General features: G+C 41.5%; 2 protein-coding genes across 5 annotated transcripts; both read left to right on the plus strand.

The window, feature by feature from the left end:
- Positions 1-943: 943 nt before the first annotated feature.
- On the plus strand, positions 944-20,415 carry POPDC3 (popeye domain containing 3). Of its 2 annotated transcripts, none has more exons than XM_010403435.4 (4): positions 944-1,036; positions 10,457-11,194; positions 12,958-13,066; positions 13,905-20,415. In XM_010403435.4, exons 2-4 carry the CDS (start codon positions 10,704-10,706, stop codon positions 14,232-14,234), a joined length of 930 nt encoding a protein of 309 aa, XP_010401737.1. In that variant the 5' UTR covers positions 944-1,036; positions 10,457-10,703; the 3' UTR covers positions 14,235-20,415. The 2 variants fall into 2 exon arrangements, with proteins under 2 accessions (XP_010401737.1, XP_039425311.1); XM_039569377.1 differs by lacking the exon at positions 944-1,036 and adding an exon at positions 1,501-1,661.
- A 5,002-nt stretch (positions 20,416-25,417) lies between these two features.
- Positions 25,418-51,843, plus strand: BVES (blood vessel epicardial substance). 3 transcript variants are annotated; one of them, XM_039569375.1, is made up of 9 exons: positions 25,418-25,523; positions 30,176-30,409; positions 32,368-32,492; positions 38,221-38,408; positions 39,333-39,441; positions 41,426-41,593; positions 43,664-43,805; positions 48,902-49,005; positions 51,521-51,607. In XM_039569375.1, exons 2-8 carry the CDS (start codon positions 30,187-30,189, stop codon positions 48,967-48,969), a joined length of 1,023 nt encoding a protein of 340 aa, XP_039425309.1. In that variant the 5' UTR covers positions 25,418-25,523; positions 30,176-30,186; the 3' UTR covers positions 48,970-49,005; positions 51,521-51,607. The 3 variants fall into 3 exon arrangements, with proteins under 3 accessions (XP_039425309.1, XP_039425308.1, XP_039425310.1); XM_039569374.1 differs by lacking the exon at positions 48,902-49,005 and having other exon boundaries at positions 51,521-51,843; XM_039569376.1 differs by lacking the exons at positions 48,902-49,005; positions 51,521-51,607 and adding an exon at positions 47,201-47,806.
- The last annotated feature ends 5,277 nt before the right edge of the window (positions 51,844-57,120 follow it).

A 57,120-nucleotide genomic window follows, 5' to 3' on the forward strand; every position in this document is an offset into this window, starting at 1 on the left:
GGCAAATTTATGCCTGATGCAACTGGGGATAGATCTGAATAAGTGCTTTCAACTCCACCCACGTATAAAGAACAAAAAGGGAAAAAAACATGAATCAGTACTGCCTCAGTTTTGCCCATATAGAAGTCTCTCAAATTATACGGCTAAAATTAAACTAGTTGTGAAATAGCATAAACTAGTTGTGAAAAAGCATGCCTGAAAGGTAAGTATTGGAGTTACACTGCAAACCCCTTTAAATGTTTCATTAACTACAAGAACCTTAATACATGCTCTAGTAGATATATAAAACTACTTTTTCCCCTAAAAAATAATAAATATTAAAATAAGTGCTGTAATCAGATAACAAAGATTTGAGCATATGTAACTCAGGATAGCTTAAAGTGCTCTGGCTCATCATTTTCTCAAGTTTTAAGAGAATCAATTATTCCAAAAAATTATGCATCTTCTTCCCTCGCAAACATAGAGCTAAAAAGTCTTTGAAAATAAAGAACCCCCTCGGGAAAGCAAGTTCACAGAAGTGTTGATCTCTTTACCTAGAGCAGGACAGGTTGCTTTGTCCTTTAACTTCCGGAGAAGTTTCTGTCAGTGCCCTGCCCTTCATCACCCTGCTGCACGACGAGCGTGCCAGCCTGCCGTGGGACCTCAGAGCTGGCCACCCGCGCACACACAAGTTTCCCCACACTTACGGCTTAAAACGTATTATTGCTTATGCTCCAGTTACCGACAAATAGCTTCTGTAGTAACAGGAGTTGCACATTTAAAATACTGTGATTTGTTCTATCTTAACAACTTGTAAATCTGCCTCCTCCGCCGCCGTCAGTAATCTCTCTCTCCCCGCGACACAAAGTGGTGACCAGAACAAGTGCGTGGCTAGTACACTGAAAGGGTCATGCACTGACCCCTCTGTGCCCTTGGGGAGGCGTTTGCTTCTTCTGAAACGAAGTAGCTGAAAACCGGGCATGAATGGCATGCCAGCCGTGTGATGAAGGCGACCCTGAAGGCGTGCATCTCTCTTCTGAAGAAACACCTTGCTGGGGTGAGTAAGTGAAAGAGAGGAGAATTTCATTTATTCCAAACCAGCAGCCGCAGACAGTTTAACCCCAGACAGCCGCGCCAGGAGCGGCAGGTTTTGCGTGCCCGTCCAGCCCGGCACCCGGGCTGCGCCCGCAGCGGGCTTTAGGGTGCCCAAGTTTAGGGCTCTGCCGTCCCCGAGGGCTCCCCGCCGCCGGCGGCACCGCCTCCCCCGTCCCTCCCCGACGCCTTCGGCGCCCACCGGCGGTGCGGGAGCCCCGGGGGAGCGGGGCCGGGCCGGGGGAGCGCAGCCGCCGCCGCGGGAGGGGCTCTGCGGGACGGGGGGCAGCCCCCGCCGCCTCGGCTGCCCCGGCCCGGCCCCGCTCCCCCGAGTCTGCCCCGGCCCGGCCCGGCCCGGCCCCGCTCCCCCGAGGCTGCCCCGCGCCCGCAGCCCGGGGCCGGCGGAGGCGCCTGCGCGCTGCGGCCGCTCGGTGCCGGCCCCGCTGGCGCCGCCCGCAGCTCCCGCGGCTCCTCTGCCTATTTTAGTCACAGCCGCGGCTCCGTGCCCGCCGCGGGACGCGGGGCCGGCAGCGACGAGCGGCAGCCCCGGGCTGTCCCGTCCGGACGGCCAGGAAACTTTCCCGGGGCAGGTAAGGGGCGCGGGCAGGGCGGGGGCCGAGCCGAACCGAGCCGGGGCGGGCAGAAGCCCGGGCGCTGCCTCCGCCCGCCCCCCGCCGGCGCTGTCCAGCCAGGCACCGCTCGGAGCGCTGCGCGCTCGGGCCGGGGCGAGCGCAGCCGGGGACGCCTCCAGCACCGCCGCGCTCCGGGACACCCGCACTGGGGCAGGGGCAGCGGCAGTCCGGGGAGGGCTGCCCGCCCTGAGGACTCGGCGGCGTCCTGAGCGGGGGTGACAGGTCACTGCCCCGGGAGGGAAGCCCTCCCTCCCTGCGTGCCCGGCGGGGGTAACCGGAGCTCGCGAGTCAGCCCTGCCTGGAAGTTGGAGAGCTCTGCTGTGTCCCCTTTAGAGAGGAGCGTGACACGCTGCCCAGCGCTTCCCCTCGCCAGGGCGCTGTTTGAAGTGGGACTCTTCGTTGCGTGTCTCGGGTTAGGATTTGTCCCTTAGGACAGCGGGGCTTCTGGTTCTGCCCGGGTGCAGCTGCTGCTGCTCACTGACAGAAGAGCTGGCTCGGGAATATCTCTACTGTCACAAAACCACCTCGGGATCCGGGGATTTCTTCCCCCGGCTGGCGGTTTGCTTCGTAGGCTGGCGTTATTTGATTCTTCTCTCTCTCCATCAATTAATGGTAAGAGCAGATGAACCCTGAAATTGCATTTGCAGTTGCTCCTTTCCGAAGGTAGAACGAGCGACACAAAGCACTGCTCTTCCCCAAACTATAATCTTTTTTGCCAAACACCTTCTTCCAAACTGTAATATTTTACCACATTTTCTTCATCTGTTCTGGAAAACTCTGTGTGCATTTAGACTGTCAATCACTTTATGGGCAAACATTTTATATAGCAGATATCCTGTAATATTGAATCACAGACCACCTGATCGTGTTACAGAGATGTCCCTGATGAAACCTGGGTTCCAGAACTAGGGCTTCTTGCTACTTTGTTGCTTAATGGGAATGTGATTGTATATGTACAAGTTAAAATGTCTTCACTGACCGCAGCAAAACAAGAAATGGTTTCCACTTCTGCAGAACTGGTCCTGTTCAGGCTTTCCACAAAGTTCTGTGTGGTGCCAAATAATAAAGTAGCTTAAAATGTCAAGTTTTAAAGAAATGCCTTGCCTGCAAAATAGTAAGTACACTGCAAGTCCTCTAATGAGGAGCTTAGATACTGAAACAGAAGAAAGTGGTAACTGTGGTCAGTGGTGGTCCCTGACACAAACTTTGCCTTCACAGATAACTGTGAAGGCAAAGTTTGTGTCAGGTAAAGCTTTTATGATGAAAGTTGAGAGCAGACAGTTTATTAAGGATTCAAGAAAAGGGTTGTTAGCTGAAGCTACATGTGATCTTCTTACTAAGTGTGTGGGTTCTTCAGAGAGGAGAAGTTATTTTATCATTTTAGTGTGTTCCCCTACTTTGCGAAGAAGAGCTCTGATCAGTGTCTCCAGATAATGATAGGCGATCTGCGTTTATGTGTTTGGACACATGGCTCATGGTGCAATTCTGTAAGCCAGTTGTACATGCAGGTATGGTGTTGTGAACCAAGCCTCTTTTTTTGGGAAATTAAGTTCGTGTCAGGTCATTGGTTTCATGGTAGTGCATTCCCATTGAAAGGCTTTACTGCACCATACAAACTCACTTAAGCAGAATTCTGCAGAGTTCAGCTGTAGTTTATTAAACCACTTTTTAAGCACTTGTGAAATGTGCATTGTGGCTGCTTTCTCCACTATTAATTTAAAAGTTGAACTGGAAAGAAGCTTGAAATTGTACTTCCTTTCAAGTTTTATTCTCAAACCCAATAAAACATACACCCTAAATTGTTTTTTGGCTAATGTTGTTCTATATATGAGAGCCTTGCTCAAATTCATCCAAGAGCTGGCAATCTATTGTTAGTTTAAAAAATGTCTGACTGCCATTCCATATTCATGTTTCTTAGGAGCAAAATACCTTAAAAAAAGGAGAAAGGGGATTATACTTCTCAGTTTGGCAGGAATACCACGTGTACTTATGGTTCATTAATTCCGATTCAAATTGAAAGAAATCTGTAAGTTTTATTTCTTTTCAGACACTGTCTAGATGATAAAATAGACAGCGTCTTCAACATTGGCTTTGCAACCACAGAGGGTTGCATTGTGTATTTTACAATGATAAATGGGAATTGTTGAAGTACTGTAAATTGTGTATAGTTAGCTGGTCTTTAAAGACTAAATAACACCAGCTTCACTGTATGCAGTGCTCCTAATGAACCTTGTACTGTTCTTTCTGTATTACTGTGGGGTTTCTTTTTCTCTCAAGGCCTCCCCCATCCAGCTTTTTTCCACTTGTTAAAAAGATTAGTGGGAATTTAAGCAAATTGTAGGCAGAATCAGGCTTTCCCAGCTGCACCCAAACAAGCTCAATGAGGGGAAAGTCCCATGAAACGTATCCCGTTCAAGAGCTGTGCTTTGGAGACAGCAGCTCTGCATCTGCTGCACCAGGAAGATGGGAGACAGGCCCAGCTTGGCAAGGAGGACAACCAGTCACTGGTCTCGTGCCATTTGGTGGGTCATGTGGACCATTGACCTCAGTGTAGAGGTGGCATTGGGCTGTCTACAAGACTGGGCAGCAGCTGACTGAAGGGGCTGCTTGGTTGAACAACCTTAAGCATGGCAGCCTAAATTCTGCCTGACCAGAGCAGGGCTTTGGCCCTGGACAGTCCTGCTTGGCTGGTTCTTGTTTCTCAGAGCTGCCCTGAAGGCAGTGAAGCACCACTGATGGCTGGACATGCCCCAGCTGCCTGTTTTGCAGCTCCGAGCATTACCAGAAGGATTGCTGTCTGGGAAGGTATCACATCAAATGGATGATCTCAGTGTCGTGGGTCCAGTTTGGGAATTAAAGACCAGGGGTACTGGAAGGACTAGGCAGAGACTTCTGAGACACTTTACTTTCTGTGTGACAGCCTCTGCTCAGAGCACTGATCCAGTGGGTGAGACAGTGATGAGACATGAATGGACACGAGATGCCTGCCTCAACCCGAGGGAGTGCTAATCTATCTTCTCTCCTCCCATGACCGTGCTCCCAGTGATTCATTTTGACTCGTGTGGGTGGGTCACTTGCTGCCCTTCTCATTGAAGCTGTGATGTTGTGCAGAAGGGACACAGAACTGCACTGCAGTCCCTCTTCATTCTGCGATGATGCTCACCCAGGGACTGGGATCCTGAGGCTTGGTTGCTCGGGTTGCAGACAGGCTCCATGGCAAAGCATTCACATCCCTTTCTTTGAAAACCATTCTCAGGAAGGGATGCTGGCTCCACACAGATGAAGCTTTCATCTATAATGTCTATTGGAGGAGTAATTTCAGAGATGTACCTGTCTTCAGTGTTTTCTGTTGCCTAAAGTAGCTCTTAGTTGGTATCTGAGATAGGCTTCTGGATTTCTCTGGGAAGACCAGCTCCAAAACTTTCTAGGTATATACAACTTCTTTATATCAAGTGACTTAAACAAAAGTCCGGGAGACATTGTTGAGATCATCTAATGTGATTTCATGTAGCATAAAAAATAGTATCATAGTAAATAATTTTAAAATTTATTTATACAAATATATAAATATATAAATCTGGCTATACATATATAAATATATTTTTATATGTATATCCAGATTTATTTTAGGGTCCAGACAGCATCTTAACTTCTTTAATTCCCAGCAAAGGAAATCTTTAAAGCCATCCTACTAATTAATTACCTTTGCTATGTATCCTTGTGTGTCTTTGAAATCTGAATAGATGTAGTTTTATAGTGACTGATTATCTTGACAGCGTTGCCTTTTAGATTGGGTAGTTCTTTTCTTCCTCATCTTCCTTCCACCTTTGTTCAGGCTGCATTTTGTTGGGGAAACCTTGTGTTTTCCAGTATTATAATTACAGCTTTCTCTAGGATATAGTCTCAAGAAGTTTAAGGTACTATAGCTTGTGTTGTTAGTTACTGTCCTAGTGGCTGCATGCATTTTCAGCCAGAAGTGGGTCCAGGGACAGTATGTCACTGAAAACAGCTTGTTTACCTGCCCATAGCTGCCTATAGGCATGCAGCCACAGCTCTCTGTAGGTGCACAGCTCTCCTCTGTGCTGAGTTAGACACTGCATTCAATAAGGAGTTTGGTTCTATTGGTCCCTGTGGGAATCTCGCCCCACTGTGGAAGGAAAGTAGCTTGGGGAAAGGATTGGGAGCGGTAGGTGTCAGGAGGGGCCACAGAGGGGATTCCAGAGATGTAGGGACAATGGAAGGAAGGGGTATCTTAATTGATGTATGCATCTACATTGCATGTGAAACTACTTGATGAAATTAAGGAGCAGTTGCTTTCTGTAATCTAAATGATTGCTAGACCAGATGTAATTTGTGAGCCTAGAGGGGGTGCTTGGAACTCACCCCTCCGGAATGAGGGGGGGAGGGTGTCAAGGCCAGGAGGACCCCCCCTGGCTGGAGGGACTGCCTTGCTCCTGGTGGAGTTGCTGGACTGTTGACCCAGGCTATGACCCCTAGATCATGTGTAAACATACACAGTGTAGTGGCTAAAACCAGTGAGACAAATCCTGCTAAATCCAGCATAATCTCATTTTGTGCGAAAAAGTGTATATGCTGTAAAGGAAAACCTTTCCTTTTGCTTCCAAACCTGTAGCAAACAATTCACCCAGGCTGGTTACACGATTAGCACATGCAGCTCTATAGCCTGTCAACATGTACAGTGTGAAAGTGCTGAGGGCTTTCTTTCGGAGTACTTGGGATAAGGCAACTAAAGAATGGACTATTCAAACTCTGAATAGCTTTACTTTTGACTTAATTAAAAAGACCAAAGAAAGAACTGCTGGTGGCCTCAGGGCTCTTAGGGTTTCTTTTTTGCAGGAATTATTGTGATCCAGACGCAGTAACTAACACTCAGAGCTTCTCAGAGTTGAATTTGAGTCATCAGTGACAAAAATGGGGTGAAGTACACAGTTCTCAAGCAAATTAAAAATGTACATAATGGGTAATTCTTTATGTGAATACTGCAATGTGTGGGGGAAACACCCATTTGAGGAGGGGAAGGTTGTAATGTGCATTTATACAACACAAATTCATTCTGTTTTGACTGCTTTAGTGTACTGCTTATATGAAATTTTATGTTGCCAGCAGATATTTATTTGGTAGAGTGTAAGTGAAATACTCCATTTTCTGCTTTGAAACTCCAGCAAACTCAGTGATTTTAACACTTTCTGATAACAGCTTAGTCCTTTCAGCACTGTTGTATATTTTAAAGAAGTCCATGCCGCTGTATATTGCTCACAGCTCTAGCCTGGGCTGATTTTTCGCATCCCTTCGTCTGCTCCTGCTGGAGAAGGTGGGATGTGTGGTGGGGCAAGACACTCTGAAGCATGTCAGTAATTCAGGCTGTGCTGGCAGGGCACATCTCCTTCCTGAGCTGGGAGGACTCATCTTGCATGAAACTCGGCTTTTGGCAGCCTACAGATGTCAATGTGTGCCATTCTGATTATGGCAGTCCCATGGCAGGGAGCGTGCTGTGCATGGTGCTCCTTCTCCATAGGCAGGGATGGAGTAGAAAGTACTCAACGTTTGCTTGGGAAGACGCAGTTCTTCAGCTTTATAAGCCAAGACACCTGCTTTAAATGCCGTTTCCTGCTTGCTGGATCATCACCGTCAGATGAACCTGTAGCAATAACTGTTCGCCGCAGCCAGCGCAATCGAAGCAGGTCATCAAACAAAGCAGAAGACCAAAGCACCTCAGTGAGAGGATGGTGTCCCCTCCAGGTGCTTACAAATGGTAATGTTGTGCTACTGTGAAGGATGACTCAGTTGGTATCGAAGCTGCTTGGTTTTTTGGTTTGGGGGATTTTTCTCTCCCCCAACCTCACTTGCAGTAGATGAATGGCTTAATTAGAATGACTGTTCTGAAACCCTCAAGAGTTTAAATTTTGGACTTGTAGGAACTATACAGAAAAATGTGAAAGGCCTTATCTAGCACTAAATACCCTTCAAAATTGGAAATTTTACTATTCTTAGGCCCATACCGATTATTGTCTCTGCTCTGTTTACAATTACCAACAATTTTTAGCTCCCAAATATTAGCATAATTTTTTGACTGAGAAGAGCTGCATCTTCTCTTTCTGCCTGCAGTTCACTGGCAGCAAGCATGCCTACTCTTCACCACAGCCCTGAGAAATCAGGCCCATTTAGGAGTAGGTTTTGTCAGTATTTCCAGACAGTTTGGCTTTGCCTGCACACCTTGTGTAGCTCAGGAGAGTGTTGTGTTGGTAAGGCTGTGCTTTGGGCTAGCACTGACCTCCCTCCTTTGCCTTTCCTCTTGCCCAGAAGGAGAAAGGTCCTCTCCAGTCTGGGGGATGCCGCAGCACAGTAGAAGTTCTCATTGTGTAGAAATAGAGGAATAAATGGGAATTTTCCACACAGTGGTTTTGGAAGACAGGTCCCATTCTGAAAATGAACACTTAAAAATGCAGGACAGTTTCCTCAGGGCTTTGGTTTTGTGTATGATGACCGTATATCTGTGTCCTAGTGACACACTGTTCTTTCCATATTATCTTGGCCCATCTTGTCATGAATAGATGCTTTACAGAAACACTGTGAGCTATAGTGTGGGCAGACTGAGAATGCAATAAGTGAATTAAAAATTGAACATACATTTTGTGAAATTACTATAATGTCATGTGAAATTATTGCAATGTGTGACCTTACATGATGACAAGATGTTGGTCATGTAAAGTTAATTACTGATCCACTATGGTTTTGTTTGTGGCATGCATACAGTTTCCAGTGTAACTCCTCAGTCATGGTTCCCTTCAAAACACAGATTTTTATTATTTTCTTTTAGAAATTAGGGTCCTCAGTAAAACTGCTTAGAGCAAAATGTTGGCAGGAGAGTACAAGTATTAAAAATAATCCAAAATCACTGTTATCAGTGATTCTGTTTTAAACAAACAATCAGTCAAACAAAATACTTCTGCTACTGATTTTTGACCGTGTATTGGAAATGCTGAGTGGATTCAGAATACAAGGTCTGGGAACTGTATGTTCCAGTTTTATTTTCTTTTGATTCAGAAATCTTACCCCTTGATCACAGAAGCACCACCTAAATTTCCTCATGATCTTACCACACCTAAGTAACTTCCTCATAGCTGATGCAGTTTCCCAGTCTCCAAGGGATAAATCCTACATCTGCAGGAAATCCTGTACCAGAGGAGAGTATTTGGATAAAGAAACAAACTGAAAAGGTTATAGTTGCAAACTACCTTATTCTTGTAATGCTGGTTTTTACACTGTAGGAGGATATTGAACATTGTAATTTGGAGAGGTTCTGTGCTCTTTAGCTGTGGTATTTTTATGGGCCAGTGACTTCTCCTATCACCACTCCCAGAGAGGGAGAGTGTCCTCCTAACTTGTTCTTCTGAGCTCTGCTGCTCAGTTGTTTAGGATTTTATGTCTTTATTTAGCACTAGTGTTATTCAATCACAGAATTAATGTTGGGGTTTGAATAAACTTTAAAGAAGTAATGCTGTGATGGCTAGGAAATATTATATAAATTTTCTTTATTAATTTCTTAGACCTGTCATTGTAAAAGAAGCACAACTGAAAGCCCTGATGAATGATGCTGGATCTTTCACTGCAACAGCAGTGCTTTTAAAGTATTGACTTCTGTGGCTCTTGTGAGGGGGAAAAAAAACAAACTACTATGATATTCTAGAGAATCTGATAATTTTGATAGCAAGATAGTTCTTAGTTTCCTTGCTGTTCTACCAGGAAAAGAACCAGACAGTAAGGCTTTGGAGGTTTCAGTCTGGATTACACCACTAATATATTCTGATTTTGCAGTTCTTACCGTGTGTAATCTCACATTGAAGTATGTATTTTTATTTTAAAAGACAGGTATGGAAAGCTGGTCTTGATTTTTTTAAAAAATTTATTTTGGGGTTGCTTTATGCATGCTGTCTCTGTGTTCTCCTTTTAAAACTCTTAGAAATACATCACCATATGAAAACAAATAGCATGTTTCATATTTGAGAGTGTTGAACAATAAAATTATGAGGTCCATGGTGTGAAATTTTATGATATAGAACTTTGAATGTTATAAAATTGCTTCGTAAATGTCCCTTGAGTAGTATTTTGCAGGACTACTTATTTCATGTTCTAATAGCATAATCTGTATCAAGATGCCTTTAAGCTTTGTAGTCTTCCTTATATATGACAGGTTTTTGCCTGTTATCCTTGGAGTAGAAAGGACCATCCCCTGGGACACTTGGGTTTCCCTTGTGGTGTTTGGGGATGGAGTTTGTTGTCTCCGGGAACAGAGAGCATCTTTGCTCAACCCATTAATGAGAATGATTTGACCAAAATCCAGAGTGAAATGGAGGAGGCGAACAAGGAGGAAGAGTTCACTGTCTCTTCTTCTTAAAGAGCTGGGTAGGAGATTAAAAAAGGCTCTCAGGGAGCAGGGTCTGGACCAACAAATCCAACTACCTTCTCAGCAGTGGGGCTGTGCAAAGGCTTGTCACAGGATGTTGCGAATGCAGCATACATGGATTCAGTGACAGTTCAGTGGTTGCTACAGGGACCACAGATATGGAATACATGATCTTCATTTGAATGAATATTGAAGTTTGATCCTGGAATCACAGAGGTGCAAGGGTAATTGGAAGATTGTAATGCAGTCTGTGGTTTTAGGCAATAAAACTTTGATAAAATTTAATTGATAATTTTATAAGTATTTCATCTTTTGTTCACTTGTCCAGATCAGAAGAAGCTACAGATGACATGACCAAAGTCAAAATAATGCATGAACTGATGAGAAACAGCACTGAGAATGTTAGCTGGCTAGTTTCTGGAAATCCTAAGTGTGACTTCACTACCAAAAGAGACCATGAAGTTATGTGATCATTGAGCAGAGTTTGCAAGAATGGAAAACAAAAGGACCTCACTAGCTGCATCTCATAAATAAAAATTTCCAAGATTCAGCTGAATCAAAAAATTATTCCAGCCATGGGAGAAAATGCAAGTTTTTGGGAAAGTTTGATATATGCACATCCTACGTGTACCACCTGGAAGCAAGAGGCAGAGGGATCTATCTACCACCTAGCCAGTATTCTCTTTGTTGTGGGCTTCATGGGTGGAAGTGGATTCTTTGGGCTCCTCTACGTCTTCAGCTTGCTTGGACTGGGCTTTCTCTGCTCTTCTGTTTGGGCTTGGCTGGATGTCTGTGCTGCTGATATATTCTCCTGGAATTTTGCGCTGTTCACTATATGCTTCGTCCAGTTCATTTACGTTACCTACCAAGTTCGGAGTGTTGCCTTTGACAGAGAATTCCAGGAACTCTACAGTGCTCTCTTCCAGCCTCTGGGAATTTCCTTGACTGTGTACAGGAAGATCGTCTTGTGCTGCGATGCAGAAGTGATTACCCTGGAGAAGGAACATTGTTATGCCATGCAGGGCAAAACACCTATTGACAAACTGTCCTTGCTTGTGTCAGGCAGGTTTGTATTGCCTTGTTCAGGTTTACTGCAAATATTTTTATTTTCCCCTCCCTATTGAAAATGAAAGAGGAAAAAACCAAAAGCCTGATTTGTGTATCGTTTGTTTATTTGCCAGTGCAATAGATTAACTATTAATGCAAGTAATATAAATATTAATAGGTTAAATACACTTGTCTAAGATAGCATTAGCACGAAAACACTAAGCACAGAATCTGTAATAACATGAAGAAAAGAATTTGAAGTCATTCTTTTCCAGGCTGCTGTATCATAGCATTTAACAGGTTAGGCAGATAAAGGGAATAAATTTTCAGTCTTTCGGCTGTTTTTCAGTCTTCAGGTCATGGCTTGCTATCTATCTACTGCCTAGCTGATGAGCACAGCATCTGTCCTATTTTTCTTTACTAGTATCATCTGAAATGGTACAAAAAGTTAGTTACAAAACTGAATATACTGAGATAAACTCTGTTTAATGGAGATCTTGACTTTGATACAGATTGCATTTGGTTGCTTTCAAGGCAGTGGGAGAAGAGTATTGGTAAGGAAGAGCAAAAGACTTGAAAGTGCCCTTTCATTACAAGGGGAGATAGTTGAGCCTTATCAAGCCTTGCAGAACTGGGTCCACATTTACTGTATACTGTGGCCCTGTATTAGACCCTGAGGCAGTAAATCCACCTGCTTGTGCTCCCTGCTTCCAGGAGAGCCTTCTGGCAGCTTTGCTGCTGCTTTCCTGGAGGGAAATACTAGCTTCTGTACTGTATGCAAAGCAGAGTGTGGTACCAGACCGCCACGAGAGTAGGTGGGACACCAGAGGTGATGGACATGGACTGTCCTTGATGGGACACTTTGTGGGTGCTTTTTGATAGCCTGCTCCATGGATGGATGGATGGAACTTGTAGGCAGCTTGACACTCAGCTGATTTAGGACTGCTTGCAATGAACAATATGGATTGTAGGCAGTTTTCCTTTGTGACACCCTGGTTCAGAGCATTCTTGGGAGCTGTCTAGGAAGTACTTAATGGAGATTGCTTTTGGTCTTACCAAAGGAGAGGTGTCCATCCTTCTACATGCCCAGCCAGTTAGTGATCACCCAGAGCTCCTGCTGCCCTTCGTCCTGTGGTACAGGGCTGCTTGTGTGCCTTCAAACTCATATGTTATTTAAAAAGTAGAAAGGAAAGGAGACTTCTCTTTGGCATCTTCAGAAGGCCACAGCATTCACACAGAGTTCCCATACCTCCAGGCTGTTCATCTGCCTCCAGACATAGTCCTGTGGCCATGTAATTCCTGTTAAACATGGAGAGAGGCCTGCCTAGCACATGCCACGGGGCACTCCTGCTTCCCACTCCCAGTTTTTGTCACTTTGTTCCCTTTAAAATGCTTATTTGCCAAAACTGGAAGTAAATCCCATGGTTTTCAGGGGAAGCAGGTAAATGCTGTTATGGGCTTTGGTCTTTCACCTCTCCAGTGTATAATGGCCTTTTAATGGCAAAGCTTGTGCATCACTGCACAGACCTACCACAGAGAGAATAATGTGGTTTGAAAAAGGCCTGGAAAGATTTCCATTTCAGTTGCATGATTGTCTTGTATTCTCTTTCAACTGGCCTGAGCAAGCTGGGTTCAAAAATATAATTAGGATACTGTTGGCTGTTTTTTTGTGCTTTCAAAGCTATATTTGAATTTCTCAGATAGTAGAAATAGCACATTCTTCTTGTAGTCATTGCTGGTGTACTGATAGTGCTAACAAATTAACATGTCTTATCTTGGTAGGATCAGAGTGACAGTTGATGGGGAGTTTCTGCATTATATTTTTCCTCTTCAGTTTCTGGACTCTCCTGAATGGGATTCACTGAGGCCCACAGAAGAGGGAATTTTCCAGGTAAAAGTTAAGGGGTTTCTTTTCTTTTGTTTTCAGTACTACAGGAAACTGTTCAAGTACTGTTTGATTTCAAAATAAATTTATTCAGTTGTGGGTTTTGTTTGTGATACTGTACAAACCAGTGGCATCCCATTAGTTTGGGGAGGGAAGTCCTCTTTATCCGTTGGACTGGTTTTGCTGTTTGTATCTTGTTACAACAAACGGGGTTTTCTTAAAGCTAATCTGGGAGGTAGGCTCTGTTTGCATTCTTTGGCTGCACTGCTGTTCAGCCCTGAGAAGCCAGGTTTCCTCGGGGTGAGTAGAAGCTGGTGCTGAAGAGGTTTCCCAGTGGGAGATGAGCCAGGGGGAGACGTGCCTGTGACACAGCTTGGCACGGGTCACAGCATGAGACATGGTGTCAGCCAGGGCTGCCCCTGAGCTCTGTGAGCCCTCCCACTGCTGTCACTTGACCGACACGCTGGCTTCTGTCTGTGTTGGATCTGATGTCTGCTGTCACGAGGACAAATGGCATTTGTCGAGAGCTTTCTTTAGACCTGCCTTTCCAGCTGAGGCTGCCAGGATTGGAGCAGGGAGTGCAGGGCTGAGCCAGGGCATCCTGACCATGTGGGTGCAGGCATATTGTCATTGAGGCTGACTAGATGTGATCATTTAGTCCATATCCAGTCACCGTTCTCACTTGTCTTTTGCATACAGTAACCTCCCAGAGCTCTCTGACTCAATTAAAAGGCTCTAATTGCAGTAGACAGGTTCTGATGGGAGAGGGGGGTGCCTTCTGAGCAAGGGCAGCAGCAGCAACACCGCTGCCTTGTCACTGGCTCTTCAATTCTCTCTTGTGTAGGTAACGCTTACAGCAGAGACAGATTGTCGGTACGTGGCCTGGAGGAGAAAGAAGCTCTACCTGCTGTTCGCTAAACACCGCTTCATCTCCCGCCTGTTCTCAATTCTAATTGGGAGCGACATTGCTGAAAAACTGTATGCCCTGAATGACAGGGTGCACGTGGGGCAGGGCTTTAGGTATGACATTCGCTTACCCAACTTCTACCACGTTGCACTGCCAGAGACCCCTCCCGTGCAGCCCTCCCACCACTCCCACCACCTCCAGAGAGGGTCCCCCTGCCGCAAGCCCACGGGGGTTACAAACTGCAGCTCCTTCCTCACACCCTCCTAGGAAGGAAAGTTCTGCTGCAGCCATTCCTCAAAGCGATGAGGGGAGATGGAAGGTGGCAGAGCAGAAGAGCAGAGAAGCAAAAGCAGATGAAGCCAAATTTGACTGATAAGTGCCATTTATGTTAATTGGAGTAGGTTGAATTCTCTGTTTCAAGCCAACAGGTTGGCTTCTGCATTTTGACTGTCTGTGCAATATGTTTACTTTCTGTTGATTCTCCTGTTATCTTCATCTCTTTCCTTTTGGAAGAGAACAAATCATAACAGTCTGAGGTCTTATTGCAATTGTGGTGGCCTCTGTGGTGGTGTGTTGTTTTGTTAGTTTTTTTTTTTTTAAAAAGCAAACCCATGGTATTTGTAATTATATTTCCTCAAAAAATTTTGTCATAATGAAGTAAAGTCAGAATAGTCAATGAGAACAAGTAAGTTGTCTTCAAAATATAGCAACTTGGTTATCATGTTCATTTTTATGCCATGTGAACATTCTCTCAATTTACATGAATAATGTTGCAGAAAAAAGACTGAGGGCCGATTGCATTGGTTTCATTTCTTAAAGAAATGAAAGATTTTGAAATGCACAGCAAGATTGTTAAAAATCCAAACAAAACAACACAACAAATTCTGTCCCATTGAGTGATTGGTTTCTCTCTGACTGTCCTAGAGAGGTAGTATGTGAAAACAGACATAAATGTTGTTGCTGGCATTAGAAAAATAAAACAGCTGTAACTGCTGCAAATACAGCTTAGGGAAAAGGTTGTTCGGCATTTCTGATAGGATGTGATGCTGTAGCACCTGGGCTTCTGCAGTGTCAGTGCCATTTGTGACATGTACAATAAATAATGTTAATCAATCTACTGCCAAACCATTGGAGTTTGTTGTACAATGTTCTTTTTAGCTGTGTTTGTCAGGAAGAGACTAAAACAGCTGCAGCAATAAATACAATTTTTAACTGATACATTCTTGTTTAGCTTCTAGAGTCACTTTCCTGTGCCTATGAAATTCTTGATTTAAAAGATATTCTCTCCCTAATTCTGTGGTGTTTTAATGACATAAGGGAGCCTCAGATCACATTTAGCAGGAGAGAGCTGGTTTCAACCCTTGGGGTCACTGTGCCTTTGAAGAGAAGTGTCTGAATGTCTTTGCTAGCTCACCTTCCTGCTGCTCTGCCTGATGCCTGCCAGTAATCAAAAAATAAGAAGCATTACAATTTTATGAGAATGGATTGCTGCTTGATACGTCTGGAAGTAGATAATATTTTTAGTATTTTAAAATTGCTGGCCTGTTTGGTAGGATGGCCCTTGTGTGCTTCTCCATGTGTGGGTATACATATAAGTTTAGATGTTGTGAGTGGTTTCTGGAGGAGTTAAAATGATACGATGTTATGCTTGAGAGATAATCATGCAGTATGTATAAAAAAGCTATTAGAAGGGATGTGAAACACTACCTGTTTGAAGGACAATTAGTGTAGAGCAGATAAGATTGTACAAGTTTTGCTTTTAGCTTTCTTTCTCGGAGAGGGAAACCTGCCAAACATAAATACCTCAGCATGCAATATGATAAACCCCAAATCATTCTCATAACCCTTCCATGCAATGTGTTCTGTATGTACTGCTTAATGCATGAAGTCCCTGAGTCACAGAGCTACTTTGTCCTGGTCAAAAGAGAATTGGAAAAAATGCAAACTGTTCACTGATATCTTTTAAAGACCTGTACAGATGCTAACTAAGGCACAAAGTGCCAGAGGCTGGCAGCATGTATTAAGGATGTACATCTGTGTGTCCCCTCTTCCCATAACCTTTTCCTGGTTAAGGGACAGGACAGCAGACTACCTGACCCCTTGGTGTGGCTCAGCACAGGTGTTCCCATGTAACTTCAGTGCTGTGGTTGGTGCCATGTCCTGTTTGTCAGCAGTGTCTGAGGTGGGAAAAGTGCATCATCTCTTGTGGATGTCACTTGGGCTGTGCCTCATCATCCCTCTCTGTGTCAGCCAGCTGAGCTGCTCTAAAAACCTTGTGCTGTTTTTAATGACCCCTTTAAAAATAGCCCCCCACCTCATTCGGATAACAAGAATTTCTAAATTTGTCATGCTATGTGTGTTGGACCAACATGAAGTTTATACTTAACGTTTTATGTTTTAACAATCTGCAAACATAAAAATATTTTAAATGCATAAAAGAGATGTTATTTTAGACTTAGGTGTACTAATGTTCTCCTTGGTTTTCTTGAATACTTGGGTTTGGCCTATTGATTCAAGAAAGCTTGTCTTTACTAAATTCTGACTCTACTAAAGTCAATTCATTTGACTGCCTTCACCTTAAAATAAGACCAAGGCATCTTACCCAATTTCTATATCAAGCTTATATGTTCTATTTAAACTATAGCATACTGCTTAGGAAGATACTGGGGAATGATGGGTGCTTCATATCACACTTGGATAATTTTTTCTTTTTTGTGACTGTGGTATGCCTTGGCTTCTGTCACACATTTTCCAAACACAAGCCTCTGTGATGCTTTTCTCTGCTGGAATTGGTTACTGTCAGAAATCTCTACCAGGACACATCTGAGTCAATATCTGAACATACTCTTAGCTAATCTTGTTTAGCTGTTGCTACTGTGCTTTTTGGGCTTTGAGTCATTTTTTAAAAATCGTTTCTAGTTTTCCAGCATCTGTTTGAGACATGACTAGCAGAACATTTCAGCTGTAAAATTCAGCTGTGAAATATATATCTACAATAATATAAGTACACACAAAAGGACTGGAAGCATGACAGAAGTTCTCTCTACCTCTGGTTTTTTTTTTTATCTGGACAGTACTTCTAAAACTTACAGTGAAATATGGTCTGGCATGTGACTCACAAACCAGTATTTTGGGTGAGCTGTATAATCTACCTAAGTGAAGACCTACTCAGACTTATATCAGCGAAATTAGACAAGTTTTGTGAGATTACAAAACATTTTTCTTTTTTACCAGTTTCATAACCTTCTGTGGAGTTATGTCTACATTTGTAACGTTTGTATGCTACTATAGGTAAGAGTGGCAGAATCTGTGCACGTGATGATGTGGTCATTCATCAGTTATTTTCCTAAGTTTTTATAATTATATGGACATCATGTTGGAATTGCCCTCACAGCCTGCAGAAGGGTGCAAATTTGCTGCATAAGGTAAGAAACTGTATGGCCTAGGAGAGTCCAAAACAGAGGGGGAGGAGGAGAGAAAGACAGAACTAAGTTCATACAGATTTTATCCAAGAGAGGTTTATTTTAAATTGGACTTGTGGCAAATTAATTTGTTGGATGCATCAATATGTAGTTAGAGGTTCAAAAGCAAGTTTTGCCTACTTAGGAGCATGGGTCTGACCCTGCAATTCTTTCATTATGTAGGTTTTTTTTTAACCACTACTAGTGCAAGTACACGTACCAGGTTCCATCATGTAACTCCACTCGAAACTACAGAAACTATGGAATAACCAGAGAGGATGCATCCCAACATGCTGTTGTAGCTAATACACTATGCAAGGCAAATTTTAAGCACTTAAAGAAAAAGGTTGTTTTATTCAGTTACCTGTGATAGCAGAGGCTGAGCTTTGCAACTGAGGAAGGCCAGCCAGGGTCTATGTTTTCAAGAACTGTTTCCCTTGCAACAAAGCAAATTAGACATATAGAGATATGACCTCCCCTAGGATAAAACTGGGAAAGCTGAATACATGCTTGGATGATATTGCACCGATGTGCCATACCACAAAAAAGGCATATGCTCGTGGTAATTAAACAATATGTTGATACTACATTTTCAGGAAAGAAGTGCTCTACAGATTTTGCTTATTGTGAATGATAAATATAAGACATATTTGGTCTCAATGTACATGAAAATTTAAACCACAATATTGTGTTGCTCATATGAACAGATATTGCAAACCATGCGTTAAAACTGAAACAAATCTGCAGTTATTTATATAGAAGAAAACTATTTAAGTAGGAAAGGAAAAATTAATATTGATTTGTTGAATTCAGACATGACAAGATTAATATTTTTCTTTCTATTCCTGTAATAATTGAATGCATATTTTTCCTCCCTAGTGTGTTACTGTATAACAGATTTTTTTACTATACAACAAAATAAATACCATATAAAACCGATTTGTTAATCCCTCTTGAAAATACTGGATTTCTTTACATTAATATGCATTAAAATATAATAGGTTCAGGGCTCCCAAGGAAAAACACCTTTTCTTTCTGTTTATCTAATTCACATTAACTTTCCTTTCTTGTAGATTTTTTTATCCCTTCAGTTTCTACTTGCTGTAATTCTGCTGCTGTGGGAATCAAAAGATGTATTGAACTTGACATGTAAATCAAGCCACCTCATGGTGATGAATCAAACCATGTAGGTGGAGCTTCATCAGCAGGAGTGTGTAGGAGAAAGGCAGCACAAGCATGTCATCACTGAGCTCTAGATTTGGGGTCGTGTCCCAAACCATGGCTAGCAATGCCCTCCTAGAGAGTCACTTGGCAGAGGGTTCTGCCAGCAGAGGGTTTAGACCCACATCATCTTTCTGCAAGCTATAAATGTTGTTAAACCTTGCTCTGGAGTGGAAAAAAAAAAAGATGGGACATTCCCAAAAGCTTGTGAGAGCAGAAGGATTTTGTAGCAGTTATTCTTCTGCTGTGGATTCACAGGAAATATTTTTAAGTTGTCATTTGAACTGCAGCTCCTAATTTGAGGGATCAGTGGTATATTGGGACAGGACTATTTTGCTACCTGAGCAGGATTTTGAAGACAAATGATGATAAAAGATAGATGACCAAGAACTAAGATGTCATATAAATAAAAAACTGCAATAAAATAATGGTAGTAAAGAACTATTTCAGCAGTGAATCCCATAGTTTTTATTGTATCCACTAGTAACTCTCCACCTAAACTTGTGCAAATCTGGGGGTTATAATAATTTTCTGGGAGTAAGGGACATTAGGCCAAGAGAGACACTGAAGCCAAAAATCCCATCTAATGGATGAGTGCTCTAACGATGTAATTGCATAGAAGTGGGCAGCAGTGTCCCCTTCTGTAGAAACTGCACATCATAGGCAAGCATTAAAGCATCTCATCTGTGAAAGGAGGTGAGCTGGTCCCTGTCCCCAGGCAGCGATTCTGGTGGGATGATCCCAAGCAGCCTGCAGGAGTCATGGCTTGGTGAGGATGAAGCACACATACCTCTTTAATATTTCCCATGCGTGGGTTTTAGGAAGAGTGCAGGACAATCTAGATACCCAATGCTGGGCTTGCACTTCCATGTAGGACATGACTCAAGGGTGGGATACTGGCAGGTAAGATTTGGGATGAGTTTAAAACACATTAGGTAATGACCCTCTATCTTCCCATATGTGTTCTCTTACACCGGGTAAATGAAAAATAACTTAATCCATAACAAAAGTGAGGCAAGCCAGTTCACATCTGCTAGGATACCCAAGGATGGGTATCAGCAGTTCCTACAAAAAAAGCAGTTTGGATCTATGAAATGTTTGGAACAGCAGTTCCAAGCTGTTGTGCTGGAATTCCTTGCTGTGCTTTGTTCATCTAACTCTCTCACATTAAAATTTTTAAAGCTTTTATGGAACCCAGCTGTAGTAGCTATTCTGTTTTACTAAGAGATAAAATATTCTGAATACTTTTTTTGAATATGAAGCAAAACTGTCCTGTTTTCATTTACAGAAAAGCTGAGTCCTCTCAAATGATACTTTCAAGCAGATCTCCCCTAGTGAGGGGAATGAAGTGCTTCTCAAAAAGTCAGATATCCAGCACTATGCTCTGTTTATCACTAGGTCTTCATTTTATTGTTCAGTTACAGCTTTTCAAAAATATAATGTTCATGCTGGAAATATGTTCTTTAAAGAAATAATGAGTAAGTATTAGTAGAAAAAAAAAAGACAAGAAATACTGATACATAAAGCATTTTTACATGGATTTTGATTTTACCAACTATTAGTATCTTTTTGTTAACTATAGTGGTTGCCATTTTAGTTCTGAAAGTGCTTTTTACAGTGGTATATGTACTTAAGCTACATGCAAAAGCAATAATCACATATATATGTATGTTTATTGCAGTCTGTATCCCTGTTTTTTACTCTATATAATAGGGGTTTGTTTGTTGCTCTTTTCTTTACAGAACAAAGAAGCATAATAAACATTACTTAGAAGACTGGTCTTATTTATTAATTGAAAAGAGAAGAAAATGTGTTTTTTTTAAATTCTGTATTTGCTTTTAAAAATCAAGGTAGCAAGAAGCAGTTGTGGCATGCTCTAACTCAGCACACATGTTGACAGTCCTTTACAATATGCACAGTTTATTAAATTCGAAAAAGCTATCTCTTTCCAGTTCAAAGTTTTTCTGAGGTAATCTATTTACCTTTTCTTTCCCTTCATGGTGGACTATTATCACTATCAAATAATGTATGCTATCTTTGTCACTTGTTTAAATAATTTCTTAGACTTACCTTCAGCCTCCCCCTACTTCTTTTTTTGTCCTTGTTCCTCAAGTTTTTTAGTTAGGTTTTTTGATTTTTTTTTCAGTTCTGTCTGTCTGTCTGTAGCTGTTAAACTCTTGTTATTTATTGTGTTTTCATATCTTTGCATAAAATTCTAAATCTTTATCAATAATTTTTTTAATTCCTAGAAAATGGTTGATAATGATGCACATACGCAACATCCTCAAGGTTCAGTCCCAGCCTTTGCTTCTCAAAAATAGCCACTGGTAAATATTAAAATGCACAGCTAAAAAAGACTAACACTGCAGCAAAACATTAATTGTCACTGTAGCAACACCCAAAAGCATGCATGCATTTGTACTCTGACAGTATCTGCAATTCCTTTGGTTTATACGGACAGTCACACAGACTCACAGAAATCCATGGGGATCTCTGCAGAGAGAACATTGAGAGCTGCTGCTGAAATGCGTTTACCCCAGGATTAGCACAGACATCTGTCCATGAGCGTTTTGAACTTTATTTGTGCGTGGAAGTTGTCCAAAAAGGGGACAGAAAAATCACAGCCAGTTCACCCAGTGCTGCCAAATCTGCTGTAGTGGGGACCCCTAAAAATGGGCTGTCACCCAGTGAGGGGAGAGATGCAGCGCAAAAGCATGGCTCTATTACTTGTCTTCCAATTTTGTGTGAAGTAAGAGCTGCCTCACGTTAACCAAGAGCAATGTGTCGATAGCTATTTGAGTTCCAGGCAGGCAATGCAGTCAAACTCCATATCTGGTATTCCTCTATTTGTAGAAAGAAGCAAAGCCCCTGGGACAGGTTCCCATTATTCCCAAATGCCGTAAGAAAGCTGCCCTGGCAGGGCAGTGACAAGCGTGCCTTGGCTCTGCTTTAGGAAATCCAACACATTTTATATCAGCTCTCCTGTTTTTTTGGGGGAGTCATGTGATTTAGGTAGAGCTAGAACAAGCATAGCAGGCCCTTCCATCAAGTCCCAGAAAAATCACTTGCAAGCAGTTCATAGAAACTGTTCACTGAGCAATTTCAAATAATGAACATGCAAAATAAAGTGTCAGCAGGGAACTGCTCATGCATAATTTGGGAGCAGGGATAATTGTTCAGTGTGATTGAATAAATTGTTTACTGCACACAGTTTAGATAACTTTAATAGCAAACAATTTTACTCTGTCCTCATACCTCAGGATCACGTACCCTTTGGATAAACATCTACATCAACCATCTGTTAAACTCTGAATACCTTGACTGATTATTTTAGAAGAAAGTTGGCTCCTGGCTGTAAGCTGGCAACAATCAGTTACTATACTATTAGTCAGATACCTGGAAGCCCTGGGATGTAGTGTTTTATATCTTGGATTCAAACAAAAAGATAGCCCTTCTTGTATTAACAGGAGACACCATCCCTGCAGGTGTTGCATTGGAAGAGTTGCCTGACTATACATCAGAAAGTGTCTGTCAGAGGGCCTGAGGTAAACATGCACTGGAATGCACATATTCCTGTTAAAAAAACTCCAGAATACTGAAGAGCTGAGAGAGTATTTGTCGTTCACAATCTCTTCCATGCAAACTTCCTTCTAGTAAAACATAATTCTTGAGGATGCTTTCAGGCAAAACCCATATAAATAAATTTTCTGCAGAAAATGTGTGTGATTTTTCAGTTATACAGCCCATAATTTCAGCAAGTGGGATGGGATTTGCTAGTGTATTTCATCCCACTCCAGACAGTTGTCAAATACACACAGAATGAATTGCTTTCTAAAGCAGCCCACTTGTAGTGCCTATGGAGGGAATTTAAAAGATTAGTTTAGAGTAGATGCTGAGTACACTTCCTGAAACTATAAATGGAAACATTTCATAGATCTTGCCATTGTCTGAAAATAGCCCTGTCAGCCTGGCACATCTGGGATCCTGAATACAAAGCATTTGTTCTCTTTAGTGAAAACTTTGCCTAAAAAAGGCTATGGCATTGGACTCTCATTTGGAAGAGGCAGAGCACTTGCAGTTTCATGAAAAGTTTCTTTCTCATCTGCATAATAAGGTCTTCCAATGCCTGGCTAGGCTAAACTGAGAGACAGGAGAAGGAGCTTCAGGTCTCAGCTGTGCTTTTGAACTCCTACCTGTCCTCTTCTGAGGTCCAACACCTCCCTGCATCATCAGCAGGATGATATTTTCCCTGGAATCCAGAAAAATAGGCAGGCACCAAGAGGTTAAGGTGTACTGTTGAGGATCACAAAGCTGTTTGCTGGAGATAAGGAACAAGACTGAGCAATTTGCCACATCCATGTGACAGTTTCTACTGTGGACTATTACTGTGGAAAATAACTGTATAATTGGAGAAAGTACTTAAGCTATCAAGATCTTAATAGCAGAAGAAAGAGACACAACAGAGAAGAAACCTGCATCAATGAACAGCTGAAACACCATTAGACCGGTCTCTGCTGACAAAATGCATCAATTCAACACAAATCTCCAAAAACTGATCTGTCTGTCCAAAGCCAATCCTCATTCTGTGTAAATGCAAACAGTTTTTATTTCTTGCTTCATTACAGATTGATTTATATTAGCAGACTTCAGAGAACATGTAGCTTATTGACAAAGATAGGAGGTTAAACCAGTCTTTAGAGTGATTTAACAGCAGGACAATAATTTAATTAAACCAGCCCATTCTCCTACAGTACATGAGACCTTGTTTTAGGAGGATAAATTCTACTTAGTACTTCTTACTTAGAGAATGTTTGTTATCTGTGTAAGTATAGTTAATGTTATCTAATATTATCTGTAAAACTAAAGGCCATTAGTATCTGCCTTGGACTATGTGCCATCATCTTATATAAAATTAATGCCAGTGATTCTATCAGAGAAAGTTTTTATTCTGTGCACAGGTGCACACCACAGCACAACACCAGAGTCCATCAGAGCCATGTCTACGTGTTCCACCTGCTTATAGCCCTCCTGGAGAGACAGGATAGAGGCACATCTCTCAGACCCTCTCTCACTTCCCTCTTTCTGCTGACAGCTGTACTGGCAGATACAACCATCTCCATTACCCACGTAGTCTTGGTTCTTACTGCCCTGCTGCAGACGGGAAATAGTGTTTAATCATGAATATACTGAAATATGAAGATCCCAAGAGACTAACTGCAATCAGGACAAACTTCTACACTGTCACATGGCTGCAAATATTATTAGTTCGTTGCCGAGCTTTCCTAACTAACATTTTTTTTTGCACTGGGCTAAGAACATGCTGTTTACCACCAAGGCTTCACCCAAAACTAGAAGAGACCTGGAGGGTAATGACAGGTACAAAGGCTTTACAGAAGACACAACCAGTACAGCAAACTGCGCTTCTCCAGTGTTCGGTAATGTGCTAGAAAATGCTTACATGTCAGTTTGGATTGGGATAGGAACTCTCTGATGGGCTGCTTTGTGCAGCTTTTGGAAGCTACTTGGCTTTGCTCCAGCAAGCATAGCTGAATACTATCATTCTCAAACACATGCTAGATGCTATCACTTATGACCATTCCTGTAGTTATGTTATCCTGACTCGTTCTTCCTACCCTTTTTCCAGCTCACTTACTCTGCATGTCTCAGGAAAGAGAAGGTACATCCATAAAAACGGCTGGCCAGAGGAAACATAGTCCCAAGTCCTTCATAATTATTTCATAATATATTTTTGAAAATCAGATCTTACACGGGGCAGCAGGATTCATAAACCTCCTGTTCACATGGAACATGTTCCTGGAATGATCCTGATCTCTTCTCCAAGATGCAAAGCCAAGAACAACCATAACAAAGGCACGGCCTCCTGGGACATATGTTGATATGTACAGGTGTAAATTGTTACTTCAAAAATGACTTGGGATTCTGTATGCTTTCCAAAAATATTTAAGAATAATGCTGATCATATGCTCTTGGCTGCTGAAAAAATAACCCCACTTTGTAGCTAGTTCATCAGAATGTGTTGAAAGCGTTTTTCTGCCTTTTCAGTCCTCATTTATCACCAACAGTCAAGTTTTGAGATGGGCTGGAATGTCTTTCATTACTGGATGCTACTCGTCAGCCTCCTGGGGATGAAGGCAGGCTCGGTGACTACTTCGCCTGTCCTGCAAGACTGGTGGTGCCGGCGGGGGCTGGACAGGACACGGGCAGAACCGATGCCGACTTGCGGGGACACAAGCGTCCCGCTTTGGAAGCACGCCGTTTCTGGGAGCTGTCAAACTGCCGCACGAGGAAACTTGGTGGCATTTCTTAAACATCATGCTCGTGACAAAGCAACCACAGCAGGTGCCGAGTTGCGAAGAGCGGTTTTATAAAGGCTGTTGAGGCTCCTTGACACACCATGTAGGGGCAATACTGCTTGCGACTCGTTTAGGGGAGAATTCAGCCCTTCTAATTTTAACCACCCAACAGCTGGGCTGCCTGCCCGGGCGCGGGGCTCCGGCCGCACCTCTGCGCGGTGGCTCTCCCCACCTGTTTTAGGCGCCTCGATTGGGCATTGCCCACAGGCAGTGCCGACCCGGGTGCGGGTGGCCGGGGTGATGCTCGCAGGGGTCACAGGGGGCGCGGGGCCGGGGCCGCCCCCGCCCCTCCGGCCCGCCCGCAGCCCCGGGGCCGGCGGAGGCGCCTGCGCGCTGCGGCCGCTCGGTGCCGGCCCCGCTGGCGCCGCCCGCAGCTCCCGCGGCCTCCTCTGCCTATTTTAGTCACAGCCGCGGCTCCGTGCCCGCCGCGGGACGCGGGGCCGGCAGCGACGAGCGGCAGCCCCGGGCCGTCGGGAAACTTTTCCGCGGGCGCGGGGCAGGTGAGGGGCGCTCCTCCCGTGCGCCGGTGGCACCGCGGATGGGGTGACGGCGGCGGGTGCCCGCATCCTCGGGTCCTGCAGCCCCGGGGCCCGGGGTCTCGCTCCACCGGCGGCGGCAGGAGGGGTGGGCGCCAGGCTCCGCCGTGGAGCTGCCCGGCCAGCGGGGAGAACGCGCGGTCCCGTCCCTGGTCTCTCGATCCCCTCGGTCGCTCTCCGTGTCAGGCTGCGGGCGCAGCAGGGACCGGGGTCTCCGCCTGTGCTCTGCCCGCGGGGAGGATGGACGGGTTATAGCTTTAAAAGTGACCCTTTGGGGGAAAAGGGACCAGTTGCTCGATTATTTTCAAATTTTTAAAATTATTTTCACGATTATTTTGCATAAATGGTGGGTTTGGTGTTCGCCCGTTGTGGGCTCAAAGGAAGCTTCGGAGCGCAGAGCGGGGCTGCGGGCGGGGGTTGCGGTTGTGCCCCTGGGCTCGGGCGCTCGGCGCATCCGTGAGCGCTGTAGGCAGAGGGGAGAGCGAGCGCCAAGGCGCTCACACCCTCGGGGCCGCTCAGCTCGGGAGAAGCGGGGCTGCTGTGCTGCGGCGGCGCAAGTTTTTATCACGGAGTGGATACTTTGTTGACTGTGCAGAATAACGTGTTGTTCAATTTTCTCTAGATTAAAGTGGCTAAAGAGAGTAACAAATTTCTGTAGTTACTGACGCATTTAATTGAATTGGACTTGCTGCAAGAGCGGATTGGAATACATCTTTTCTTACACCACTTTCCTATTAATTCCTACTTCATTGTAAAAGAGGAAATTGTAACTTAAACTGTAATTAACTCAGCTATACTACCTCTAGTAGTTTGTCTTTAGCTCGCAAAAGAATTATTGCCTAAATCCTCTATGCAGCTTCTGTGCTATAAGACCATAGAAAAGTTGTTAAAAGTTCTGCAGGTATAATTTAAAAAAAAGTTGAGTTGTTGTTGTTGATGTTTTTTTGTTTGTTTTTTGTTTTTTTAATTGCATTGACTGTAAAGTTATAGAAACATACTCAAGCAGAGACTTAATAAGCTCATTTGAATAATGTTGACCAGTAAAGCTGTGGGATATGAATAATCTCAATAGGTAATGCCTCGAGTGGGACATTCAGCACTGTCCCGTATCAGCTTGGCTGACCGGTTCTCATGCTTTACCATTTCTTGCTATGTCTGTCTTCTGTGAATGTTCTGTAGGTATCCATAAAATTCCCACATTTTTCAAAGTCATCTTTGTGACTGAATATTTGTGGACTAAACCTTTTGAAAATGCCTTTCAGAAGTTTGGTCTCTTGTACAAAGCTGTTGTTGAGTATAGCAAAATCCTAGAGCATGCTCATCTCATTTTTATTCCAATAATTTGTATTTTCTGACCTAAGACCACCATGTATTACCTTAACTTTCTATCAAGTTCATGCACAAAAAAAAAAAAAAAAAAAAGGCTTTTTTGTTCACCATACTAATTTCTGTTAGGTTCATTAATAAAGAGTCAGTGAGTTTTCCTGTTTTCCTTTTTTTTTAATATCCTCTTTTTCCCCTCCTGTTTGAATAACAAATCGGCTTGAGTTCTCAATCATCTGAATCTTCAAATTCTTAGTTTGGCAATTCTAAATCCATATGATGGATATATACTGGATATTAAAAAATGCTCTTTTAATGATTTGTCTTATGCTCCATAAAGCTTTCATTTCAGTGGATGCTATTTTACCCCACCTTCCCAAAATTATTTGACGGTGTTGGTTGATTTTTTAACTCCTTATATTAATACATGTCTTTGCATTGAAGACTTAAGTGTATGACTAAATAGTCATGTGCTATATTAATCCTTAGTAGACATAATTAAAGTTTTAAAGGCCTGAATCTGTACTTAAAAAATTAATTTTTGACTTTCAGAGGTCACAGGAGGTAAAAAATTATAATTGCTTGTTCATTTGTGGAACTGCAGCCTTTTTCCTCATTCTTCAATATTATTTACTGCAACAGTAGATGCTAGGACTAAAGAATTGATCCAAAAATTACAGGTTTTTGACATTTTGGTTGTTTGTCTTTCTGGTGTTACCTGTAGACAGACACTTTAGGTCACAGCTTGTAGCTCTGCCTGTCTGCCTTTTCTGTCGATCCTCAAGCGGTCTCCCTAGTTGAAATTCAGAGCCCATGTCAAAGTCTGTCCTTATGTCATTTTGCAGACAGCATCAATCTATTTCTGTCAGCTTTTAAATACCATCATGATGGAGAAGTTCTGGTTTCTGCTGTTTCCAGTATGTTAGGGGAGCTGTAATTATTGTTTGTGAGTAGTAAGTGAAGTATTCATATAAAGAGGTATTAATGTAAAGACTTTGAGGTAGTAAAGACAAAGCTTATAAAAAACTGGAGGTGGGTAGATTTAGGTTCCTGGGTTCTAATTTAGGCAATCTAGTATGTAAGCCTGACCTTCAAAAGTGTTGAACATCCCCTTACAACTCTGGACGCATTAAATAGCTTGATCATCACTTGTTGGAGAAACTCCTTCCCGTTATTTTTCAGTTTATGGCTAGTGATTTTTTGCATCAGTGTCTGTGGAGAGGAAGGGGAGACTAGGCTGTGAGGAGAACGAGATGGTCAGGTGCTGTATATTTAATTTGGCTCATTGGGCTTCCAGTCTTCTAATATACGATGCTTTAGAGCCAAGTCTTAAGAGTAAGGTAGCCTCTATTCCCACAGAGGAGCAATACAAAATTTTGCTATTAAAATTCAAGCATTTGGAAGGCTGATTTGATTTATGATCAGATGCAGCTGAAGTTATTTCTTGAAGCCTGTTTTGATGTTGAGTTGAAGGACTTAGGATTGGTTCTATATCTGTATGTGAGTTTGATTGTCTGTACTTGTTTTATTGGCATTTTAAGTGGTGCTTTTACTGGCACATGACTGGGCAGTGAAAGGCTGAATATAGGTATGATGATTTTTTGGAAAAATATCTAGAGATCCTGCTGCTCCAGTGTAGGGAGTTTATATTGTTTGAAAACAACAGGAGCACCGTGATGAGATGTGTGTAAGATGAGCACAGACATAGTTATCCAGTTAGCAATTCCCTTCTGTTCATGAGTGTGTTAAAATGCCAGCCCTGCAGCCTCACACAGGGCCAGGCTTTGGCTCCCTGTGTGAGTGGCTTTGTCAGGACAGTGAAGCTGCTCTAATGACTCTCTTGATAAACTCATGAAAGAGCTGAAAGAAAGTAGGAGTGTATTTGGATAGACCTGATGTTTGGTAACAGTTAAGCGCAGAGTTTGACACACACCTACATTTAAATTAATCTTTGTGAATAATTAAGGTAGAAATGAAAAGAGGAAAGCGATCTTTTAAGGAATAGATGAATTGTGTATTTTGGTAAAGGATTAGATAATTTTTTTCCTTGAGAATCGTTTCAATCCAGATATGGATGCACTATGTCTGTGCTAGTGTTTGATCCTGTAGGATGCCTCTGCACATTCTGTGGCATACCTTAGCTGTGTCAGGCTCTGTGCATTTTAAGAGAGGGCTGAGGATTTGTTTCTTCCCACTGCTGTAAGAAGGGGTCTAAAACACTGATTAATTTTGAAAACTGTCCAGTTTGCTTACACCCTGTACACAGGTTGATTGGGAGAAAATAATAAAAGGAAGGGATGAAGCAACTGAAATTTACTTCACAGCCCAAGAAGCACTCTCAATTAACAGAGATGCTTCAGAGTATATTCAAGTCTGCAGGAAATAGAGTGCATTAACTGTGACTCAAAATTTTCTCCTGAGCAGATGAGTTACATGGCAGTTAGCAATGACACACATCAGGGATGTGCACTGTCTCTACAGAATTTAATTGAATGCAAATCCCACCACATTGTATGTTACGGAGCTTGCTTGCTCATTGATGATGTGCATATATTTCATTAACAAGACTCAAGCCCACCTCCCTCTAATTTCTACTGCTGTGGCAGTGAGAGACCATACATGCCTTGCTGGAAGCAGGGTTCTCCTGTGTTTGACAGCAGACATATCTAGGACCAGTTGTGTTCCTTCAGCTGGAATCTGCTCTGGGTTGAGAGATCTTCTGGAGAGCTTGTAACACTAACTCCATTTCTTAGAGAGACTAGCTTTTAATATTCAAAAGATAGTGTCTTGTAATCTTCCAGTTTCTCCCTGTAGATTGTTTTTAATAGTAATTTTTTTATTTTGTATTGGGATTTGCCCACAGATATATACCTTTTGCATCAATTAAATGGAAAAAAAATATGTTATATTTATTACTACAACAACAACAAAAAAATCCCATGTGTTAAGATTAGATTAGAAATAATATTTAGCTGTCTCATTTTCTCCAGCAGTTCCACACACAGACAACGGTATTGCAAGCTTGTTCAAACTGTGTGTAGATCAAGTGATTTCCCTAAAAGACTGGCAGCAGACTTAGCAGCCTCTTTGGTTTGGCAGCTATGATTTAGGTGAAAGAGATAGCAAAGCATTGCTGAACTATAGATCTAGTTTACCCTTTTAAAGCATTTTTTTTCCCCATTAATAATAATGGGAAATATATATTGGGAAGAGAGAAAATAGATGTAAAATCCATGTGTATGTCTACTATGTTTCGGTTTAATGCATAGTGAACTTTTTTCCTCTCCTTGCAGGAGTCTCCAAGATGAATACTACAGCAATGAGCCCACTCACTGTTACTCCACTAGGTTTTGGTCCAGACTTAAAAAATGCCACCCTTGATCCTCTCAATGAGACTGCATGTGAAAACTGGAAAGAGATTCATCATCTTGTTTTCCACGTGGCAAACATTTGTTTTGCAGTCGGACTGGTAATTCCAACTACTTTGAATCTTCATATGATTCTTCTGCGAGGCCTGCTCACCATAGGTAGGAGGATTATTCTGGAGAAAGAAATATGACAGAAATGTCTGGGTTTGACCATTATGGAGCTGGTCCCTGCACCTTATGGCAAAATTACCACCTCTATTGATGGCCGTTGTGCTCTGATGAAGCTGGTTTTGGTCTAAGACAGGATTTGTTTTGACCCTGACACACCTTTTCTAGAAAGATTATATAACCCTCTAGGCTCTTAAAACTTCCCAGAACTGTAACTTGCAATTTCAAACCTGTGAAGATGTCAGCTTGAAAACAAGTGGACATAATTTACGTCAGATGTAACTGGATGTTTGAAATTCACTTACCTCAAACCAGTTATGTCTGATCATTAAGACCTTTATTTTATATTTCAAGTAAGTACTGGGACTGTGTATTGGCGGGTGCTCTGCCTTAGTGTGTCTGAGGTAGGTGAGGTCTTCCTTGAGAAGCTTGCTGTGAGCCCATGTGTTCTTTTAGTGTGGGTTCAAACATGTGCACCAGCATTATTTTTGTTGCTGATTTGAAAGTGCAGCCTTTCGATAGGGAGTGTATTCTGTGTTCTGATATCAGTCATATTTCTCCTACCACTGTAGGAATCTTGTGACACCAGAATCTGACTTGAGAGGAAAACCTAAATTTGGCATGCCTGGGACTGAGCAAATGTGGTTCAATTTGTAACATTGCAGTCCCACAGCTATTTCAAAGCCTCTGTACCTTGTGTGGGACAAGATCCTTGTGATTGAAGAAGGAATAGTGAGTCATTGCAGTTTAAGAAAGATAAATCCAATCCAACAAGAGCATGCTTAAGTATTTTTAAGTGAGTGCTTCTTGGCATAACAGGATGGGTCAGTTTTATGATAGAAGTGTTTTGAATTTACAATGATCTTGCATTTTCTATTTTATAATTATTATAGGGTAACATCTTAAAACAGACTGCACTGGTGACCAAGGGTCTGAACATTGCAAGACCTTTTATCTTTGCTTTAAAAGCAAAAGGAGCGCTGCACTTGCTGAGCCTGCCACTTTGATCTGTAGATCTTGTAGTATTTAAAGCAGATATGGAATCAGAGTTTGCAAGCTGAGGTGGCAGCAGGAAGCAGGTTTACTTGGTAGGTAGAATGAGTAATGAGGCCTGGTTCCTAGGGACCTGTTCCCTTTGCTTTGACTCTGCCCCACCTCTGTGCTGCTCTGCAATATTGCTGCTCTTCAGTATTTCCAGACATCCTATCCTCCTGTGCCTTGCAGTCTAATTAATAAGCAGATCAAGAGTCACTATATTTTGATTCTTCTGATTCCATATATAAGTGCTGCCTTATCAGTTAGCAACCCAGACAGACTGGATAGTACTGAGTTCAATGTCATCTTCAGGGAGAAAGAGGGTAAGAACACTCATTTAGAACTGTCTCCTTTTTATCTTTGCATGAAACTTAAGGGAAAATATGTCTGTGACCTCTCCAGCCATCTCTGTTGGATGGTAGGCTCACAGTTATCTGGGAGAGACTCACTGATGCATAATCCATCACTTGATAAATATTGTCTTTGTAGGCTGAAAATGGAATCCCTAATCATACAGGATGTCTTATCTTTTAAAACAAGTGTCATTATTCAAAGTAAGGCAACTAAAAAAAGAGTAAGCATTTGGAAATTTTGTCTTTGACGTTACACAGGAGAATTCAGGTTCCCGATGTGACCCTGTTGCATCAGCAATTACAGTTTCTTTTAATTTTCAAAAACATCTGCATATGACTTTAGGAAGTTTTTATGCAACTCCTCTTTGCTAATTCATTGTGAACATTCATTTATAGGCCTTTTAAAATTAATTTTAATTAATGCAACACAAGAAAAAAATTCGTAGAATATATTGTTTTTCAGTGTAATTATACTCAGTGGACATATTCTTGATGGTTTTCTAGGAATGTTTATTGGTTGGTGGAATTTAACTTCCTATTTTTTTTTTTTTATTTTTACAGGATGCGCATTGTTCATCATTTGGGCTACACTCTATCGTTGTGCCTTGGACATAATGATCTGGAATTCTGTGTTTTTAGTTGTCAACCTTTTACATTTCATATACCTAGTGTATAAAAGAAGACCGGTACGTATAACAGCTAAATTTCACAAGCAGCCTAGTAAGATGCAAGAAAAGGAAGTTTTGCCCATGTTTGCTGGGCAAACCAATGGATTAGTACTTGTTTTCAGCAGGATACTTTTATGTTTGGCCCAAAATCACACTCTGGACACACTCTGGAAGTGTGCAAAAACTGGTACCAAAAACAAAAGAGAAAACAAAACCTAGCTGGAAATAAGCTCTTCACCGAGTTGACACAGCCTGTGCAAGAAAGCAGCTAAGAAATTAGATATGTCTTCCTTTCCTGGTGAGGCAGCATGAAGCTTGACTTCTGTCTTGCCTAGGAAGTAGCTTAAAACTAACTAGACTGATCTGTTACTAGACAATTGTAGATGTGTAGTAAATATTTCCAGTTCAAATTGCTCTTGAAGAGTCATCGTACTACTTAAAGGGTAACTTCCTCTCTAGTTAGTATCACTAATGCTATTTTTTCAGCCTATTCGATCCATTTATGTCACCATCAAGATGCAGCCTATGATGAAACTGCTTTGTGTTTCTGCTAGTGAGCCATGGCCATGCTGTCCAGCACACACACAAAGTAGCAGCTGTGATAACAGAGAGCCAGTGAGGCCAGATTCTACCTACTCTGTAGGCACCCACAACTAAATACCCCATGCAAGTACTATGGTCTCTAATAGGGGACGAACTCGTGTTGCAGTCTTTTTGCTCAACCAATGTAGCATGTTCTGCTTTCCTTCAACCCACCTACCAATTAAGCCTTTTAATAAATCTTGAGGTTTCTGATCTTCTGTCAGATGGGACAGGAAGCGGCCAACGAAGTCAGAAATTATTGCAAAATGCAAGAGTGCACAGCTGATAGAAACCCATTTCCCTAGGAAACCAAGCCTTAAAACTTATTTGTATTTTAAAAATGAGTTGTGGCATCCTTAAACATAGGTAATGGTCCTTGGGCGTGTACCCATCCAACCCTTTCCAAAAATCTAAATAAAAGGTTACTGGAGAGTGAAAAAAGCATCCTGGGAGGATGATGTGCTGGTTTGGGCTTGAGTAAAAAGACCAACCAAACAAAAAAACAAACAAAAAAATCACCTTGCAATGTGTAAATCAATACTGAATGAAAAAAGAAAAATATTCTTTTGTAATTGCAGTTGTCTACTAAAAGGTATGTTGTCATAGGTTGGGGTATTTTGTGCATTATGGAATAGGTTTCATCCTATTGAAGAGTCAGCTATTTTCATGAAATCCTCTAGTAAATTTGTTAGAATTATTTGTAGGAGTTAGGTTAAGTGGTAGAAGTGATTGAAGTACTCTGTAGGTGGATATAAAAAGAAGGAATTGTATAAGAACATGAAACTCAACTGATAAACTCAGTCACCAAAGTTGGTAAAAAATTGCTTCTAAGAGAGGAAGGCCTGGAGTGCCTACTTTAACTTTGCTTTCTCTTTCTGTAGCCCTTTCCCACTGGCAGTGTAACCACAGCAGAACTGAGGTGCTTGGCACTCCCATAAACTCTGCACTGCTCACGCTCTGGCAGGCAACAACAGCATATAAAAAGAGGCTAAAGGTTAAATTGCATCTGTCTACAAGAAGTTGATAAATTGAGTACATGTGTTAAAAAAGGAAGAGGCTCTATCTACAGCAGAGTTCCTCCAGTATGGAGCACAGATTCACCCAAAGGTTACCATCAACAGGGCTATGTGACCTGTGCAACTTAAAAAGCTTAGCCAAAAATTAGATCTGCTAGACTAGCCAGGTAGTGCTGGTTTTTTGTATATTAAGATTTAATTTCAGTAGTCTTCTTTCCATTAAGAAATTACAGTATTTATGAACATTGCATGGAAAATATTATGCTATTTAATTGCTGTAATACATAATAATTTCAGTAATTATTAAAAAATATATGAATCTTTGTTACAAACTAAGATCAACAAGCATACTCAAAGTGATGCCTGATAGTCATGTCTTTTTAGCTGTCTAACATGTTTATTATTAACCCAAAGGCTGTTTTAACTGTTTTTCCTAAAGGAAGATAAAGAAGAGGGGAAAAGAATTAAAACTCTTAGGAAATAATTTTTGAATGATATTTTCTCTCTGCAGCTATTGTATTGCCCATCTCAATCAGTTTTGGTCATTCTCACAAAAGATCTTTCCAAGGAAAGAAAGGAATGGCAGAATAATTACAAGTTAGTCGTATTACAAAATGAATAATTGATATGTTCAGTTGCTAAATATTTATTTTATTAAATGGAGGATGCAAAATCACAGTGAGTTTCTTTTCTGACCAGAAGATTATTTCTGTGGTTTTGATTCCTTGGAGCTTTACAAATTTTGCTTTTTTAGTCTGAGTGGAAGCTGAGCCTAATCAGTGTCTGATTTGGAGTTCTGGCAGCATCCCAGAATATTTCAACCCCTGCTGAACAAAACATTACACCTACCCATATGGCTTGTTTGGAATATGACCCACAAGCATGACTGGAGGAGCAGTCAGCTGTGCTTGGGAAGGGGGAATAGTCTGTTACAAGGGAGCCCATCTAAAACACAGCTCCAGTCTGCAATCTGATCGGTCTTTAAGAAAGTGGCTACACCTGCTTTCTCCTCACAGTATTACACACAAGAGGAAGATCATGAAACATGAACCATGTGCTGGTTAAGGGATTGGATTAACACTCCAGGGCCAAAACTTGCCCTCGTGTCTGTGTGCATGGTTTTGGGCTCAGAAGTCTTGGGAGCCACTTAAATTCCTTTTTCAGATGAAAATGTATTTCTTTAAGTTGCAGTGGTGATGTATTGAAAGAGGTGCAAATTAAATTGGTACAGCTGTTAAAAATGAAAGAGTTCCTGGAAAACATGTTGGTAAAACAAATAGTCATCTAGCTTTGTGGGTATATGGAATATGTTTTGAAATCAAACAGCTCAGGACAATCCTTAGCATAATACAATTTCTCTTGCAGGTTTCTTTTTAATCCTTGTTTTGTCTGTGTAGATGTCCTCTGAGGTATTAAAGATTGTGGCATAAGGAACATACAGGAAATTCTAAACCTGGATTCCATATGAATGTAGTTGCTGGTGGAATATATAACTAGTAATTGATTGTATGAAACCAGTGTAACTTTAGGTCAGGTGATGCACTGGACACAGTCAGTCCACGAGCCCTGATGTCGCACACCCACAAGAGCTGATGTCACATTTCTGATAGTCTTGGAATAATGTTGGTGACCGAGAGAAGTGCGTGAGGAATGGAGGAAGCAAATGCCACTCCTTTCCTCAAAAAGGGCAAGAAGGAGAACCCAGGGACCTGCAGCCTGGTCAGTCTCAACTTAATCTCTGAAAAGAAGGAATAGATAGTCCTGGAAACCACTTCTATGCACATGAAGCACAAGAAGGTAAACGGGAGTGATCAGCAAGGATTTACCAGGGGGAAGTCGTGCTTAGCCAGCCTGATAATAGATGGATGAGAAACTGATTGAATGGTTGCATCCAGAGGGTAATGGTCAAAGGTTCAGAGTCCTGATGGACATCAGTGACAAGTGATGTCCCTTTCAGGTCTGTATTGGAGCCAGTGCTACTTACTATCTTCATTTATGACATAGACAAAGGGATTGAGTACACCGTCAACAAGTTTACAGGTGACACCAAACTGAGTTGTTTGACACACCTGAAGGCTGGGATATCATCCAGAGGGATCTGGACAGGCTTAAGAAGTGGGCCAATGGAAATCTCATGAAATGTGACATGACCAAGTGCAAGGTGCTGCATCTGGGTTAGGGCAACCCCCAGTATCAACACAGGCTGAGGGATGGACACATTGAGAGCAGCCCTGCTGAGGAGGACTTGGGGGTGGATGAGAGGCTGGACTTGACCCAGAAATGTGCACTCAGAGCCACAGAAATCCAGCTGTATCCTGGGCTACATCCAAAGCAGTGTGGCCAGCAGGGTGAGGGAGGTGACTGCTCTGATGAGATCCCACTGGAGTGCTCTGGGATCCCAAGCACAGAGATAGAGCTGTGGGGAAAGGCTGGGAGAATTGTGGCCTTCCAGTACTTGAAGGGAGCCTACAAGAAGGATGGAGAGGGACATTTTACAAGGACATATAGTGACAGGACAAGGAGGAATGGCTTCAAACTGAGAGTAGGTTTAGATGAGATATTAGGAATAAATTCTTTACTGTGAGGGTGATGAGGCATTGGAACAGGTTGCCCATAGAAGCCGTAGATGCACAATCCCTAGAAGTATTCAAGGTCAGGTTGAAGCTCTGATGCTACCTGGTCTCATGGAAGGTGTCCCTGCCCAGGGCAGAGGGGCTGGAACCAGGTGATCTTTAAGGTCCTTTCTAACCCAAGCCATTCTGTGATAACCTGCTATGATGAAATGACTGACCCAATAGCTGAGAATGGTGACTGTCCTCTACCTTGATTTCAGTAGGGTTTTCAACACTGTCTCATGTAAAATCCTGATAGAGAATCTGTTAAAGTGTGGCCTGGATAAGGACCCAGTGAGATGGATTGAAATCTGGCTGAATGGCTGGGCTGAGTGTAGTAATCAGAGGTAAGAAGTCCAGCTGGAGGTATGTACTACACAGACACTAGTGTGTGGTGTGTAACCTCAGGGCCAGTGCTAGTCCCAGTGCTGTTTGACATCTTCATTCATGATCTGAGTGGTGGGGAAGATGTGTACCCTGATGACACAAAACTGTGAGGAGTGGATGATAGGCCAGAAGGTTGGAAACCATCTGGAGGGGCCTCAGCAGGCTGGAGAAATGGGCCAACAGGAACCTCATGGAGTTCAACAGAAAGTGTGGAGTACTACACCAGGGGAGGAATAATCCTGTGCATCAGCACATGCCACAGACTGACCAGCTGGAAACCAGCTTTGTAGAAAAGGACCTGCAGGTCCTGGGGGAAGAGTTGAACATGAGTCAGAAACTTGCCTCTCTCTCTTACTTTCTACCATTTTTTCTTTGCTGTTTTTCCTTATTCTCTGTTCTGTGTTTTATTTTATTTTATTCATTATCTGAAACTTATTGTTCTAATTTGTCTTCCTCATGGCAAATATGCAGGCTTTATTCAAGCTGCCTCTGCTTTCAGGAAGGCTGTAATATTGTCTTGTCCCCTGCTTCCTTCATTCAGGGAAGATTTCCAGGCTTGGGATTTCAGCCAACATCCTTTCTCTCATTGCTGCTGCCTGCATTTGGGTGGGCTCTTAGATGTGGGATGTTCAGCTGGCAATGTTTTTGGGGGTTTTTTTCCCTCCCTCATCACATGTGGTTTCAATATATTTGGTTTGTTTTTCAGGATTTGCTTTTCTGCTGCAAGTAAGCCAAGAAGCTCAGGGATGAGAGAGGCTCCCAGGAGAGCCTGAGAGATAGCCAGAGTGACATGTGCGTGTGGTGTGAAAGACAACCTCATTTTTTTTCTCTGTATAATTCTTGCCCAAGTTCTATTCACTATTGCATCAACAGAAATCTCAGAAGGCTCCTTGTGTGTGATTTAATGTGCCACTTGGATGGAACAGCATTCTAAAGCACCAGTATGCCAGCCTGGCTAATTTTAGATAAGGTTTTGGTCACCCTGTCATAGGCAGTGTTTGTGGATAGACATCACACATTTACCACTTCTTTCCTTGCTTAAGCATAATAAAGCCAAAGATGTTCCTCAAGCTAAAGCATGTGTGCAGTCTTACCTGTTTTTAACTAATTCATCTGTGTTTATTGATGTCTCTTGTTTTCCCAATCTAGATCAAGATAGAGAAGGAGCTTAGCAGCCTCTACAAGAGGATGTTTGAACCTCTCCATGTGCCCCCAGAGCTCTTCCAAAGACTAACTGGACAATTCTGCAACATTCAGACTTTAAAGACAGGTCAAGCCTATGCAGCAGAAGATAAAACATCAGTTGATGAGAGGCTAAGCATCCTGCTGAAGGGGAAGTAGGTTCTATAAAAGCTTGGGGACAGTCTTACGCTTTGTGTGATAGTTGAATAAATTAGAAAATCATTGAGGTTGTAATTGTTTGTAGCATGTTATGGTCTATAGTCAAATAGTCTATACTTATAGACTCTTTTGTGACACCATTTTCAGATGATGGTGATATCTTTTATTGGGAGCACATTGTGTATCCACTTGCATGTGCAGCTGCATGGATTTTAGTGGGAATTATACTTGTGTAATACCAAAGTCAGTGTCTTGCAAAAAAATGCAAGAGGTTTGTTTGGATCTTAGATATCTCAGTCATCTTCTCAGTCCATTCTCAGGTTTTAAGGTTAAAAGATGTGGTGCATGAGGGAAGGAAAAGTATCCCTCCGGTGGGCTTTAAAACAGCAGGCCTTTGGACTTGATTCATTGCACCTGTACATGCAAGTAGAGCGGGGCAGGTGCACTGCCCAGAGGCAGACAGAACCTGGGTGAGAATGGGTAAAATACATGCCCATGGCCAAGCTGTAATCTTGGAACTCATACTAAATTCTGGCCAAAATTTTAACCAGTTTCTGTTGGCAGCAACAGTGATGTCAGGCTTAATTGTTTTTTCACTCATTACCACAAAGCTACTTATCTAAGGGAAGCCTGACTCTGGTCTGGCTGTATAACACAACCTTTCTCATATTGAATAACAATGTTTTGTGGGTATGTGCCATGTTTGTTAATTCTCTATTTATCTGGCAGCCTGTTCTGCTTGGAATCAGTGGAGGTTTAGGCAGAAAACAGGGTAGCTCTGGGAGTGATATTCCAGAAGATGAACATATTTTTTCCTGTTACCGGCTGCTTTGTCATTGTCAATAGTCCTACCCAAATTTAGATTAAATTAATCAGCCTCCATGATTTTAAAACGTTGTTTCATACATCTTTATTTCCAGAATGAAGGTGTCTTATCGAGGGCATTTTCTGCACAATATTTACCCCTGTGCCTTTATAGATTCTCCTGAATTTCGATCAACACAGATGAACCGGGGTGAGAAATTCCAGGTACATTTTGTTTTAAATGTCACTGCATATGGGCTGGTGAGACCACAAAAAAAAATAGAGGATAAATTTGATTAACAGTGAACTATTAGACTTGCATAATTTCACTAGCCTTCTAGTACAGGTGTTTGAAAATGGACCATATCAAGAATAACTTTTAAAATTAAGTGCTGTGAAGCAGTATTATGATGGTGTGCACTAAGCAGTCTGGCTTTTGCTATTCTGTTCTCTTTCACTGTTTCCAAGTTTATTTTGTGTTAAGAAATTGTTCAGGACAAATAATTGAAGAGGCAGTTTTGATGGAAAATGTGATGATATGAACAGGTCTCATCGCCAGTTAAAAAAAAAAAAGTGGGGAAAATCATTATTGTAATAATGAAAGTCTAGAAGTTCAGGCACTAGTAATTAGAAATTGGTATTTATAAAGGTGTATTAATACCTCTGTCATTTTGCAATTTGTTAAAGAAACATAAGCTGAACATTATCTCAGAATAAAAATATTCATATGGGGAACAATAAGGGTATATGTCTCTGGCAGTGTAATTATGCTGGTATATTAAATATATTTTATTATAGTTTGGGGGGATGGAATACTGTTAGAGAAGGTTTTTTTCTCCATAGAAATGGCTATTTTGCTACCTCTTACGTGATGTTCTTTAGCTAGGTATGTGTAATGACCAGACTGACTGACTGATGCATCCACACTGATACCGTGGCAGAAGGGGAGGGAGGCAGAGCGGTGCAGATTCTAAAATCAGTGATTGATGTCATATGTTCCAGTCAAACATTAGGCTTAGTGCCAGGGGGAGAGACTTGTCCAGATGCATTCATTTTGCAGCAGTGAGGCCTCCCACAGCCTGGCTGCCCTCTTGGCACAGCCCCTTTCTCTTGGAAGCAACTGGATACGTATCAGTCCCTCTCAAGGGAAAAGGGTCATGCCTCAGCTTCTGCCTGCCTTAGAAGTTACTGTAATCTGGAGCAGTGTACATCCTTTACTCGTGGGTTCTGCTTGTTGCTGCCATGTAAATACCAACAGCCTTGCTGTTTCAAGAGCACACGGATTCAGTCTTAAGGACCCCATCTGCTGGCAGTGCTGGCGAATTCTTCCTCAGATTGTGGGTTTATATTACAGTCTTTGGAGTTAAAAATCCATGGATATATGACAGTTTTCCATTATTTCTAGGACCCAATAGGTTTTTAATTTTTTTTTTCAGGATATAATGTTATCTTGTAAAAGCAGAGAGCACCTGATTTTGATTTTTTCATAGATGCCTGACTTCCCCTTGCAAAACATGCCCCTGGGTATGACCAGTGTGGGTTTTGGTGTGTCATTGCCCTCTGCTGGCACAGGGGGATGAACCTGGCAGGTCCAGCCTCCCATGAGAGAGGGGGCAAGCTCCCCTGTAAATACCCATAACTGGGTTATCAATAACTGAGCAAACAGAGCCTTGGCTCAACTGCTACAAGGTAGTACTTGTGGGATCAGCAGGGCTGATGGTTATGAGAGGAAGATGGAAATATTTTTTTTTAATCACTAAAAACTTTTTGATTGAGACCCTTGGGTGACACCAGTTGTTCCTGTTTGGTGACAGTGATGTAAAATAAAACCAAGCTACATATAGGGCTATTGCAAGTACTGTTATCACTACAGGACTGCCTTCATATATAAATTTCCTCTTACATAAATGCCTTTACACTTTGGGAACTCATGAGAGATTTTTCCCGTGTTATTGTCCCCTAGGTTTTCTGAAAAACAAACTGGCTACACATATTACTTAAAAACACAATGATAAAAAATAGCTGAGAATTTTTACATTTGTAAATATCACATTCATAACAAAGGGATACCAAAAAGCTTGATGGCTTTAAGAGTTATTTTAATTGGAGGCAAAAATAAAATGGTATCACTTATTTAAAAGCATGTTTAAATGTGCTCATCTTAAAACATTTTCAAATGTGCTAATTCTGAGCATGTAATTTTTTTCAGGTCACTATTATTGCAGATGATAACTGCAAGTTCCTGTGCTGGTCCAGGGAAAGGCTGACTTACTTTCTGGAGTCTGAGCCATTTCTTTATGAGATCTTTAAGTACCTTATTGGCAAAGATATTACAAATAAACTTTATTCATTGAATGACCCAACCTTAAATGACAAGGTAAGCAGCTTAAGTTTTGTTTGGGAATTTTCCTCCCACACACAAATGTGTTTTTACTTCAATTTTAAATGCTCTTAAAGTACCTTATTTTAACCTGCTGCCACCAGCTGCTGTATGCACACTCATGGCCTTTGAGTGCCAAGGTGTGAGTCAGTGCCACATTTCTGCCATAGCAATATTGGTTAAAGTTAACACAGTAATGTACAAGAAAGCTGAGTAACTGAGATTCAGAAGGGATCAGCTTGTGGAAATATTTCTAGCTAGCTATTAGACATGATGGCCAGTAGCTAAAAAGATGCTTCTCCCTGGGTATCCTTTCTCACTAACAAATGAGTGCCTTTGTAAAAAGAAGCTTCAGAGTTTTTTTCTTAAAAATTTTTCTTACCAGGGGCAAACAATTATGTCATACTGATTACTAGTAAGAATAATTTCAACATGTTTTTGAGGGTTGCAAATGCAAGAAAAAAAGTAATCATTATGTTGATATGATGCAGTTAGTGGAAGGAATCATGAAATACATGTAATTTTATTTATTTGTATTTTATATGTAAACCATTAAGTGGTCTAACTCATTCTTTGCCTGTAGAGGGAGTGTGTTTTAGGTGTCCTGGTTAAGTGGTTTGGTGTACTCATGGATATATGAACCATCTTGGTTTACTTTCGTCTCCTTACTTATTCCTTATCATAACTTTGAAGAATTAAAAAATCCAACAAATTTTGCCCCTCCTTTGACTTAACATCTGCACACTTTAGCTTCACTGAGTCTTTGTTTTTAGTTGCAATAGTCACATAAATTTAAGATTATTGTAGCTGGTTGATTATAGTAAGTTTTGAAAATGTATGTTGTAAAAACTGAGTGAGCATTTGGGAAATTTGTAGTATCTTTTTATTCTTCCTAAAATAAAAATCCTGTTGCACGAGCTCTTCCTACATAACTTAGGATGAGAACTGTCAAAGAAATTCTTAATTTTCCCATTTCCAGCACTCTATGTTCATGTCACCTCTCACAAGCTTCACTGTCAAATATAAATATTATTGGTGTCTTTAATGCCTTTTAACTGGTGTCAATCTCATCATAAAATGTCGTGGTTGACTTCTGTACATAGGGGACAATGGAAATAAACTGAGTATTGATTATCCATATTTGAGATGGTAGTAAGAAGGTAAAACTATCAAATAATTATTTGTTGGAAAACAGAAAAGTACGAATTTATTTTGTAAGAAAGCTTGTGATTTTTCTCCTACCTAAGGAGACTTTCACTAGTGTTGAGCAAATAGTCATTCCTTTCGGCATGAAATAGGATTCTAGTTCCTGACTTTTAAAATTCAGTAAAGTGGAGTTATCCATTATAGTCTTGTCATTGATTGCCACCTTTCACATATACCTAAAATAGCATTCTGACTTGCAGTAATACCTAACGAGGTACAATGTATGGCTTCGTATAAATGTTATAGTACAAAGGCTTCTCAGGAAGGCTACTCAAAGCAAAATGGAAGCTCCTCAGACCATTTGACAGGCAGAGGATAATGCTCACCTGATGCATTTAGTCTGCAGTAGAACTGAGAGCCAAATGGTCATCTACTGGGAAGGAATGACATTCACCACTTTTCTAATATGATGAAATAAAAAGCCAGGAAAATGAACATGTTTCTGTTAAGGTATAAATTGCCTCTATATATAGCATGCTGTTTTGTTTAGCAAGGAGGACCACGTTCATCATAAAGACTACATGTAATTGCAGAGCATCGTACTTAAATAATGAATTACCAGATAATAAACCCCAAGCTTTCTGTAAGAAAATACATGAAAATTTCAGTATGAAAGCAAATTGAAATTGAATAATTAATGTGCAGTTTCATACTTGTCAATGTTCCAATTCCAGTATATTACTGGCATTTTCTATTGTCATTTAAATTCATTTACACTGCATAGAATCTTCTCCTATAACAATTTTCTTGTATAATTGCAGCTGAGACCAGAGCATCTATTACAAGGGAAATAGTAACTTTCCATTTTTATTTTAATTTGCTTGATATCTTTTTAAAAACAATAATTGTTTTCTTTGTTAGGCTTCAAAGAAGATTGATCGACAGCCCAGCCTTTGCTCCCAGCTCTCTGTGATGCAGATGAGGAACAGTATGGCCAGTACCAGTGACAGCGAGGATGGCTTGCAGATGTTCCTTCGTGGGACTTCCTCTGCATCCTCTCTTCGTGAGTGCTCAGAATAGTTGGTGCCAGTTTTGAACACGGCTTGGGTTGACCATTAGAGACTACTGCAGAACTCCTGTTGCCCTCTGTGGGCTCCCTCCTCTGTGGGAGCAGACTGTAGCTTTTTGGGTGCTGCTGTACATCAGCTAAATGAAGGGACCTTACCACAGGGCAGTCATTAGCTGCATGAAGCTTTGTGTGCTAAATGAAGATACCTCATATACATATTGGAAAAAGAGCCCAACATGTGTGGCAATAATCTTTGGCATAATATTTATGTTTAGACATAATATGGAATGTTTATAGTAATGGGGCAAAACTGAATGTACAGTGCCGGTCACAGTAGTATGTCCTTTGGTCTGTGACTGGTGCTTGTAGAAATTAAAAACCCAAACAAAACATTTCCCCTCAGCAACCTGGTGTTCTACTTTTCCTCCTGAGACAGTTTGTATTAGCAGGGTCTGGAGAAATGTGGTATATGTCAAATATTTTGATGTCACCTGGAAAATCTCCAAATATCCTCACAGGCTCTCCTCTCCGGTGCTTTGTATGACAGAAGTAGTAGAGAAGAGATGAAGTGAGAGAAGAAACCACATCTGACCATTTTGCTTCTATTCTTGTAATTTATTACTTTATGGAAACATTCTAAATTATTCTTTCTAGGCTTTTGCTGTCAGCTGTTTTTAGTTCACCTGAATCTAAATGTCAACATTAGCCTGAATTCTGAAAGCAGCCTTTGAATAAAAAAGCCACAGAGGATGCTAAATTTTTTCATTTGGCACAAGCTGTTAGTTTAACAGCATTTAAAAGGATCATACAGGATTATTTATTTTGATTTTGGCAATGTTACTTTTTAGTGATTAAAAGTCAAATATATGAGGAAAAAATCACTACCAGTTATTTGTTATGGTAAAAATCTCTGCTAAGAAGAGGAAATGTTTTCAAATATTTGCATTTTTCTGTTTAATTATCTGTTTTTCTTTGTGTTCCTCACAGTTCTCATCCAGGAACACCTTCAGACTTGGAGGGCCTATCTGGTTTTACTCCTTAACATTGGTGTAGTCTGCATGTCCAGATAGATAGAAGCAAAGGCCCTGCTAGTGCCTCCCCCTACTAGAACATCAAGGGTGACACCTGGGATATAGTTTGATGAAAAATCCAGTATTGTTTTCTTTTTCTCCTCCATTCCCTGCAAGGACATTCAGAATCACAGTACAGTTGAGGCAGTAAAGGACCTCTGAAAATCATCAGGTCCAAGCTCATGTCCAAAGCAAGATCAGCTACAGCAGGGCTATGTCCAGTCAAGCTTTGAATATTTCCAAGCTGGAAGATTTCACAGCCTCCCTGGGCAACATGCTCCAGGGACTTACCACCCTCACGGCGAAAAAATTTCCCTTATTGCAACTCATGCTTGCTTTCCTTCTTTCTTTAGTGCGTGCCTCTGAGAAGAGTCTGGCTCTCTCTTCTGTGTTGCCTTCTATTAGGTAGCAAAAGACAAGAGTCACATCCCCTGGGAGTCTTCTGTTCCTGAGACTGAACACACCCAGCTCTTGCAGCCTTTCCCTCACTGCTCCAGCCTCTGCCCATCTTGGTTGCACTCCTCTGCTCTCACTCCAGTATGTCCATGTCTTTCTTGTACAGGGAGGCACAAAACTGGACACAGCACTCCAGATCCTGCCTCACAAATGCCACATGGAGGGGGTTAATCCCTTTCATTGACCTGCTGGCTATGCTCTTGCTTATATGGCTCAATATATGCTGCTAATGTGGCCCAGTGTATGAATGGCATTCTTCACTGCAGGGGCAGTCTGCTGACTCACATTCCATCTGTGTCCACCAGGACTCCCAGGTCTGTTTCTGCAGCGCTGCTTTCCAAGCAGCTGGGGCCTAGGCTGTAATGCTGTGTAGGTGTGTCATGTCCCAGGTGCAGGGATTTGCCTTTCATGAACTTCTCCTTTCTGTCAGTTCTTTTCTCTTGTTTCCAATGGCCTGTCCAGACTCACTGCCCTACCCTGTCAGCAGTTTCCCTCACTACCTGGCTCTTGTTTGTGAACTTGGCTGGACTGCATTCCATCCCATCAACCAGGTCATTCATATCTTGAATATTATAGGCCTTGGCATTGGCCCTTGAGGACACTGCTGGTAACAAACTACCTGACAGCTGGATTTTGTACTGCTGTTCACCACCCTGTGAACTTGGCAGTACAGCAGATTTTCCACCTAAGCTGTAGTCCATCTATCCACTCTGTTTTTTACCCATTTTTCTGGAAGGATTCAGTGGCAGCCTGTGGAGGGCTGTGCTACCGTCCTGGTAAACAACATCCACTGTACTCCATTCATCCACAGAGCCCATGATCTCACCACCAAAGGTGGAAGGTGGTCAGATGCAATCAGCATCCGTGATGGCTTTCCCAGCCACCCTCCCATCCCCCGTGTGCTTGGACATGGCTTCCAGGAAGACTGGCTCCATAATCTTTCTGGGAAATGAATTTAGACTGATAGGTCAGTAGTTACCTGGGTGTTCCATCTTGCCTTTCATTAAAATGGCTGTCATGTTGGCATTTTCATTTATCTCCCCTGACTGCAGTCATCTTTCCAAGCTGATAGAGAGGGGCCTTGTGATTTTATCAGCCAATGCTTGGCACCCTTGGATGCAACCCATGTGGTTCCACAATCTTGTGTTCATCCTGTCAACTTAGTTGTTCCTAACTCAGTCCAGTTTTCCTGTCAGTCAAGCATCACTCAGTCTCTAGCAGTGGATGCAGAGCCCTAGCAGGCCTCAGGACAAACCTCTAAAGCAAAAAAAAACCCCAAAACAAAAAAGTTATATACTATCTCAGACTTTTTCATGTCCCTGTGTCCTGTGCTGTGTCCTGAGCTGTGGTCTTGCAGTTTCCCTGGTCTTTCTTTTGTTGCTGATTTATTTGTAGATGCCTTTCTTGTTGCCCTTCACTAGATCCAGGTCTAGCTGAGCTTTGGCTTCCCTCATTTCATCATCACATGCTTGGGACATGGTTCTGTATTTCTTCCAAGGAGCTCATCCCCACTTACACTGTGTGTGTGTGTTTGAGATCTCTCAGAACTTTCCTGTTCATCTATGCCAGCCTTTTGCTGTGCTTGCTCAACTTTCTGTACACTGGAATGGACTGTCCTTGTGTTTTGAGGAAGGTGCCCTCGAAGATCAACCATCTGTCCTTGGGTCCCTTTGCAGCCCACGTCCTATAGGTTCCTGCCAAGTAAAACCCTGAGCAAGCCACAGTCCCCTGTCCTGTAAGGTTGTAATTCCACTATTTGTCTTGCACACTGGTCAGTATCTTAAACTCCACCAGTTCCTGGATGCTGCAGCCAAGATTACCAGCAGCCTTCAGCTCCCTGATGAGTTCTTCCTTGTTCATCAGTGACAGGTCCAGCAGAGCGCCTTCCCTAGTTGACTCATCGATCACTTGTGTGAAGAAATGGTCTGCTACGTTCCAGAAATCTCCTGGACTGCCTGCTCCCAGCCCTGTTGCCTTTCCAAATACTGGGGTGGTTAAAATTCCCCACGACTACCAAGGCCTGTGATCCAGTTGTTGAAAGAAGGCTTCCTTCTACTTGGTCTTCTTGAATCTGCTCTTCCTGTAGCAGATTCCTGCCATGAAGTCTCCTGTGTTGGTCTGTTCTCTGATCTTTACCTTTAAACTCTCAAGTGGCTTTTTACCTGTTCCATGCACAACAAAGTTCCATGAAATTGAAGCCACTCCTTTGCATAGAGAGCCTTTGGTTGAATTTGCACGCTCAGATAGAAATTGTAAAACAAATGTGTTTGTGTGATTAGTTAGAATTAAAATGTCTCTTCCAGGCTTAACAGCAAAACTCTTACACGAGTATTTCAGCTTTGGGAGAAAGTAATTGAAGCACATGACAAGTTCAGTTGTAATTATGTAAATTCCCAAGATGCATTTGTGCTTAGCACATTCTTGATAAATACACTTCGCTCTGTTGTACTTTTCCTTGGTTTGTGTACCTTTTTTTGGTATACAGGGTGTGCTTTCCCCAAGAGAGAGGAGTTTATGTGTCTTTTATGTTCTGAAATTCCTTGGCCCAGCTGAGGCAGCAGCCTCCCAGGTCCAATACTTTCCCTTACTTTTGGGGAGACAGAGGGATTGCCCCTACACCAGTGCAACATACGCTTGGGAAATATTTTTATTTATTTCTTCTTTGCATTTTGATTGTGAAATTTCTGACTTCTGTAAAAGGTTTGTTTATCTCCTTGTACTGTAATCCTTCATTCTTTGTTTTTGCCAAGATAGCTTGTTAGTTATTCCTGGGTACTGTCATTGTCAATGATGGGTTGCTACCAAGGTGAGCTCTGCTTAAAGATTTGTATTCAGTGTGGATCGTGGCCATGTATGCACTTCTTTTCAGATCACAGGGAAAACTGAACAAAAAAATCTGCCATTTACATTGCCACTGCTGTGTTTTCAAAAATCTCCTGGGTGCTCTCAGTACAACGGTTGGGGTATTTTTTTGTCTGTTTTTTAAGATTTAGTATAAGGCACATGCTGAGGCTTACAGTCCCAGTGCTATTCCCTGGACCCTCCTTCTACAGTCATACGTTTGTTTATTTAGAACAAGCAAACACAATCCAAAATCCTCAGAAGATTTTGTGAGAAACATATGGAAATGAAAAACTTACTTTTTTTTTGTTTAGTTAGAATAAAAAATGAGTGAAAGGAACTTATCTGTACAGGAACTCTATGGGAATACTGTCTTGTCAGTGCTAGGCTATTGCTGTGTGGACAGAAGCCTCCTGTTACAAATGTAATATTTGACTACTACAATATAAATAAGTTTTCTTCTATTTTCCACATTTTTTGAAAAAATGAGCATTTGTATTTTTGTATAATCACAGCTTTTGAAATTATGCTTTTATCAGTGCTATAAACAATAAGCTTTGGCTCTTTTTCTCAAGAAATTAATACTAAGCCTTTTTCAAAGTGTTTAGTAATAAAAGAGTTACAATTACTAATTAGTAGATCCCAAACTACAATTACTAACAAAAGTATGTTTTGAATTTAATTAACTAAGAAACCCAACTAACTGTTTGCTTTTATATTAAGGAAATAACCAACAAGAGTTCTATAATGCTTACGGAGTGAGTCGTTTGCAGCATGATGTTTTCTGTTGATAACATCACATTAACTCAGCAGGCATCCTCAAAAAGGTACTAAAGTGGGGTTTGTTTATCATGTGACACTTGTGCTTGACATCCATGGTCCATCTATATGTAATTCATGAGTAAGTGAAATAGATGTATCTCTTTTTCCAAAATTTGAATTAAGTAAAAGTAGTTCAAGCCTAGTTTCACCCGACTTTCAGTCCTTTAAATAGTATTTTGGTATTAGTTTCTATTCTGTGATTCTATTGCTTGACAGCCATTCACATATTTACTAGAGATACAGTCTCTTTTTCTGTGGTGCTTGTTTAAGATAGCTCAGACTTTCTGGTCTATGTATCTGTATTTGTTAACTTCTAAGCTGAGCAGGAGTGTAGAAAGGTTTTGGTTTGGTAATGCTTTGAGTGGTATAATCAAGTTATGTTCTCCCAGTCTGTGACTCATAAAAGCAGGATTTGGTTTCACAGGAATTTTAATATGTATTTTGGTTTAGGCCCTCAAGAAAGGGCAACAAAACGTAGTGAAAGGAAGGTCTGACTCAGTCACCTGAACATCCATCCAGCATTGGATAGTGGCATCAGTAGACAAAATTTGTATTTGGGGCAAATAAGAGCATGTCTTTGAAACAAGCAGGCTGAGAGAATTAGACCTTATATTGGATCCTGTTGTACAAATTCATGGCTGCTTACTTCTGTTTTCTGGAGAGAGTTAAGTACTTTTAAACAGAAGAAAACTATTTTAAAAATAGCAATAAATTACACTGAAACACAAACCCCTTAAAAAAATAAGCTGGAACTGTAATTCAGCATTTTCAGGCACCCTTTCACCTTTGGTCTCCCAGCAAAGTCAATTTTATATCCAAATGTACCCACAGACTTTGGATGGGGCACGCTAGCCAGTTAATTGATTTAGTTATCCTTTGTTTAGGCCATAAAACACACCTGTGGGAAAGAAATGTTTAACAATTTTGGTATCTAAAAATGTGTTTGAGTAACCCTGTATCATGGCAGTTTAAGTTGTTTTTGAATGTCAGAAGAAAATACTAATACATTTTTAACATAAAAAGTTCTAAAATGCCAATTCCAAACTGTCTTTGTGAATGTGACTTAAAAATGCAGTATTATCATAAGTTGCTGGTGTTGCCTGCAACTGTATTTTGTTCTGTGTGTAACACATACAGTGCAAATGAGTCTTTCCTCATAAGTGGGCTTCCTTAACACAGCATTTTACTGTATATCTGATAAACCTTTGTAAAAATAGGAGTGTGTTACGGCTATCAGTATTTTTTTCAAGAATACTTTAATTTTTAGCTTGTATGCAAACAGTCTGTTAGCAAGACCTTTATCTCTTGCTGTTTTCTTCTCAAATGCCTGCTGTTTTCTTCTCAGAATCTTTCATAATCTTTTTGGTCATCATGTATTAGCTGAGGTTTACAACCTCATACTGTTGTGGTGGTCTAACTCTAGAAGAGGGTACTGAGAGAAAAACACCTCCACATGGAGATGCAATTTCAGACTGAACAATGGAAAATCGAACTGTTCAACTGATGTCAAAGCAGTTCTCTGGTCTGGCCCTCATGCTGAAAATTTAACTGCAATAGAGGTAGTTTGCAGTGGTAACTTGTACAAAAACTCCATTTAATGTCTTGCCGGTAATAGCTGTGGCGTGAGCTCTGCTCTGGCAGACAAGTTGCTGCTTTTCTAAAAGGCAGTTTTGTTGCAGTGAAATCACTGTCAGTCAAAAGTTATGTGGCCTTTGCCTGTAAATCTTGTTTTCTCAGTGGTTGTTTATCTTGTATAAGTTTTACATTATCATACTGTGTAAAACTTATGAAGATGTGTCAGAGAAGGTTTAGGTTGGATATTGGGATAAGGTTCTTCACCCAGAGGGTGGCTGGGCACTGGCACAGGCTCCCCAGGGAAGTGGTCACAGCACCAAGCCTGGCAGAGTTCAAGAGCGTTGTGTCTAAGTGTTTGGACAATGCTCTCAGGCACATGGTGTGACTCTTGGCGTGTCCTGTGCAGGGCCAGTAGCTGGACTTGATCCTGATGAGTCCCTTCCAACTCAGCATATTCTATGCCTTTCTGCTTTAAAGGCAGTTGTGGCTTTGATCATGTGCCCACCTGAGGTTTCCTCAGTGCACTGAGAAACTTTCCCCACAGCCAGGCAAGTGTGCAGATGTACATACCTTCGTACTTGGGGCAGCCATTCATGTTGCTGTAATTGAATGGAGATGCGTCTGTGGGTGAGTGTAATGGTGAGAAAATGACCTCCAGGGAACAAGCAGTGGGCACCTTGTACAGTCAGGGTTTGCACTGAACTTAGGGAGAATGCTGTGTCTGTGGTTAGCAACAGGCACTGCTGGTTCATAGCAGCTTGGCTGTCCCGTGTCTAGAATTTCCTGGTGCCCGTGGCCAGATAACAAATAAACCTTCACTTAGAAAATCCTCTCATGAAGAAACTAGGGCAGGATCACCAGATTGTGTCCACTTTGTCACAAACAGGTGTATGTAGCAGGTGTATGCTGTTGAATTAACTGGTAGTTTCTTTGTAACTGTGACAGGCCCAGGCCGGACATCTCCGTACCTGAGGACTTCGGCAAAGATGAAGCCGATAGAAGAAAGCGTTGAAGATGATGTCTTTGAAGCACCGTCTGCTGATAAGCTTGAACTCCAGCGGCTGCCTTAAACAGTTGTGTCCTCAGGTGTATCAGAGCTTGCACAAAGCTCCAGAGCAAAAGGAAGGAGTTGAATTTGGGAGCAATCCGAAAGCTACACCCACCTCTCCATGTTTGAATTTACTGCAGCATATGCCAGTGGCTTCTAGATGGAAATGTCATGTTTTATTTTACTTCTAAATAAAATAAATAAAAACTTGTGTGGGTTTTTTGTTGCTTTTTTGGTTGCTTTATTTCTACTTTGCCTTTTGCCATTATAAATTTAGTATTATGTTGCTGACTAGCCTGAAATTTCTAGACTTACTTGGCGGAGAATATCTCCAGTTTAATTTACCTACGTTTCTTTGAAGTCTGTATCTTAGTGTTTTCAGTGGGAGATTTTGCAACTCTGTGTCCAAAGCCATGTTGCTGTTACCGACCATCATTGTTGTGACAGTCTCATGTGAAAAACACACACAATCTTCTGCCTCTAATTTTTTTTTTTTTAGGTATTTGCCTCTAGTGTCTCCCAATCTCACCACTTGACTCTACAGTTGTAATAATGAATTCAATTTTAGTTTTTCCTGGCCAAAGATTTTAAATTTAATGTGGCCTTTTCAACTTTAAATTTTTCTTCTTTAGGCAACTGTATTATACTGAACTCCATGATTTTCCTTAGCCTTATTTATGGACTGACTGAGCTGTTCTGAATTAACCTTCCCCCAAAGTAACACACAAATGACACTTGATGTAGGAAATTCTGTTCAAACCCCCAAACTGGGTACCTGCAAGTTTAGTAAAGTACAGTCTCATAAAGGAGACATTCGGAAGCTTTTACAAGAGGCACTTGTATCAGTCCTGTTTGTGATATGTGGTGACGTACTAACTTTGACAACTCTTGAAAATCGTGGAACAAATAGTATATTTTAACTAAATATAACAGAAAATAGCTACTTTTCCATTTATTGAATTGCACAAAATTGATACATAGAATAACAGAAGTTTGGTGCCAATTCTCAAGCAAGATAATAATAACTATGTTAGTTTACCAAAAGTGATACATTTTACTACCTGAAACTGCATACCTGAAAATTTTTATAAAATCGATAGGAAATAAGATTACTTGATAAACACAGAAAATCAGCTGTAGCCCAGTGCTCAGGTGTCAGGTGTGCAGTGGCAGAGCTGGTGAACCCCTAGACCTCAATTAATGTAAAGAAACATGCTAGCCATGATCCACATGATGTTTCTACAGGCTGAAAAACAGCTCCCTGGTTCTAGTCCATCACGGATATTTCAGTAAATGGCAAGTGTAGAAAAGGTTAATTCAACAACCAAAACTCTTTCAATAGTATGAATGTATTTTAGATAACCCTTGTTTTGAAATAGTCATTTTGTAAACAAGCCCAATGTATTTAAATTCAAAAAATATAATTGTTGAACTGGTATGCAAATACTAAATGCCTTCTTTTTTTTTTCCTATACTATTTCCCTTCAAGAAATGAGGACAATTGAATTATAATCTCCTTATGGAAAATAGGCTACTTTACTTGATATATGCATTAGTAAGCAAAACAAAGATCTAACAAAAGAAGTGATTTAGTAAAAAAAAAAAAAAGCAATACTGATACAATAAAAAGGCAAGGGCTTGGTTCTTCAGTAAATTTTTGGCATCTAGGTAGAGCCTAATTGCAAAAGTACAGGCTTGGAAAGTATCTTTGAAGCAATTTCTAGAGCAACATTGTGCATGACAGGCTATCACATATACATTCACAAATCGTCTGGATGGAGTTTCGGGAAGTCAAATTGTAAAGACACAACCTTATTACTGGAATTACAACAGTTACCCCAATTATTCTCTCAGAAATGCTGTAGCAAGTGCTTCTGAATAAAATGCTGGCTTTGCATCTCTGATGCCATGTTGGTCACAGCTGCTCCTGCTTAAAGGGGAATGGGTTTTCAGTACTTAGGGGATTAATAAAGGAAGACAAACCATCCTAGTTAATTAGCCCTGACATGTAAACTTCCTGAGAGCATGCCGATGATAATATGAAAGTCATTAGAGAGTGCAGAGATGAAATACAGAGCAAAAGTTGCGGGATCACTTGGTATTGATTGCAATATAGTCGCTGTACTCTTTTTTTCAGTAAGGAGAGCAATGTGGAGTGGCTCAACAACACTGCAAAAGTTGATGAACTCTTTTTGGGCCCTTTAACAGAACAAAGTACTTTTCAGTTGATAAAGTTATTATGACTACAGGTAGAACAAAGCATTTTCAGTGAGCTTAAATGTTAGCTGGATTTTAATTCACAAGAATATTTACTTATCATTTAATGCACATAAAATAATTTACAAATCTAAGTTACAGCTGTGCCATGCCATGCCTGTGTGTTGGTTAAATACCTTTTTAAAGCCTTGAGAACTTTATTTTCCAGAAAACTCTTTAAGACCCCTAAGTCAAAGGCGAAGTAGATATTAGGGCTTTGCATAGGGATGAGTGTAAGTATTATTACAACCTCCAGTATTACACCTACTGTAGCTGACTACTGCTCAGTCACTGCAATTTACCATGCTTGAATTAATCCTTAGCTTTCCCCTGGGGGATTAATATCTGTTACAGCCACATCCTGATTTCCTGTGCAAAGTGCTTTTGGGATAACAGCTCCCTGTCATCCTTCATAGCAAAGAACAGATCAAAGGCAGTGCCTCTTGACATGCATCCACTTGTACGCTATTCCATCAACACTCTTGTGTTCGCTGTCACTCAGTGCTCCATCCTGTTCCAGAAAACTAAGGAATGTAATAATAGTATAGACATTGTCTGCCAAAATACTGTGAAGAAATATGAATCTTCTAAGATTTTATATGTCTGTTCTCCTGCAGTTTTTTCCAAAATAATTACCCTGATCACACCACCTTCTGGAGTTTCACTTTGCACTTTTTTTTAACCTTTCCATGTACTTGGGCTTCTCTCCAAATCTTTATGAAAAGCTTTTTCTCTAAAACCTTTTTGTGGCCAAAAATTTCCAGGGTTCCATCACTCATGTCTACAAGTACTTTGTTAGGCTTTCAAGGGACACTTCATGACGACTACAACTCGCTTAGAAAACCAGAGATCTATGTTTTTCTCTGCATTTCCTCGTTTAATTTTTCAAAAGCTGACATAGGTCCACAAAGAGACACGAGAGGAGGGAATCCATTTCAAAAAGCTGCAAATTTTATCTTCCAGTCAAGTCCATAACCTGGTTCCTTCAGCTACTTCTCTGTGCAGGTGTACTTAGGAAAGCTGGCAGTGACACAGTTCTTTGGCTGGGTTGCTGGCTTAAGCCTTACAGAGGGCAGCTAACATAGCTGCTCCAGCTAAACTGGACTTGGCCTGATCTCTAAGTGCTTTGGGATGAGCGTGGAGGCATGAGGCATGCAGTCACTTTCAGGAGAGACAAAAACCTGCTCAGAGGCAGGACTTCAAAGGCATCTTTTTAAACAGCATTACTGTTTTGTGGGCAATTTCCCATCACACCTCCACCATTTCCCTTTCCTGGAGCACATCACCACTGGCCTGTGCCCAAGCACAGTCAGGACTGAGCTCTGAGCTGGGTTGGGGAAAGCAGCTTTCTACCTCACCATTGGGAATGTACTAGGACCAGTGGCAACAGGGGAAACCCAGGCGGAGACAGCTGGTTCATTTGGCTGGGTGTGAGGAAAGAGGAGCGAGAGTCAGCAGGATAAAATCAGCATACAGGTGTGTAAGAGATGATTCCCACCAACCCCCCCCACCCCCCGGGATGATCCCCGGCAGCCACCTCACCACCCCTCCGGAGAAGAAAGAGAGCTTCCCGCGGTTTTTCCTTTCTTAAACAGGTAATCACAGAGAGCTTACACAATTGTCTAATTGGGCTAGTAACCTGCCCATCGTCAGAGACCTCAGCGATTGGCTCTGTGCCAGACATAGATGCTTCAAGCAGCTTTTCTCCCGCCCACTAAAACCAGGCTGTGCTAAACTAACACAATTAGCAGCAGGCAAAAGGCTTGTACTGACATAAATTATCGTTCTATTTGGAGGAATAAGTGCCTAACAGATTACTGCTTCTTTGACTTAGAGTGTATTAGATAGAAAATGTTTCTTTTGTGCACAGGGTATGTTGTAAAACATTCACAGAATGTGAAAGTTTAAATACAAATCCATACTTAAGTGTCAAAGGGGAAATTATATTACTTATACAGAAAAAGGAAAAAAAAAGTAGAGTTTGTTAAAAAGCTGCGGGTTTGTTTTGTGGGGAAAAAAAGGCTCCTCTCCTGGTGTGTCTTCGACATCCTTTAATTGCTTAAACCTAGTACTGTGATCTCTATTTGAAGAGTAAAAGACCAAGAAAAGCAAGTAAAAGACCAAGAAAATACACTTTTAATATGTGATTCCTGGAGAACTTGAGATTCTTAGCACTGCAGCAAATGTCTACTCCCTCTGCTTCCTTTTCCTAGCAAAGGGGATCTGAATTTTTGCAGGTGAAAAACCAACAGACAAATAAAGGCCCCTAAAATAACAAATCTGTAACAAGATGAGTGGGGTTTGTTTTCATGTTTTGTTTTAGTGGGCTGAGAACCCTGGTTTTCTTTGCAGAACAAACATTTTGGGTTCAGCATATTTAGTTTGTACCCTAAATGTCACATGAACACACAGGTGGTATCTATCCGTGGGTTATTACCACAGAATTTTTCTGTGATATTCATTTAAATCAGACAGTTGGAGCTAATTACAGTTTGTCCACAAGTTGGTTTCGTTGCATTCAGCTCAAACCAGCTTCTTTTTACATTGACTACCTTAATGGATGGAGCCTGCTTTTAAATTGTATCTCCACTCATCGCAAACCTCTCAGAAAACTAGTTGCTTTCTGAACGTTGCCTTAAAAATGGAAGCAGCAAAGAGAACTGAATTGGTACCTTTTCTCTGTGGCAGGTACCTTGCCAGGGTCAGGGAAGGTGAAGTTGGGAGACTGTATTGTGGCCGAGCCTGTCCCTAAACTGATTCTAGAGTGCACTCAGCCAGCACAAGTGTTTCTTCCAGTGCAGCCCAATGGCATGAACGCAGATGAGCTCAGATTGTCTGTCGGTCACTGCAACAGAAATGAGTTGTGTGCAAGAGCACCCTGGAATTTGTGCTGTTTTGCTCATCAGAGGACAAATCTTAAAAATTGCTCTTGTTGGAAGACAAGAATGCAGACAAACAGCAGCCTCTGCTGGGGAGAAACTTCCCATGCTTTTTGCAAATGCTGTCAATATCAGTGGGGAAGCCAAAAGAAAAAAAACCAAACAATTGGAAAGATTTGGCATGGATTTGGCAGAGGCTGTGGTAGTGTATGCAAGCTTCAGGCTTGGGGATGAGCCAGATGAGCTTAGAATATGTCTTCTGGTGCCAAAGTAAGCAGTGGAGGCAACATTGCTCTAGGCTGGGGTGCTTAAGTATAGTTGTGATCACAGACTTTTGGGGGAAACTACTAAAGTGAACAGAA

The sequence above is a fragment of the Corvus cornix genome, chromosome 3 (genome assembly GCF_000738735.6).
Source record: "Corvus cornix cornix isolate S_Up_H32 chromosome 3, ASM73873v5, whole genome shotgun sequence".
Classification (NCBI taxonomy): Eukaryota; Metazoa; Chordata; class Aves; order Passeriformes; family Corvidae; genus Corvus; species Corvus cornix.

Excerpts from the sequence above, each read along its gene's own strand:
- BVES (XM_039569374.1), top strand. The coding sequence starts at position 30,187 with ATGAATACTACAGCAATGAGCCCACTCACTGTTACTCCACTAGGTTTT. Across the intron at positions 41,594-43,663 it reads ACCCAACCTTAAATGACAAG|GCTTCAAAGAAGATTGATCG; the intron begins GTAAGCAGCTTA and ends TTTCTTTGTTAG. Across the intron at positions 43,806-51,520 it reads TTCCTCTGCATCCTCTCTTC|GCCCAGGCCGGACATCTCCG; the intron begins GTGAGTGCTCAG and ends TAACTGTGACAG.
- POPDC3 (XM_010403435.4), top strand. The coding sequence starts at position 10,704 with ATGGGAGAAAATGCAAGTTTTTGGGAAAGTTTGATATATGCACATCCT. Across the intron at positions 11,195-12,957 it reads TCCTTGCTTGTGTCAGGCAG|GATCAGAGTGACAGTTGATG; the intron begins GTTTGTATTGCC and ends TTATCTTGGTAG. Across the intron at positions 13,067-13,904 it reads CAGAAGAGGGAATTTTCCAG|GTAACGCTTACAGCAGAGAC; the intron begins GTAAAAGTTAAG and ends TCTCTTGTGTAG.